Source organism: Dipodomys merriami, unplaced genomic scaffold (assembly GCF_024711535.1).
Source record: "Dipodomys merriami isolate MVZ:Mamm:240054 unplaced genomic scaffold, mDipMer1.0.p SCAF_28, whole genome shotgun sequence".
Taxonomy (NCBI): Eukaryota; Metazoa; Chordata; class Mammalia; order Rodentia; family Heteromyidae; genus Dipodomys; species Dipodomys merriami.
In genome coordinates, this window is record NW_027204270.1 from 19,156,870 (window position 1) to 19,223,229 (window position 66,360).

General features: G+C 55.8%; 4 protein-coding genes across 7 annotated transcripts; 2 read left to right on the plus strand and 2 right to left on the minus strand.

Annotated features, from left to right (window-relative positions):
* The first annotated feature begins 2,744 nt into the window (after positions 1 to 2,744).
* On the plus strand, positions 2,745 to 19,671 carry Fam131c (family with sequence similarity 131 member C). 2 transcript variants are annotated; one of them, XM_070037858.1, is made up of 7 exons: positions 2,745 to 2,954; positions 13,562 to 13,677; positions 14,793 to 14,828; positions 15,076 to 15,169; positions 17,196 to 17,378; positions 17,687 to 17,797; positions 18,505 to 19,669. In XM_070037858.1, exons 1-7 carry the CDS (start codon positions 2,933 to 2,935, stop codon positions 18,780 to 18,782), a joined length of 840 nt encoding a protein of 279 aa, XP_069893959.1. In that variant the 5' UTR covers positions 2,745 to 2,932; the 3' UTR covers positions 18,783 to 19,669. The 2 variants fall into 2 exon arrangements, with proteins under 2 accessions (XP_069893959.1, XP_069893960.1); XM_070037859.1 differs by lacking the exon at positions 14,793 to 14,828 and having other exon boundaries at positions 18,505 to 19,671.
* A 45-nt stretch (positions 19,672 to 19,716) lies between these two features.
* On the minus strand, positions 19,717 to 29,800 carry LOC138838399 (chloride channel protein ClC-Ka-like). 2 transcript variants are annotated; one of them, XM_070037857.1, is made up of 21 exons: positions 29,703 to 29,800; positions 29,060 to 29,240; positions 28,188 to 28,316; positions 27,580 to 27,708; positions 26,647 to 26,786; positions 26,212 to 26,289; positions 26,051 to 26,129; positions 25,652 to 25,777; positions 25,265 to 25,349; positions 25,058 to 25,159; positions 24,497 to 24,581; positions 24,230 to 24,403; positions 23,437 to 23,506; positions 23,156 to 23,266; positions 22,597 to 22,810; positions 21,946 to 22,079; positions 21,533 to 21,621; positions 21,324 to 21,407; positions 20,380 to 20,466; positions 20,041 to 20,111; positions 19,717 to 19,900 (listed from the first exon to the last, which is right to left on the minus strand). In XM_070037857.1, the coding sequence occupies exons 2-20, from the start codon at positions 29,157 to 29,159 to the stop codon at positions 20,064 to 20,066; spliced, it is 2,064 nt and encodes a 687-aa protein (XP_069893958.1). In that variant the 5' UTR covers positions 29,160 to 29,240; positions 29,703 to 29,800; the 3' UTR covers positions 19,717 to 19,900; positions 20,041 to 20,063. The 2 variants fall into 2 exon arrangements, with proteins under 2 accessions (XP_069893958.1, XP_069893957.1); XM_070037856.1 differs by having other exon boundaries at positions 19,717 to 20,111.
* A 6,163-nt stretch (positions 29,801 to 35,963) lies between these two features.
* On the minus strand, positions 35,964 to 48,416 carry LOC138838402 (chloride channel protein ClC-Ka-like). Of its 2 annotated transcripts, XM_070037860.1 has the most exons (20): positions 48,342 to 48,416; positions 47,656 to 47,836; positions 46,967 to 47,095; positions 46,103 to 46,231; positions 44,789 to 44,928; positions 44,374 to 44,451; positions 44,213 to 44,291; positions 43,823 to 43,948; positions 43,373 to 43,457; positions 43,166 to 43,267; positions 42,129 to 42,213; positions 41,713 to 41,886; positions 41,436 to 41,505; positions 41,145 to 41,255; positions 40,588 to 40,801; positions 39,941 to 40,074; positions 37,827 to 37,915; positions 37,614 to 37,697; positions 36,725 to 36,811; positions 35,964 to 36,455 (listed from the first exon to the last, which is right to left on the minus strand). In XM_070037860.1, the coding sequence occupies exons 2-20, from the start codon at positions 47,753 to 47,755 to the stop codon at positions 36,408 to 36,410; spliced, it is 2,064 nt and encodes a 687-aa protein (XP_069893961.1). In that variant the 5' UTR covers positions 47,756 to 47,836; positions 48,342 to 48,416; the 3' UTR covers positions 35,964 to 36,407. The 2 variants fall into 2 exon arrangements, with proteins under 2 accessions (XP_069893961.1, XP_069893962.1); XM_070037861.1 differs by lacking the exon at positions 41,713 to 41,886.
* Positions 48,417 to 53,528: 5,112 nt separating this feature from the next.
* Hspb7 (heat shock protein family B (small) member 7) lies at positions 53,529 to 56,988 on the plus strand. The gene is made up of 3 exons (XM_070037863.1): positions 53,529 to 53,809; positions 54,191 to 54,324; positions 55,389 to 56,988. The coding sequence occupies exons 1-3, from the start codon at positions 53,614 to 53,616 to the stop codon at positions 55,566 to 55,568; spliced, it is 510 nt and encodes a 169-aa protein (XP_069893964.1). The 5' UTR covers positions 53,529 to 53,613; the 3' UTR covers positions 55,569 to 56,988.
* The last annotated feature ends 9,372 nt before the right edge of the window (positions 56,989 to 66,360 follow it).

Sequence of the window (66,360 nt, forward strand, 5' to 3'; positions counted from 1 at the left end):
AGGGGCAGCTCTTTCTCTGTAGCCCCAGGCCGCCACCCAGGACAGAGCTAGAGCCTGGTCACAGGCTGACCGCATTTTCCTTCTCCAGACAAGGCCACAGTGCAGCATCCTTGGAATAAAAGGATGGTCCTCAGCAAGGCCAGATTGGAGGGCAGAGCATGGGGGGGGGGTACGGCAGCACTCCAAGCAGCTGTGAACAGTACTCACTTGGGGGCGGGAACTCTTGTTCATACTGTCATGCCATAGGTGGTTTATACCTGTCCATCACTTCAAAGTCTTCAGGCTGGGTGTGGGGCAGGTGAGGTGATAGTGTACCCAACTTGTATTGTCCCCAGTCCTGCTGTCATTCATCAGGATTGGGGGGGGGGGAAATAATGCCAAGACCTCCACCACTGAAGGGTACATTGCAGCCTCTTGGATAAAATAGCAGCCTATTTGACCCCACATCCTCCTCCCAGATAACTCAATCAAATCATCTCTATCTAATCCAATGCAGATGCTGTATAAAGAGTTGTTCTGATTTATGTCGGAAGTAACAAAGATAAAAGCCTGTACATGATCAAAATACAGACACTGTTTTTTGGTTTTGGATACTTTGAATTTACAATTGGTTGAATCCACAGAGGCAAAAATCTATGACCCGTATGACCCATGGTCTGGAAGACCATCTGTATCTATTTTTAGCCTTAAGTACTCTGTGTGTGTGTGTGTGTACTGGGGCTTGAACTCAGGGCCTGGACACCATCCTTGAGCTTTGTTGCTCAAGGCTAGTACGCTAGCACTTTAGCCACAGCTCCAGTTCTGGATTTTTGTTGGTTGATTAAAGATAAATGTCTCTGATTTGTCTGCCTAGGAGCTGGTGTGTAACTGTGTACAAACACAAGAATGTGGACTGGGCAGTGTGCCTGTGGGAGAAGCCATCAGGGTAGACACAAAGACTTGTGCCTCAGTTTATACTCTGCCCTAGAGAAGCCCTGGAAAGCAGCCTGCTTCTTCAGTCATCGCCAGAGTTCCTCAGCCTGAGAGACTGCTGGCGCCTTATTCCAGACCTCTGCTCACTGGCCTGAGCTAAGTATCCCCCAGGTGAGGAGATTGTAGTCAATGGTACTAACCCTCAGAGCTGAGGGTATGTGTTGACCCTCAGCTCTGTGTGTGTGTGTGTGTGTGTGTGTGTGTGCACGCGTGCATGCGCAAGTGTGCACTCCTACTCAGCTTGAGCTTTTTTGTTGTTGTTGTTGGTTGTGGTTCTTGAACTTGGGGTCTGGGCATTGTCCCTCAGCTCTTCAGCTCAAGGCGAGCACTTTACCACTTGAGCACAGCACCACTTCTGGCTTTTTCTGTTTATGTGGTGCTGAGGAATTGAACCCAGGGCCTCAGGCATGCGAGGCAAACACTCTACCACTGACCCACCTTCCCAGCCCCTGTTGGACTTTCCTGCCTGGGATGGCTTTGAACTGTGATCCTAAGTTCACACTGGTGCGTGGCAAACTCTGAGCTTTTTTTGCTCAAGGCTAGCGCTCTACCATTTGAACCACAGCTCCACTTCTGAGTTTTTGGTGGTTAACTGGAGATAAGAATCTCACAGGGAAAAAAAAAATCTCACAGAAAAGCTAGGCACAGGCTCCTGCCTATAGTCCTAGTTACTCAGGAAGCTGAGATCTGACGATTGAGGGTTGAAGCCAGCTGGAGCAGGAAAGCTCATGAGACTCTTACCTCTAATTAATCACAGAAAAAGCTGGAAGTGGCGCTGTGGCTCAAGTGGTAGAGGGCTAGCCTTGAGCAAAAGGAGCTGAGGGACAGCACCCAGGCTGAGTTTAAGCTCCACGACCAGCAAAACAACAATGCCGGGCGCCGTTAGCTCATGCTTGTAATCCTAGCTACTTAGGAGGCTGAGATCTGAGGATCACAGTTTAAAGCCAGCTGAGGCAGAAAAGTCCGTGAGACTCACCTCCAATTAACCACCAGAAAACTGGAAGTGGTGCTGTGGCTCAAGTGGTAGAGAGCTCACCTTGAGCTGAAGAGCTGAGGGATGGTGCTCAGGCCCCAAGTTCAAGCCCCAGGACTGAAAAACAAAAACAACCCCAAACCCCAAACCCCACCACCTCAGTTTCCTGTCAGGGCTGGCTTGGAGCTGTGATCCTCAGATCTCTGCCTCTCTGCCTCCTCAGCAGCTGGTATTACAGGTGTGAGCCACCCAGGCTTCACCCAGCCAAGCTGACTTTTTGCCACCAGACATCTATCTATCTCAGCAATGGAGGGGAAGGGAGGCTGGTTCTCTGCATAGTTCCCCCCCCCCCCCCCCCCGGTCACCAAATTAGTTTGCTTTAAGCCCCAAATGCCAAAGTTGCCCTACCCTCCTGACCTTCGGGTGCTGGGGAGCCTGAGGCCAGAGTTCCACCCTCCTCCTCTCCCCAGACCCCTGCAGTGGCAACAGGTGCACCGGATGGGGATCATGGGGGCGGGACCTACCTGGGACACGCCTCTGGATGCCTAGGGCCATGGGCATGGGCCCCGCCCCCGCGGTCCTGACCCCCATCCCCTGGCCCCGCCCCCAGGTCATGAGACCTACCCCCCACAGCCCAGACCCCGCCCCCACGATCCCGGGCCTGCCCCCACGATCCCGGGCCTGCCCCCACGATCTTGGGCTCCTCCCCCAGGCCCAGGGCTCCGCCCCCGAGACCCAGAGCCCCGCCCCCGCGGCCCAGGGCTCCGCCCCCGCGGTGTCACCGCCCCTCGGCGGCCTGGAGCTGGGAGACCTGGACGCAGCAGTGGAAGCGGCGGAAACGAGGACGACCCGGGGAGGAGCCGAGGCCGAGCAGCGCGGACCTGAAGCGCCCCCGGCTCCCGCCCCGCGCCCCTCGGCCCGCGTAGACATGAGCGCCCGGCGGCCCGACGCACCCGAGGCGCAGCGGCCCGGCCCCGTGGCCCCGTGATGGGCTCCTGCGTGTCCCGAGGTGAGGGGCGGCGGGGGCCCGGTGGGGGTCCCCGGCCGGCGGGAGGGAGCTGGGGGGGCGGCCGGCCGCCCGGGCCGGGGCGCGGGGGGCGGCGGGGGCCCGGTGGGGGTCCCCGGCCGGCGGGAGGGAGCTGGCGCGGCGGCCGGCCGCCCGGGGCGCGGGGGGCGGCGGGGGCCCGGTGGGGGTCCCCGGCCGGCGGGAGGGAGCTGGCGCGGCGGCCGGCCGCCCGGGGCGCGGGGGGCGGCGGGGGCCCGGTGGGGGTCCCCGGCCGGTGGGAGGGAGCTGGCGCGGCGGCCGGCCGCCCGGGCCGGGGCGCGGGGCGCGGGGGGCGGCGCGGGAGCGTGCGGTGCCTCCGCACCGGCCTCGCCTCCACGCCCCCGGCAGGCGGCGGCGGGACGCCGGCCGGTGCCCGGCTTCCTGGCCGGCCGCCACACACCCCCTGCAGAGGGGCCCCGCCGCCCTTCCTGGTTCCCCGCGGGCCCCTTCCCGGCCCCCTCCCTCCCCCTCCACGCCCCGCCACGGCAAGCAGGGGTCCCGAAGAAGGCGCCCCTCGGCGCCCTCGCACCCCCAGCTCCTCATTCCAACCCTGTCCTTAGGGGACAGCGAGGGGCAGAAACGTTGTCCCCCCATCCCAGGGCCTTTCTCTTTGTCTCTGACCCGGTACCCTTGGCTGTCACCAAGGCGGTACCAAGGAGCCGCAGCGACTGGGGGGGGGGCGGGGGTCAGGTCGTCCAGGAGGCCGGACCTGACAGGGGGGACCTTGATTTCCCTCCTGAGCTGCCTCCTGGCAGCCCTTCCACCTTGGGCTCTTCACCCACTGTGAGGCGGGGGCTGGGGCTGGGAGTGTGGGCTCAGGCTCAAGCTCTGAAGGCTTGGCATCAACCACAAGGTCTTGTGGGGGTGGGGGGGGGCAATCTGCCACCTGCCTATCACTCCCAATAGCTTAACTCAGGTGTGGACAGATGAACCCACCTGGGCAGGGATGCTGAGCATTGTAAGGGTGCTGAGGGAGGAGCACCCCTTCCCTGTCCTCTAGAGACTGGGGGGGGGCTCTGCTCTCTAAGAAAGGGCATTTTGGGAAATGTCTTTCTGGGAGGTGCCAGAAGTGGGGTCCTGGGTGGAGGGCAAGGAGCAGGGGGTCAGGCTGTGTGGGGTTGGATGCCTCCTTCACTAAGCTGATCTTAACCACGATGCAGACCATGTGTCCAGAGCATCAAGAGGCCATGTCCACTAGGAGCAATCCAGCACAGCACCCTGTCTGAGTGGACTGCGGCTGTGCAGGAGGGCAGGGCAGTGTCTAGAGTGGCTGAGGGTCTGTGGAAGGCCCCAGTGCTCAGCATCTGTGGTGTCAGAAACACCCAAAGGCTTTGGGCAGCCTCTGGTGGGCTCAGCTCAGGTTGTGGGGACTTGATGCTTCCTTAGGGACCATTCCCCTTCCCTCTCACCTGGCCATCCCATGCCATGGGACCCACTCCCAAGTGCGCTGACCTGTAATCTACCAAGCATAAGACAGGCCAAAGAGGAAGGGCTGACTGCCAGGTCCCACTGCAAGGCTGGGACCCAAGTCCTCTGTCTCCTACCTAGTGCTCCCTCCATGTCTGGTGCTCTACTACTTGAGCCACTTCTGGATTTTTTATTTTTAATTGTGAGAGTAGGAGTGTCATGGACTTTTCTGCCCAGACTAGCCTTTGAACTGCGATCCTCACCTCTCAGCTTCCTGAGTAACTTGGATTACCCGTGTGAGCCACCAGTGTCCAGCTTGTCAGGGCTGTTTGAGGTCATATTGCCTCTCTACTCTTCCTTCTGCAGTTTGGGCTTCTTAGTGTCACCCCAGATCTAGCTGGGTCTGTTTCTCTCCTAAGAGGATGGGGCCCCTGAAGTCCCAGCATTCCCCCAGGCAAGCTGGATGGAGGGGAAAGCTAATATGTAGAAAGAGAAGAATGTTCCAGAAGCTGGGGAGGGGACTGACCCACCTACCAGAGGCCATCCACTCCTCTAATTATGTCTAATGCTATTTGAGTGCTTACAATTTACCAGGTGTTAGTCTGAGAAATTTAGGTATAGAAAACTAAAGGTTATATACTATCATAGTCTTCATTTCAAAAATGAGGAAACAGAGGCAGAATGCAGTTCAGTGACTTTTCCCCAGGCCACATAGGTAGGTAACAGCAAAGCCAGGACTTCAACCCTGGCATGCTGACTCCATAACCTAGGTCCCCTAGTTTCAACACCACAAAGGGAGCCCTCAGCTCCACTGCCTGATTCCCACTTGCTCTCTACATCTGCACCAGGTGTTAATAACAGTCCCTGCGAGGCAAGGACCATAGTCATAGTCTGAAGAGAAGGCCGGGGACTGTGAGTCTTGACCTGGTAGTAATGTGACATGGAACTTGGAGCCTGTACCCACCTAGGGCTGCCCAGCACAACTTCCTTGACCCTCAACTTCAGGCCATACGGGGTGTTGTGGGGGGAGACCCCATCTAGCAGTTAGCTTCTGCTTCTGCCTAGTAGGCTGAGAGACCATGAGGGCTAGGCCTGCCTGGAGCTGGCCACCAGGGGTTCAAATCTCTGCTCTACCATTCCCCCAGCTGCATGACCTCTACCAGCTACTTAACCTTGTATATGAGCCTCAGTTCTCTCCTCTAAGATGCCAATAGGGTTGCACTGGTGGCTCATGCCTGTAATCCCAGCTACTCGGGAGGCTGAGATCTGATGATTGGGGTTTGAAGCCAGTCCATGAGATGCTTATCTCCAATCAACTGCCAGAAAGTAGGTAGTGGATCTGTGGATCAAGTGGCAGAGTGTCGCCTTGAGCAAAAAAGCCAAGTGAGAGGACAAGGCCCTGAGTTCAAGCCTTGTATTAGGACACACACACACACACACACACACACACACACACACACACACACACACACACACACACACACACACACACACACACACACACACACACACACACACACACACACACACACACACACACACCATAGGATGGTGTGTGTGGAGGGGGAGCAGGTAGGGAATTCAGTGGCTGATTCATGTAACGCATCCAGTATCTGCTATACCACCAGCATCCATTAGCTATTCATTAGCTATTCTCATTTGTAATTCGTATTATTAGTTTCCATGTAGACACGGACACAGGTCCAGACCTTCTTGGCTGGAAAGGGAGCTTGGAGCCCCTCCTGCCCGCCTGCGGAAGGGGTAGGCAGCAGGCACTTGTACCAAGGCCAGCGGAAATGTGATTGGGACCAGATTAAGGCACCAAACGCTGTTATAGCCAGGAGCTATTTTGCGTTCATTATCTATTTTTAAGCTGTCATTTGTTGGGAGCTTACCCCGAGCCAGGCTGGGCTGAGCCTTTGCTCTCCTGACCTAGTTAGTTCTGCTTCAACTCTAGGATGGAAGTGGGCTCAGAGAGGGGCAGAGCCTCATCTCAGGTCACCAGCCAGAGAATGCAGAGGCAGACTGGAATCCAGGCCTTTGGGATTTAGGGCTGATGGGAAACCTGTGCCCTTTGCTTTCTTGTGTCCCCCCCCACACAGAGAGGTACTCTCAGTCTCTGTGCATGGCCAGAGCTCCAGGACAACTTTCTGGAATAGTTCAAGGGGCTTTTTTTTTTTTTTTTTTTGCAGGGGGCAGGGGCTGGTCCTGGAACTTGAACTCAGGTCCTACATCCTGTCCCTGAGTTTTTGTGTTCAAAAGATAGCACTCTACCAATTGAGCTACAGCTCCACTTCTGGATTTTTGGTGGTTAATTGGAGATAAGAGTATCACAGACTTTTTTTTACTGAGGCAGGCTTTGAACTGCAGTCCTCAGATCTCAGCCTCCTGAGTAGCTGGGATTACAGGCGTGAGCCACTAGTACCTGGCTTTCAATGGGCTTTTGTTTGGCCTGGGGACCACAGATGGTGGCAATGGATGTGGAAGGGAGAGGAACTGAATGTCCTCCCCTTATCTAGCTCCAAGTCTTGCTGCTCAGCCTCTGCCCTTGGTACCGTGGCCTCTGCCTGTCACCTCCTGCCCCAGTTTTATCCTCCAGACCAGGCCGGCCCTGGGAATCTCTAATGCTCTAAGCACTGAGGATTATGAGAACAGAAACTGTAGGCTAAGATTTCCTTCTGGAAGCTCAGATACTTTCAGGGCCTCGGTTTCCCCATCTGCAAAGTGGGTGTCATAATGCTTACTGTGTAGGGTGAGAGACAAGAGAGCGTAAGCAGTCCTAGGACAGACAGCAGACTTCTGTAGGCCACCTTTGGTCCATTAGGGCCACAGTTGAGGGTAACCTGGGAAGGCTGCCTGGAGGCAGTAAGGTTAGAGAAGTATGTTCAAAGAGATTGGGACCTAGAATGGCAGAGGGAGTCTGAAGGAGCTGGGTGTGGAAGGGACATCCCACCCAGCGATGGCTCAGGTGACGTGAATGCCTAGGGTGGGGGACACTGGGTCCACTGGAGACGAGGCCTCTGCCAAGTTCTGTGGGCTGCTTCTGGGGCAGTGAGTCACCAGGCAGAGACCAAACCTCCCCTTAGGCCATGGCCTCCCTCTTTAGGGCTCCCAGGGCAAGCTTCAGTCTGGGGAAGGACAGAGCAATGGCTGATGGGTCTGTTCCATCCTCCAGGAAGAGACACAGAGGGAGGGGAAGGCGGGGCCCTGCCTGGGGAGTGAGGCTCAGCCAGGGACCAACAGTGATGTGTGCGGACCAAGCCCCGTGCAGGCCTGGCACGCAGCTGCTCGGTGGCCCAGGCCTGGGCAGCGGTGGCAGTGACCCCGTGCCCCAGGGCCCGTGCCGTGGCCCCAGGGCTTGGGGAGTGTGGGGGAGACTGGACTGCCAGTGAGGATGTACAAGCAGCCATGGACCCAGCGTGCTGTGTGGTTCCAAGACCTTTGCCCTCTCTGGGCTACTGGGGAAGAGTGGGAAGACCTGGTCCTCCTTGCCCTCCCTCTGCCTGGAACTCTGCTCCCAAATGGCCGCAGGTGTGCTCCCTTGCTCTTGGGGAGACACACTGGGGATAGATAACCATGGTGACTAGGGCTGGGACCCAGAGCCCTATGGACCAGCTCAGGGCTCTGGATGGCCCTGCGGTGGGTGAGAGCAGCATGAGGCACCTTGGGGACAAGCAGAGACCAAGATGGAAACTTTTTGCAGCAAGACAGGATTAGGTTAGACATCAGAAGGAACCGACAGGGAGTTTCGGCTATAAATCGGATTGAGAAGCTTGCACAGGAAGACAAAAGGCACCCTTGACACACAGAGGGGATGCCCTGATTGAACACAGGGGACCTCTGATTGGTACCTTTCTCCTTGAAGGGTCAAGATGCCCTCTTCTTGTTGTCATAACAACCAGGAGCCCCCTCACTGCTATGGTCAGGGGAGGAGGGAGTAGGATCAGGCCCAGAAAGGGGCTCAGCCCTTGAGAAAGAAAAGAGTGTCCCCACAGCTCTCTTGGGTGGGGGATCTGCCACTAAGGCACGAGCTAGCTCTCCCCCCTCACCCCTAGCCTCCACCCTCCATGAGACTGTGTTTTTCCAGTTGCCAGTGGCGGTGACGTGGCTTGGTCCCAGCTGGGCTGAGCGCAGCCTGTGATTTCACCCTGGCTGGTTCATTACCTGACGTCTCCATGGCAACCTGTCTGTGACATCAAGGGGCTGAAGTCCTCTGAGGGAGACAGGCAACTTTGGCCGAGGCACCTAGTAACCCCAGACGGGGTGATGCCCAGAGCCAGGGGGCCGGGGTCCGCCCCGTCTCAGGGGACAGCCCGCCCAAGCCGGGTCCCTGGGGGCCTTGGTATCACCTGCCACCTCAGTGCCAGCTTTGCTCCCTTCCCAGTCCACCTCCTCTGTGCTTGGCAGCTTCCTGGGTGGCCAGGAGCACTAGTTAGCCCTTCTCAGAGTTCCCAGCCCCAGCCTGAAGCCAACCTTGGGTTTGCACAACATACAGAATTCCTGGAAGCTTTAAAAGTGAAGTACATGGGGCTGCCTGTGGCTCACACCTGTAATCCTAGCTACTCGGGAGGCTGAGATCTGAGGATGAAAGCTCAAAGCCAGCCCAGGCAGGAAAGTCTGTGATACATTTATCTCCAGTTAATCACCAAAAAGCTAGAAGTAGAGCTGTGGCTCAACTGGTAAAGTACTAGCCTTGAACAACAACAGCAACAAAACCCAACACCCAGAACTCAGTGATAGTGTCCAGGCCCAGAGTTCAAGTCCCAGGTCTGACACACACACACACATACACACACACACACACACACACACACACACACACACACACACACACACACACACACACACACACACACACACACCAACAACACCCAAAACTCAGTGATAGTGTCCAGGCCCAGAGTTCAAGTCCCAGGTCTGACACACACACACACACACACACACACAACTCAGCCCAGAATTCAAGTCCCAGGTCTGACACACACACACACACACACACCCAAAACTCAGTGATAGTGTCCAGGCCCAGAGTTCAAGTCCCAGGTCTGACTCACACACACACACACACACACACACACACACACACACACACACACACACACACACACACACACACACACACACACACACAAACTCAGCCCAGAATTCAAGTCCCAGGTCTGACACACACACACACACACCCAAAACTCAGTGATAGTGTCCAGGCCCAGAGTTCAAGTCCCAGGTCTGACTGACACACACACACACACACACACACACACACACACACACACACCAACAACACCCAAAACTCAGTGATAGTGTCCAGGCCCAGAGTTCAAGTCCCAGGTCTGACTCACACACACACACACACACACACACACACACACACACACACACACACACACGCCTCTTTTTTCTTTGGAATAGGGTCTCACCATGTAGCCTGAAACTCTCATTCCTCCTGCCTCAGCCTCCATAAGGCTGGGATTATAGACATACACTACTGCACTCAAACACACCTTTCAAACTGTTTTGGCTGGGTCTATAGGAATAAATACATTGTGCAGTGTAAGGGCTGCATAAGTGACGGAGGATCCACTTAGCAAGTGCAAAACCCTGTGTTCAAATCCCAGTACTGCCAAAACTAGAGAAAAATCTTGACCCAGAAACATTATGACCCAGAAAAATCTTCTCTGGGGCTTGAACCCAGGGTCAGCTTTTTGTTCAAGGTGGGCATTCTCCCACTTGAGCCACAGCTCCACTTCTGGCTTTTTGATGGTTTATTGTAGATAAGAGTCTCATGGACTTTTCTGCCTGGGCTGGCTCCAAACCATGATCCTCCGATGTCAGCCTCCTGCATAGCGAGGCTGACGAATGTGAGTCACTGGTGTCTAGTGTAGAAAAATCTTACCATTCATGTGCGCACACATTCATGTGATACGCATGTAGCTTAACAGAAGCTCTGCAAAGCACTGGGTAACCCCACCTGCCATGCTCTCCCGTGGGCTCCAGTTCTTCTTCAAACCCCTTTGGAGGTGCTGAGGTTTCAGCTCAGGGCTTTACACTTTCAAAGCAGGTGCTCTATCCCTTGGGTCACACTTTCATCTGTTCATTTCAGAGTAAATGAGATCAATGGCCTGCGTCACTGAAGCCCAGACTAGCGCAGGCCACACAAGGCTCAGGTCTCAGGGTCCACAGGGTCCTCTCTGTTCTGACATCTGCTGGTGTTCCTGGTAGGGAGGGGAGGCTAACCTTGACCCTGCCTTCCTCATCTCCAGGTCTCTCTCATACAGCCCTGCCTCACCCACCATAGCTCAGGCTGGTCTGTCCCTCCTTCCCTCCTTCCCTCCCTTCCTTCCTTCTCTCCCCTCTCTCTTTCCTTCTTTCTCTCTCCCTCCCTCCCTCCCCCACCCTGGTCCCGGGGCTTGAACTCAGAGCCTAGGCACTGTCCCTGAGCTTCTTTTACTCAAAGCTAACACTCTATTACTTGAGCCACAGTGCCACTTCCAGTTTTTTTCTGTGTATGTGGTACTGGGGAATCAAGCCCAGGGCTTCATGCATGCTAGGCAAACACTCTATCACTAAGCCACATCCCCAGCCCGCCTACCTGCCTTTCTTTTCTTCCTTTTTCTTTTCTTTTCTTTCCTTTCCCCATCACGGGGCCTGAATTCAGGGCCTGGGTGCTGTCCCTTTTGCGCAAGGCTAGCACCCTACCACTTTGAGCTACAGCTCCACCTCTTGTTTTCTGGTGATAAGAGTCTCATGGACTTTCCTGCTCCAGCTGGCTTTGAACCATGATCCTCAGATCTCAGCATCCTGAGTAGCCAGGATAACAGGCGTGAGCCACTGGCACCTGGCTCAGAACCTTTTTTTTTTTTTTTAATTTTTAAATTTTGTTTTGTTTTGTTTTTATTGTTTTGGTGTTTCTGGGTTTGAACTCAGGGCCTTACACTTGCTCAGCTGGTGCTCTACTGGTTAAGTCATACCTCTACCAATCCTTTTGCTCTGGTTGATTTTGAGATAAGATCTTGCTTTTTGCCCAGACCTTATTTCTACTGTGGTGGGATTACAGGCGTTTGCTATGGTGCCCCAGCATGTTCTGTTGAGATTGAGGTACTGAGAACTTTCTGTCCTCAAACCACAATCCTCCTGGTTTCAGCCTCCAAAGTCCACTAAGGTTATGGGTATGAGCTACTGCACTTATATGCACTTAGCTCCTTCTGATCGCTTCTGTGTACTAAACCCAGTGCAGTTTGGCTGAAACTTTTACCTGGCATCCAGATCAGTGCTTGCCTTGGCCCCCCAGGCAAGAGTGGCTGCATTGAGGGTCACATTCTGGGTGGTTCTGCTGACTCACGGCCCTGTAGACACCCCCTCTCCTCCACAGAGAGGAAGAGCCAAGACAGTTCTATTTCTCTGGAGCTCTAACTGTGCCTGGCTGGCAGGAAGGTTCCCTGTATGGCAGACGTCCAAATATTCTCACCTTCCTCCTTAAAGGGTACCTAGTACATTCTGGGCCTACGACTAGTGAGCGGCAGACACCATATGCAGTGTGCTAGGTGTTGTGCAGAGCAATGCAGCTGAGGGTCAGGGCATGTTAAACAAGAGGGTTGTTGGGGAGATCATGGAGATGATAGCACTTGAACAGACCTGAATGGAGCAAGAGGGGGACCTGCAGCCATCTGGGAGGAGAGAATCCTAGAAGATGGGAGAGGACAAGTGCAAAGGCCCTGAGACAGAGGGGTGCAGGGCATTTGTCAGAAGTGTGATCAGTGTGGCCAGAGAGTGGGAGATGTGCTGGGAAGAGCTGGCCCTCTGGGCTAGCAGGGGTGAGTTCTGCCCATCCATGAACATGGGATGTCTTTGCACTTTCTGTGATTTCTTCAAGGCCTTTCTTCATCATTTTGTATTTTTTAATTGCAGCAGTTACTTTCTTGGTTACAATTACTACTAGTACTATGACTATCATTATGTTTTGTAGCCATTTTGAATAGGTTTGCTTTCTTGGTTTCTTAGCAAGAGTTTTTGCTTTCTTCTCCTCCCTCCCTTCTCTCCTTCCTTCCTTTCTTCTTTTCTTTTTTTTTTCCCTAGTCATTCTGGGAACTGGACCCAAGACTTCCTTATAACTAGACATACACCAGATCACTCAACTAGGGTTTGCCACTTCCCAAATCCTTCTTCCTCCTATTTAAATCTCTCTCTCTCTCTCTCTCTCTCTCTCTCTCTCTCTCTCTCTCTCTCTCTCTCTCTCTCTCAGGCTGGTGATCCCCAACTCCTAGGCTCAGATGATCTTCCTGCTTACCTTCCTGAGTAGCTGGGATTATAGGCATGTACTACTTGCCTTATTGAGCAAATAATTTTTTTTTTTTTGTCCGTTTGTGGGGCCTGAACTCTGGGCCTGGGCTCTGTCCCTCAGCTCTTCAGCTCAAGGCTAGCGCTCTACCACTTGAGCCACAGCGCCACTTCCGGCTTTTTTCTTTTTGCTTATGTGGTGCTGAGGAATCGAACCCAGGGCCTCTGGCATGCAAGGCAAGCGCTCTACCACTGAGCCACCTTCCCAGCCCCAACAAATAATTTTTGTATGTTGATTTTTATTTTTATTTTTTGTTGGTCGTGGGGCCTGAGCTCTGGGCCTGAGCGCTGTCCCTCAGCTCTTCAGCTCAAGGCTAGCACTCTACCACTTGAGTTACAGCAACACTTCCAGCTTTTTCTGCTTATGTGGTGCTGAGGAATCAAACCCAGGCCTTATGCATGCAAGGCAAGCACTCTACCACTGAGCCACCTTCCCAGCCCCAAATGTTTTGGGTTTTTTTTATTGTTCTCATAAGGATAATGTACAGAGAGGTTACAGTTATATAAGTCAGGTCATAAGTACATTTCATTCTGGATAGTGTCACCCCCTTCTCTGTATGTTGATCTTATATCCTGCAATCTTACCAGCTTTATCAGTTCAATAGATCTTCTGATTTATATATAGATTTTATATATATACACACACACACACACACACACACACACACACACACACACACACACACACACACACACACAATCAAACATATCTATAATAGGGATAAGTGGATTTTTGCCTTTCCATATTGAACACTTTGCTTTTTTTCTTACCTTGTAGCTCCAATTAGGTCTGAGCTTTTCTAACCGTCTCCCATCATTCTTGTTTCCAGATCTGTTCACAAGTGCCCACAAGGACTGCCCTGTGCCCCAGGGCTCGGAGCTCCTGAGCCCCCACCTGCCCTCCAGCTGCCCACCAGCCTTCCCGCCAGACCATGTCGCTGGCAAGGTGACTGCTCACTTATCACCCCTCCTCCTGCCTGTCCCCTGGGTCCTGACTTGTCCCCAGCTTTTCCCCGTAAGAAACAGGAGCTATTCCAACCTCCTCTCATTCCTGCTACACTCAGGATGTATCAGGGAGATAGAGGAGGTGGAGTGGGGTAGTGCTGGATTTAGTGTTCAGCAGGTGAGAGTCTGCATTAGATTGGGCATCTAGGAGCAGGCTGGGCTTGGTTAAAAAACACAATCTCTCCCTGAAGGGCTTCCCAGACACTCTGACTGGGTTCCTCCAGTGGCCCCTGGCCCTGAGCAGGAGGCACCTCCCTCCCCAGGGGGAGCGATAGGACTGAGTATGCCGTTCAGTTCCCGGAGATGCGGAAGGCTTTTCCAGGGCCCCCCATCTCGATGGACAGTTCCTACCGTTGACAGTTCCTACGGGTGCTGGCCTGAACCACCACCAGTTGATACATTGCTTTTTTATTTTTATTTTTTTTGTGTGTATGTGCTGGGCCTAGAGTTTGAACTCAGGGCCTGGGCACCATCCCTAGGTTTCTTTTTGCTCAAAGCTAGTGCTCTACCAGTGAGCCACAGCTCACTCCTAGCCTTGTGCTCATTAATTGGAGATAAGATTCTCATAGACTTTCCTGCCTCGGCTAGCTTTGAACCACAATCTCAGGTCTCAGCTTCCTGAGTAGCTAGGATGCTAGGCATGAGCCACTGGCACCCAGCTTGATACAGTACCTTGTAAAGCAATATACCCCACGATCACTCTGCTGGGCATTCTGCCTGCACCATATAGTTTATAGTTTATGTGTCACCCTCCTGTGAGGCTGATGTCACTGTCACCTCCCTCAGAGGGTGAAGCTGACACCCTGAGACAACCGAGTAGGAGATGAAGTCAGCACTCAATTGGTGGGGTCTGATTTAGCCCTGTTCCCGGTGTTGCTGTTTGCCTCCTGGCTTCCCCACATGCCAGGGGCGGCAGGACATGACCCATGAGTGGGAGACCCTGTCCTCTCAGGGCGCCCGAGGCCTGACCCACACCACCCCTAGGGCCGCCAGGACTCCGCCATTGCTGGCACAGTGAGCCGGCCCTGCCTGACCCCCTTTCTCCTCTTGCTTTAGGACAAACAGATGGAGTTCTGTTGGGACCCCTGGCAGGTCAGTGCACTTACTGTCCCTGTTTTGGCCAGTCCAGATGGCACCACTGCTTCTCCCTCTACTGTGCCCAGGCCCACAGTCCTGCCAGCCCTGGGGGAAGGGTCTGGGGAGAGAGTAGGCTCTCTTGGCTTTCCCTGCCCTGTTCCTGCCCACCACTCAAGGGCTCCGGGTGCTGGCAATGGCCATGCATGGGGGGTATGGGCGGCTGGCTGGGCCTCCTGCTTACCCTGCCCCCCCTTTCCTACAGAGGTGCTTCCAGACCACCAACGGCTACCTGTCCAGCTCCAGAGCCTGCTCCAGCAACTACAGCGTGGCAGCCCTGGCCACCTCGTCCCTTGTGGGTAGGTGCTAACTTGTCCTTCTCTCACTCCTGGATTTTCCCGACTCTATCTCTGACCCTTAATTAGGAGAATGGTCAGCCTGATTTCTTTTCTTTTTTCTTTTCTTTGAGATGGTTCTGGGACTTGAACTCAGGGCCTGGGTGCTGTTCCTGAGCTTTTGTAGGCTAGTGCTCTACCACCTGAGTCACAGCTCCACTTATGATTTTTTTTTTTTTTGCCTGTCATGAGGCTTGAACTCAGGGCCTGTGCACTGTCCCTGAGCTCTTTTCTGATCAAGGCTAGTGCTCTACCACAGCCCCACTTCTGATTTTCTGGTAGTTTGTTGGAGATAAGAATCTCATGGACTTTCCTGCCCAGGCTGGCTTTGAACCTCGATCCTCAGATCTCAGCCTCCTGAGTAGCTAGGATTATAGGTATGAGCCACCAGTGCACAGCTTGGCTTTTTGGTGGTCAGTTGGCAATAAGAGTCTCATGTACTTTCCTGCCCTGGCTGGCTCCAAACCGAGATTCTCAGATTTCAGCCTCTGGAATGGCCAAGATTACAGGTGTGAGCTTGACTCTAGACTGGGTCTGGTATTACTGATGTCTGGGTTCCTGCTCCTGGGGATTATGTTTCTGGATTCTCAAGAACCTCTGAGGATCTGGAGTGTTCAGATGGTCTGGGGTGTCTGTCTGTTTGTGTGGTCTCCCTACCTCTCTGCCCCCTGTGTCACCCCGCTCCCCCCCCCCAATTATCCCTAGAAGCTGAGGAGGGAATTGTGCATTGAGGGACTGCTTTGCAGGCCCCATAAGGACTGTGGGGCAGGGGTGAGGGACGCAGGGACACGGCTCAGCCACGATGAGGAATACGTCCCTGACCCAACCCACCCAGGCACTGCAGCAGGACTTACACACAGAACTAATGGTTGGACTTGACCTCGCCCTGTTGTTCATCCTTGGCTGCCCCTAAGGGGCCTGCCACCCTGAGAGCATTTCTGGTGTGGCAGTGCCCAAAGCTGGGGCATTTCTCCAGAGAAGGGTGCAGGTGGGAGCTGAGAATAGCACAACTGAGACAGCTGTGGGGTGGGTCCCCAGGCAGGGAAAGAGGGTTGGGCCTGTGCTCCCCATTGTCCCATCCAAGCACCCAGCCCACCAGCCATTAACCAGAGCTTTGCCCCACCCATCTCAGACTTCCAAGTTCCCAGAGGCCTCCCTGCCTCCCTGAGACACACACCTGCCTGCCACCTTGAAGGGTCCCTTTACAATCCGAAAAATCTGATGCCTACCCCCCAGCTTGAAGATGAAGATTCCCCTTTGCCCTCCCCTGCCCCACCATGCTCCCTGCCTCTTCCCTGTCTCTGTCTTCCGTGTTCCAGTGTTGTCACCAAACCCCCACTCCTCCACGCCTCATGCCCACATGGCTCAGGGACCCCAGGCTGCCTGATCTGAATTCTCAGCCTTAGTGGATAAAGATGCTAGACTTTCCCTGCAACCCCATTGGCACTTTGCACATCCAGAGACCCCGCCCCTTCCTTCCCTCTGTCCAGCCCTTCCTTATCTCTTGCTGGGGGTCATTGGCATTCCCTTCTTTCTCTCTCTCTTGATCCGTTATCCTCCAATTGGGACACTCTTCCTAAGTGGCAGGGTTACCCTGCCTCTCCCTGTACCTTGTCCTGCTGTGGCTCTCCGTGACTTCCAGGACATCTGACAGGAAGGGAGGGAGGGGTGTGGCTGATTGAGGAAGACGCCCCCGTGGGCACGAATGTCCCTGGCAGGACTTTGGCAGAGACTGGGCGTGTGGGTGGGCAGGGCTTCTGAATAGGAACATAAACTTGGGAGGGCACAGGGCCGGACATGGGCATGGACAGTGCAGGCTGCTGGGTCGTGTGTGGCATAGCGGTGCAGGGCATTCACTGGGGTGCATGTGTGAATGTGGGTGCAGACCACGGGGTGGGGCTGAGCTCTGGGAGTGAGAGGCGGTGGGGGTGGGGGGCCCTGCACTGGGCTCTCTGCTGGGATGGCCAACCCAGGCCCTCTGTGCCACCAGGGGTGGTGCAGAGCATCAAGGACCACATCACGAAGCCCACGGCCATGGCCCGGGGCCGCGTGGCCCATCTCATCGAGTGGAAGGGCTGGAGCGCCCAGCGGTCAGACTGGGCGCTGTCCCCCGCTGAGGACGAGCGCTATTGCTGCCTCCCGGACGAGCTGCGTGAGGCCCGCTTTGCCGCAGGTCAGTGGGGGCAGGCGGGCACAGGCCGGGCTCCGCAGGGGTGAAGCTGGGGGCAGGCGGGCACAGGCCGGGCTCCGCGGGGGTGAAGCTGGGGGCAGGCGGGCACAGGCCGGGCTCCGCAGGGGTGAAGCTGGGGGCAGGCGGGCACAGGCCGGGCTCCGCAGGGGTGAAGCTGGGGCTTCAGGGGCCCCACATCGTGCTGTCTGATGCCGTGGGTTGGATGGAGCATGCAGTAGGCTCTTTGACCGCTGAGGAAGGACGGCCTCTCTGCCTCTGTCCCTACTGAGCCAAGTGTCCATGTCCCCTAGGGGTCGCTGAACAGTTTGCCATCACAGAGGCCACTCTGAGCGCCTGGTCCTCACTGGACGACGAGGAACTGCACCCTGAAAACAGCCCCCCGGATGCCCTCCAGCTCCAGGGTATAGCTCGGAACACCAGCGTGGGGTGGGCAAAGCAAAGGGGCTGAGTCTCTGCCCCAGCCTCAGTTTCTTCTTCTGTGAGATGGGTCCTGCGGATCATTGCCCTGTCTGGTGCCCCGAGCAGTGGCCCTGGAGGATTTGTCCTGGGGCCCTGAAGATGCCAGAGCAGCCCTTGGCTTCCTTCAATCTCTGAACACTCCATCCTTCACCCTCTAACCCATGACCCTTGCTCCCCACTCCACGGCCTGCCCCCTCCTCCCATCCCCTCCTTGCCTTCAAAGCTGATCTATATGACACCCCCAGGAAGCAGTCCTGTTGTCTCTACTAGGGAAGAAGAGGCATTATGGGGTTCAGAAACTCAACCCAGCCTGGCTTGGGGCTCATCACCAGGTGCAGCAGCCACCTGTCTAGAGCCCAGCGGTTCTGGGGGTGACCCTAGGGTCTTGAGGACTTTACCTCACTTGATTGTGCCTCTGACCGGAGGGGAGCAGTGACTGGGGGTCACATGTCCCTTGTCCCAATTCTCAGAGTACAGCCTGCTCTTCACTCCCCCACCCCCCTGCCATCGGGAGAAAATGTCTCAGAGAGGTTCAGTGACTTGCCAGGGGGTGGCACAGCTCAGCAGTGGTATAACAGGACTCGGACCCCAGGCCCCCCATTTGGTTTTCCACTTCTCTGCCCCCTCCCCCCTTTATTTGGTTTTCCAGACCTGGAGAGCATCTACCTTCAAGACAGCCTGCTGAGTGGCCCCTCGCAGGACGACAGCCTCCCGGCCTTCTCCCCCGGCCTCTCCCCTCACAGCTGGCCCTCCCCTGAGGAGCCTCCCATGGCAGCTGCCGGCGCCCAGCCCCCCAGCCCGGCCCCACATCGACGGCGGCTGCCAGGGGGCCCAGCGCCCGAAGGGGGGGTGCACCTGCAGGGCTCCCTGCCCTCCATGGACAGCGGCTCCCTCTCAGAGGAGGAGGACGACGTGTTTTACAACTGAAGCCGGGCCCGGCCGGTTCCCCTGCTCCTGGCAGAAGTCCAGCTGGACGGGGACCACCTTGGCTCTAGCAACCAGCATCACTAGACCCCTCAGAGACGGCATGGATTGGGTCATTACAGGGCTGAGGCTGGCAGAGCTTGTGGGTCTCTCTGGGCCTCTGTGGCGCTTCGCCCCTGTGGGGGGAACCATAATTGCCCTTCTCCCCCTGGGGTTTCTGCCCTCCGGCAGCTCAAGGACTCTCAGCCAACACCATAGCTGGCCCCAGGTGGGGCAGGGAACTGACAGCCAGGCCCCCAGGCAGACAACCAAGCAAGATGGGGAGATCTATTTGGAGTGGCGCCCAGAGACCTGACCTTCCCCAATCATACTCGTCCCGCTGGTGTTGTGGCTACTTCTGGTCGCTGAGTGCAGTTCTCTGGCCCTTTTCACTCTCTGGAGGGACCATCTGTCCCCCACTTCCCATGTGACCCCCTGCTCCTCACACCGGGGAGCCAGCCCCTCAACCCTCACCCCACTATTCCCTTCAAGGTTCTCTGGTGACATTAAAGTGGAGGATCTACCCTGAGTGAACTCAGCCTGGACTCTGGGGAGGGTGTGGACTGGGCAGGGAGGGAGGATTCCACCCCTAACCCACAAAGCCAAGAGAGACCCCATGAAGGACGCTCAGGGTCTGTGGAACCCCAAAGCCGCCAGCCATGGAACCCCATTCTATCAACCTTGTCACAACCAAGGAGACTGGTGCCGGGGGCAGGAACTGTGCCGCAGAGTCATGTGAGACAAGGTCAGACATCAGAAGGCCCACCTGTAGAACGTTTTCTCCCCCACAGCTCCCTGCCAGGGAGTGAGGACTGAGCTGCGGATGAAGGACCAGGTCTGCCTGCCCTTGTGAGCACCAGGCGCAGCCTGCAGGCAGGCTAGGGATGAACAGCAGCTCTGGGCATCAGCTTTATTTTTCTCAGGAGCGTCTGCCTGGGAACATGGGTGCTGGCACTTGGCGCTGACACATACCAGTCACTTCATTCACGAATGGGGCCAGGCACTGGGTATCCTCCATTTCTTCTCCAACTCCCACTCTGTGCTGTATCCAGGGTGGGGTTTGGCTTTCTAGGCAACAGCCACTGGCCCCAGAATGGGACAGAAGGGTTAGAGAAGAGCTGCCAAATCCCCTGTACAGTGGGGAGGGGCTGGGGCAGGTAACGATGGGTGGTGGCATCTAGGGAGAGGCAGGGGCCCTGTCCAGCCCCGGGCAGCTGCGCACCTGCTCTCACTGACCAGGCAGGCTCACTTGGGGGCTGGTGGGTTGATCAGGGTGGAAATCGCTTTCTTTAACTGCAACAGAGAATAAAAGGGTTGGGAGGAAGGATTCTGACTTTGGAGGCCCCCCTAGGGTGGATGTTGGGGTGGATGATAAGCCAGTGCCTCCCCATTGCATCATGGGGTCACTGAGCCCGGAGAGCAGAGGCTCCTAGGGGTCCCCAGACCCAGTGGTCACTCGGGTCCCAGCTGTGAGGTTCATCAGAGTCCTCAGAGGCTCTCACGCTTAGGTTGGGAGAAGTCCCCCCACCTCCTCTCCTCACCCTCCCCGAGAATCCCATACCTCCACCCAGGTCACGGCGCCCACAGCTCTGCCCCGCGATGTCACATAGAGCAACTGCAGGTTCAACAGCTCAAACAGGTGGTGCGTCTGGAGGGTTCAGAGAACATTCTGGGCTCAGGGTCCCCCTGAGGCCCACTAACCCACCTCTCAGCCTGGACTCCCCCAATTCTAGGGAACTGGCCTGCAATGTGCAGAGTGACCACTAGGGGTGGCCAGAGTCCATGCAACAGCTGGGTGAGGCCCAGGGGCAGAAGATGCCATTATCCACCATTACCCACCACCATCATGGTGCCATCCCCTGGCAGTGAGGAGATAGGCCCAGGCCCAAGACCCCAGGCTGCTTGTGTCCCTGGCCCACATCGAGTGCCAGCTCTGCCCTAGGTGGTTGAGTCATTTGTTCAAGATCACACAGGGAGAATGTGGCAAACTTAAAATTGACCTCTGCCTACATCTTTATGGGAAGCTTGGGTTTTTTGGTTTGTTTGTTAATGTTTCCCGCCTCCCCCCCCCCCCAGCACTGTCCCTGAGCTATTTTTCTAAAGGCTAGTGCTCTACCACTTTGAACCACAGTTCTACTTCCAGTTTTGAGGTGGTGAATTGGAGATAGGAGTCTCATAGACTTTCCTGCCCAGGCTGGCTTCAAACCTCAATCCTCAGAGCTTCCTGAGTAGCTAGGATTACAGGCATGAGTTACCAGCTTTTAACCAGTGTCTGCACCTGAGTGCTATCTCCCATACTCGCCCACTTCCCTCATCTTTCCACCATCCTAATGGGTGAGGGGTGCCCAGGCAGGAGCTGCCAGGCCCATGCCCATGCAGATGAGGAAACCCTAGGGGGGAGCAGAGATCACTTGGCACAGGGGAGAAGCTGGAGCCTGACCCACCTACCGGCTTCCTCCCCCTCCTCTGGGGCCTTCTGCCTGCCTTCTCCCATCCTCCCCTTACCTGGTGCAGGGAGGTCTCTGGGGACAGCTGTAGGGTCACTGGCTCCATGGGACAGCCCCCAGCCAAGAGGTCCTGGAGACAGCACTGGGGATGGGGGAGGGACAGTGGGATTCCAGACCCTGTTCCCAGAATGTCATCTTATCTTCCCCTCCCAGCCCTGCCCACCACCCTACCCTGGCCCAGCCCCTCCCGGGCACTCACTCACTCACCTGTTGGCCTGCCACCCAGCAAGCTGGCTCAGCATGGAGGGCCTGCACCAGCTGGGCCCTTCTCACGGTGCCCACCAGGATCTGAGACTCTAGGATGGAGGGAGAATTCACATTAACTGAGCCCTTACTATGTGCCAAGCATGATGCTAGGGGTGTTCTTGTGCCTCATAGGAAACTTAAGGAACCAGTAATGTGGAGATCATCCAACTTAGACTAGCAACGGAGGCTCAGTGGCACTGGGCGAGGCTAACTGCCAATCTCTGATGTGGAGGTTTGACAGCTAGTGATGGTTTAGTTCTTAGAATTTAGACCCACAGGGGATCTTAGATGTACCTCTGCCCAGACACTCAGGCTCAGAGCAAGGCCAAGGGCATCCCGCCCCTCCCAGGCAGCCACCCCTTCCTGCCAGGCACCTGTGCTCTCCACCAAGGGATACTGGGCCTCATCTGTGGAGGTCACCACCTTGACCACCTGCTCCAGCGGGGTGTCCTTGGCCAGGGTGGTGATGGCACAGTTCATGAAGTGTCCCACCGTCGTGGGGTACGAGCTGGGGCAGACGGAGGCTCCATCAGGTCCTGGCTAGGGGTGTCAGCCCCCAGGTGAGGCAGGGCACATGGGGAGCCCTGCTGGCCCAGGACCTGAGGATCTCTCAAGCCAGGGTGGAGGCTGGGAGACTCCAGAGTGAGTGCCCACCTCATCCCACCCCCAAGGGAGGAATCTGGAGACCAGGTCTGATTCCTGGGCCCTAGACTGCAGTGGGCCCAGACCATCTCTGCTTGTAAGGATGGCAGAGCAGGAGCAGAGGGGGAGGGGAGCCCTGGCTGTGGTGTTCCATGTGACCTTGATCTATGAGACCTTGGGCAAGACCCAGGCCTGCCGCAATCCCAGCATCCTCACACAGCCATCAGGCCACTGGGAAGACTAGAGACCAGAGGGCAGCCATGACTCATCCCTCCCATGCCCAGGTTCAAGGTCAGCCTCAGTGGTGATTCTTGAGGCTCCACTACCGCCCCCCCCCCAGGAAACCCTCTCCCTTGTCAGCGAGCCTCAGGCAGCCTGCTCACCCGATCTTGCGCCCCCGAATCCGTGGCAGGTAAGGCAGTTTCTTCATCATGATGGTGCCATTATAGAAAGAGGGCTGGCAGTTCTGGGAGATGGCATTAGCCATCAGCACCGCCATCAGCACAGGCAGGGCGTGCAAGATCTGGCCGGTCAGCTCAAAGGCCAGCAGCGCCGTGGAGATGGTGTGAGTCACCGCTCCAGAGAAGGCCGCAGCTCCTGGGGGGTGGGGGGGGGCAGAGCCAGGGCAAAGTCGTTCAATCCAGGGGTCAGACTCTCCCAGGGACAGGGTGGGCATGGCTTTTCCCAAGGCAGAGGACCCATGTTGGCCACTGCAGGACCTGCCTTGTACCTGGACTTGGGGAGAGGAGAGGGATAAAGGAGAGCATGTGGGATGGAGAAGACAAGGGACTAGAGAAGTGCGGAGGCTGGAGTCAGGGAGGCCGCATGAAGGGAGGGGATCTGGACACTCAGTGACACCCCCTGTGCCCTCGCTAGCACCCTCTCTCCACTACAGCCCATCCCCAGGAGGTCTGCCCACCCGACCTAGCCCAGGGCACTTACCTGCCAGAGCATAGCCCCCAGGCATGATGGGATTGATGACACCTCCAGCCACGATGCCCTCAGGGAAGGCGAGAGACAGAGCCTCCCCCAAGAGGCGCCCAATAGCAGCTCCTGCCGCAGATGAATGACTGCCATCAGGGGCAGCCATGGTGACTGACCTGGCCCTCAGCCCTCTGTCCCTGGGGCCATGCTCAGCACCACCCTGGGAGGGCCGAGAAGGGCTGAGTGCCACTGCTCTCCTGCAATGCCCCGACCCTCAGCTACCCCCAACCCCAGCTCACCCATGATGAACACAGGCATGAAGAATCCGGCAGGCATGGGGATCGTGCTGACCAGAATGAGCATCCAGAACTGTGGAGGGAGAGGGTGGACAAGAGCAGGAAGTGAGGAAAAAACCTGAGCAAAGGAGGGACAGGACAGAGGTCCCAGGCTGAGGTCCCAGGCCTGTACCCCAGGCAGTGTCTGGCTTAAAGGACATGACTCTCACAGTGTCCAATGCCTGCGGGCAGCATGTCAGGTTCGTTCCTTCCTTCCTTCTTTTCTTTTCTTTCTTTTTTTTATTTTTTGGTCAGTCGTGGGGCCTGAACTCTGGGTCCGGGTGCTGTCCCTCAGCTCCTCAGATCAACTCTAGTGCTCTGCCACTTGAGCCAAGTGCCATTGCTGGTTTTTCTGCTTATGTGGTACTGAGGAATCAAACCCAAGGCCTCATGCATGCAAGGCAAGCGCTCTACCACTGAGCCACCTTCCCAGCCCCCCTTCTTCTTTCTTTACCTGCTCTTTAGGTACAAAGAATACCACCCCATCTTAAAGAAGTAAGCAAGGCTGAGGATAAACAGCACACCCAAGACCGCAGCAGGTGGAGCCCAGATATGGCATCTGGTGGGCTGGGAGGAGAGCCCACAGTGTGATCAAGCAGTAGAGTGCCAGCTGAGTAAGCACTCGTCCTTGAGTTCCAACCCCACTGTGGAACTCTGTCTTCCTGGTGGAAGGGGAGGCTGCATGCCCCAGTTCTGAAGATCAGCCACTTGCCACCCAGAGCTGGCCTCGCTCTGCCCTCTCCCGGGGAGGACCCACCTTCATAACCAGGAAGAAAGCCAGCGTCCCAAAGATGGTGAACCGAGGGTGGTACCACTCAAACCACAGGTTCTGAGGATCAGGCTCAGCAGGCCAGGGCGGAGACGAGTTCCGGGTCATCAGTGCCCAGGAGTTGTTGTCAAACAGTGTGTCCAAGTGCTGCCTCATGGAGAGCTGGGCAGGGGCGTGAGGGGCTTCCTCTTGAAGTTACCCGACCCAGTGAGACAACACCCTAAAGGGGGAACCCTCCCATTCCCCAGCCCTTACCCGGGAGGCCATGAAGCGGCCCACGCCAGGTGGGTAGGTGATGGAGGCCAGAATCAGGGCGCCCAGGGCAGCGTACAGAGGCTTGCTGTGGACAAAGGGGGTCCAGTGCCAGCCCCTCTCCTTCCCCCCACAAAGTGGGTTACCCAGGAAGGGCCAGGCCGCCGTGCAAGGATTGAGGATGGGGGAGGAAGGACGGAGGAACCAGGGCAGACCCTCCAGGGATAAGAGCAGCGAGCTGGCCCCAGGAGCTCAGAGGTGATCAGGGGCTGGGCTCATTGAGACTGGGTCAGGAGAGGGACTCTGCCTGGGACCTAGGCAGGAGAAAGCTGTGGGGAGCCAGGGCAGGGGGCAGGGGAGGAGACGATAGGAGGGGTGTGAATCTCAAGAATAGAGGAGGTGCTGGCTTTGCCCTGAAGGGACAGTGGCTAGTGAGGATGTACAGCAGGAATGGAGGTTCTGTGGGAGGGGGTGGGGCTGGGGCTCCTGGCTGGAGCCTGTTGAGAAGTTAGTAAGGTTGGGACTCAGGGGCTTCCTGCGGGGCCACGCTGGCCCCTGACCCACCTGGTGGCCAGCAGCTTGGAGGTGAAGCGGTTGGTCTTGATGAAGCCTAGGAAGGTTCGCTGGCAGAAGAGGTAAACACAGCTCAGGACACCGCAGATGGCCCTGGGGACATGGACAGCTGAGTCCCTAGCCCCCCACCCCACCCCCAGCCCAGTCAGGCTGGGAAGAGACCACAGGCAGGCTCTCAGGGCCTGAGACCCTGCTCACCCCAGCGCCACAAAGAAGAAAATCTCAGGCAGGTCAAAGGGCACATCCACAGGGAAGCTGGTCTTGTAGATGGAGGTGATGGTCTCTGGGGGAGGAGGGCAGTGGGGTCAGAGGTCAAGCCCTTCTCAACCACACTGTGTCCCAAAGGAAGAGGCAGGGCTGGAGGTGCAGTGTCGACCCCAAACCCCACAACCCAGCCTGCCATCATGCCATCCTGCCTTCCTGCCAGCTTTGCCCTCTACCCTCTTCCTCCCTCTCACTGCCTGGCACAGCTCAGCCCCTTCTGTCCTCTGGGAGATGCAGGGGGGAGGGGAACGCGAAAGGGGACATAGCCCAGACAGGGGGAGGGGGAAGGGGGAGCAGAAGACAGGGGAGAGGAGCTCTCACCCTGCTCGCTGTTGAAGACTGCCAGGAGGCGGAAGGTGAAGGCCCCGCAGGTGGCAGCGAAGAAGCCCCTCCAATAATTCCAGACGGTAAAGTGAGAGGACATGACCTCGATGCTGAACAGGACGCCTGGGGGGACACGCAGCTCGGGAGGTGAACTGGCCGCCCAGGGCCGCACCAACAGCTGGTTTCCAAACCCATGTATGGGGTGGGGGGCGGGGATGAGCAACTGGACATCAGCCCACCCTGCAGAACAGCAGTGGGAACTGGAAGACACCCCCTCCCCCCACACCTTTACAGGTGTGTCAGGAGTCACCTGATTGGTTTGGACAGCACCGTGGGAAGAGGCAGGGGAGGGACATAGGCAGTACTAAGGCTCAGGGCCTGGAGGAAGGGTCTCACCGCTGAAGGGGGCTGCAAAGACCGTGGCCACGCCCACTGCTGCTGCTGCCACCAGCATTTCATGTTGCTTGCTCTTGTTCTGGGGAATCAGGACCTGGGCTCAGGGCCACTCTCCCCACCCCCCACCATCCCTCCATGGAGGCCCTCCCTGAGCCCCTCACCTCAGACTCCCCGATGGTCCTGGTGCGCACCCGGCCCAGGTAGGCTGCAATCATCACACTCAGGTGCACGAAGGGTCCCTGCAGGGGTGAGGTAGTGGCAGGGCAGGTGGCCTGTGGCCTGGGAAGGCTGGGTTCTTGCTCTTCTTTCTCCTTTCCCTCTTCCCCCTCCCCTCCTCCTCCTACCACCCCATAACATTTCTCTCCTCATCCTTAGCACCCAGGGTAGGAAAACCAAGAACAGCACGGCTTCCCCACCCATACCCTCCTACCCTGCTGTGCACCAACCCCCCAGGCCATCTTGAACTGGCTTTGTTCACACCTGGAGACCTGGCTGCTCTGTAAGACTCAGCTCCCCAGCAGTGCTGGCTGTGGTGGGGACAGGGAAGGCTGAGGAGGAGGATGGGGTGGGGTGAGGAGGTTCTCTCTGACCCTTACCACTTTGCCTAAGAAGACAGTGCTGCCTGTGGCCAGTGTGCAGGAGAGTCCAGCCACCTTGGCCCCAAAGTTCTTGATATCCAGGTAATTTTCCAAGATCACACCTGACAAGATGGTCTTCAACTCCGGGAGTCCAGATCCTTGGTGGTATGGACAGGGCAAGAGGGTCAAGGCCTAGATTAGATCTCCTAACACTGAACACTGAACAATGGACCAGTCAATCAATAGCTCTGTCTCTGTGTGTGTGTGTGTGTATGTGTGTGGGCGTACGCATGCACACACGTGTGCACTCATGCAAGCACATGCACACATACCCACTGGTACTAGGGCTTGAACTCAGGTTGAGGTCTTGCTCAGCTTCTTTTATTCAAAGTGACACTGTAGCACTTGAGCCATGTATCCAATTGGATGACTTACTAATGAATTGGAGTCTCACAGACTTTCCTGCCCTCTCTGGCTTTGAACCAGACTCAGTCTCCTGGATAGCTAGAATTCTAGATCTGAGCCACGGGACCTGAACCTCAGACACCTCATGAGGGGAGGATTGCTGACCTCAGTTGGCAGGAGAGGAAGCTGAGGCACAGGGTGGGCATGTGAACTATCTGTGCCCTTCTCCCCCTCCTGGCCTGTGCTGGTGGCTAGCTGATCTAGCCAGTGCGCAACACCAGGCCACCACAACCCCCTTCCTGGAACAAGTCACTGACTCTGGCTCTGCAGGGGACCGTACCCAGGAGAGCAGACAGAGCCCATGGGAACCCAGAAGTCCACATCTGCCCTTCTCCCTTTGTGACCTGGGGGACGGACACCGCTCTCCAAGCAGGCATCCCTGGCTGGGAAACGGGGCTGGTGATTCCTGTGTCCCCCAGAAGCCCCACAGGCCCAGAGGACACTGCAGTGAAGACCTGCTGGCCAGAGACAAGATGGCAGACTCACCTCCAGAGAAGGGCGTGATGCTTTGGGAGAAGCCAGAGGAGAAGGACAGGAGGGCCACTGGGTACACAGTCCAGGAGAGATACCGCAGCAGGTGGCTGTCCCCGATCTCTCCATATAGCCACATGTGAGCTGGGGAAGGCCGGGCATCAGGAGCCACCACAGCCTCTGCAGCTCCCCCTCCCCCATGTACACCAGGACACAGGGGCCCCACGCCACCCAGTGTGTGTCAGACCCTCAGAATGAAGCGAGGGTCCCAGGACCATGTCCCAACTTGACTACTTCTGGCCTGAGTGACTATGGGCAAGTGACTCAACCTCTCTGAGCCTGTTTCCTCACCTGCCCAGTGGGCTATCATGGAACCTTTTCACAGGTCCCAAAATCTAAGTCACATCCTGGTCTCACCCCTCATTGTACAGATGTGGCTGTGTCCCAGAGAGGGACAAGTTCCTAGCCAGGGTCACAGAGCAAGGCAGGAGAGAGGCCAGCCCCAGGTGTGGTCAAGCAGAGTCGTCTCCCCCTCCTGACCTGGCGACCATCGGGTGACCTGGTGACCATCCCAGAGAGCAGGAATCCCTGGTCCAGGGTGGGTGTGTGCCAGGCCGGCTTACCTCGCACCACGCGGCCGATGGCGAAGTTCATGGCATAGCTGATGAGGGCCATGAGCACCCCGAGGATGGCCAGGAAGTACCAGTCCTCATCCACGCGGAAGAGCTTCTCCTTCAGCCACTCCAGGCCGCCTGCCAGGGCATTGGGGGCACAGCCCAGGTGGAGGGATGCCACGACAGCCCCTTCCCTGGAGGCCTGCTCAGACTCTGGGCCGGGACAGCTGGGCAGGGGCTTGAGTCTGACATCACCCCCACACCCTCTCTTGTCACTGTTGAAGGATGGTTGGTGGCACCCAGGGGCTGGGTGGGGTCAGCACCACAGCCCTGCTCAGCATCTCTGCAAAAGCTGTGGCTTCCCAGGGCCTGCAGGGCCATCTGTCCCCTGGGCCCCAGCAAGCCCTGGCCACTGTTTGTCAGCCCAGCCTGGAAGCTGGGGTCGGGGAGCCTCAGTACCTGGCAGCAGGCGGGGGGAGCTGGGGGGAGGCCTATACATTGGCTCTCTCTGGGGTCCCTGCCTGCTCTACCCCCAGGGAAAGGGACAGTCTGGTGTCAAGGTGAACAATGAGCTTCAAGTTTCAAAGAAGGAGCCAGGGGCACGGCTCCCCGGCCATTTGCGGTGGCTCCTGCTGACCACAGCCCCCCGTGGAACAGGTGGGGGCCAGTGGACATGGGGAGCAGGCTTTGGGCTGTGTCTCCCAAAAGGGAGAGGCCGACCTCTAGCCAGGCAGAAGGGAGGCAGATGCCCCTCCTTGCTGCACCCAGGAGCCTGGGGCAGAAGGGGCAGGTGGGGTGGGGTGGGGTGGGGTGGGGTGGTGAGCCTGCCAGGCGCAGTGTCCCCAGGGTCTTCCATGGGGGGGGAGGGCCCCAGCTCTCACGTTGGATGTGTCCCCGGATGCGGGGACATGGGCCCCACAGCTCCTGCAGAGTCACGGGCTTCCCCGAGGAGCCCTCACGCAGCCCCACCAGCTCCTCCATGGGCTCTGTGAGGACGGGCAGCCGGACTGTGGGCGGGCCGCTCCAGTGCCAGCACCGCGTCCAGGCTCTGGAGCAGTCCACCTTGGGAAGAGAAGGAATGGCCCCGGCCATGAGTGCGTGTGTACGTGTATGCATGTATGTGTGTGTGCATGTGTGTGTGTGTGTGTGATGTTAAAGAAGGGGACAGAGCCTCTGTCACTAGGAGGGTGGCTGTGTCCTCCAAGTGGGCTGGAAGCTTCTAGGTGTCCCCTAGGGACCTCCGTGGAGGCCCTGGGCCCTCACCAAGCCCTCCCTTGCTGTGGCCCCTGCTGCCACCCTCTGGGACACTGAGCTGCTTCTCCTGAGAGCCTTCGCTGTGTCCCTGTGGCACACTCTCTGTGGATCCCCGGAGATGGCTCTGCTGTTCCCATGCCCATCCTTCAGCATTCTGTGCCCTCAGGCCAGGTAGAGGAGGAGGAACTTGAGGATGGACGTGGGGTGCCAGCTCCAGCCCTCCCCCCTGCTCTGCAGATCTCACCCCGGTCAAGCAGCCAGTGTCCTTACCTGTCAGCTCGCCTGCTGAGGCCGCGACTGTCCCTTCAACAGAGCCTCTTTGTTCGCTGCTCCTGAGCACCTGGACAGGTGCACACTGCACCCGCCAGCACCTCGCCCTCCACAGGGTGACCGTGACCAGTAGGAAGGTCCGTGACAAACCAACCAGAACTCCCTGTGCCCTGAGCATGCAGGGCACTGCTGCTAAGGGGTGCGGAGACCCTCCCCCCAGAACCCAATAAAGCATGGCATCTGACATAGCCTTAAGTTCCTGGCTGCTCTGGGACCAGGTCTGGGAGAGGGGGGTGGCGGGCACCCACAGCCCGGGGCTGAGCCACCTCCGCCCAGGCTGAGGCCGAGGCTCAGGGCTCTGTGTTCTCAGCTGGCCACAGAAGGGGTTGACAGAGAGGAGAAAGCGCAGGGGCACAAGGGAGTGAAGGCAGCTGTGGCTGCACCCTGCGAGGCAGGAACTCTGCTCTGCCTTTCACAGAGTTACTCTCAGTGCTCCTGGAGACCCAGCTACGTTGTCCTGTTTGAAAGAAATTGCATCATAGTGTAATGAGGCCGTTAAAAAAAAAATTGTCCAAGATCCATGGGGTTGATCGGCACGGTGGCACACACCTAGATTCCCAGCTACTCTGCAGGCTGGGACAGAAGGACTCTTGGAGCCAGGCACCAGTGGCTCATGCCTATAATCCTAGCTACTCAGGAGCCTGAGATCTGAGGATTGAGGTTCAAAGCTAACCCAGGCAGGAAAGTCCCCATGAGACTCTTAGCTCTAATTAATCACTCAAAAACCAGAAGTGGCACTGTGGCTCAAATGGTAGTGTGCTAGTCTTGAGTACATAGAGGCTCAGGGACAGCGCCCAAACACTGAGTTCAAGCTGCACAATAGACAAAAAAGAAAGAAAAAGTTATGGCAAACTAAATTTTAATTCATTATTGTAGAAGTAAGCATTTATGGTTTGCAGCGTTGGGGATCAAACCCAGTGTTTCATACCTGCTAGGCAAGAGCTTCACCATCGAGATTCATACAAGCCTTGGTTTCTGAAACAAGATCTCACTCTTCACTTTTCTACGTGATGGTATTGCAGGTCTGTGCCTCTTCGCCTAGCTGAAGAAAGACCTTTAAAATAAATCCAGCCTTGCCTGCAGGCACAGTGCATATTAAATCTCCAGCACGGTATTGCAGCATGCCAGGTTTTTACATCCGTGCATGGGGATGTTGGGGTCAGGGCATCCACCTGGGAGAACCCCAAGGACAGGCCTGCGCTGTTTTGCTGGGCAGGAGGGAAGAGAGGCTGCGAGGAGCTGCGGGAAAGTATTGTGTGAGCTGATTTGCTAGACCCCAATCCTGGTAGTGATTTCTACCCCTGTTCACGGACCCTTGCTTGAATCTACCAGTTGATATATTGCTTTTTTTTTCTTAAAGTATATCAAACACTGATCACTGTACTGGACACTCTGCTTGGGTCACCTCCTGTAAGGTAAATGGCACTGCCATGGCCTTCAGAGTAAGAAGCTGACATCCTGAGAGGTTAACCTTCTCATCTCCCAACATCCAGCTAGTCAATAAAGTCAACACTGCATCAGTGGGGTCTGTTCTAGCACTCAGGTCTCAGGTCTCTGCATGCCAAGGACAGCAGGGCACAACCCACGCATGGACAGACCCTGACCTCATATGGAACCAGGGCACTCCCTCGTCTCTTGTCTGATCTCTACTTGTTCAATCCAACCCACCTTCAACCTTCCTCCTCCAGGTTACCACCTCCAAGAAGCCAGCACAGCTAGAAAACACATTGATGTTTTTGGCCATAGGTCTGGCCCTCTGGGGTTGGTTCTGTTTTTTGGAGGTTCCAGAAACTTCAGGAGGTAGAGCCTAGGTGGAGGCAGGAAATCACTGGGGATGAGACTGTGAAAGTTATTCCTAAACAGGGCGCTGGTGGTTCACACCTGTAATCCTAGCTATTCAGTAGGCTGAGATCTGAGGATCGAGGTTCAAAGACAGCCTAGGCAGCGAAGTCCATGAGACTCCTCTCTTCAATAAACTACTCAGAAAAAGCTGGAAGTGATGCTGTGGCTCAGTGGTAGAGCACTAGCCTTGAGCACAAAGAGGCTCAGGGATCACACCCAGGCCTTGAGTTCAAGCCCCAGGACTGGCAAAAAAGAAAAAAAAAAGTTTTTCCTAGACCAGGCCCCCTTCCTCACTGTCTGCTTCCTGCCCTCCATTGGGCAGAGACCTTCCTCTGACACACGTTCTTGTGTCTGCACTGTTCTACTTCACCATAGCCATAGAAACACAAGGCCAAGCCACCGTGGACTGAATCCACTGAATCTGTGAACCAGAACAAATCCTTCTTCCCCTCCATTGTTTTTCTCAGGTATCAGTGACCTGGTACCAGGAGTGGAGTCATTACCACTCAGAAGTTCTTCAGCCTTTGGAACTGGTTTGTGGGAGGACTTTGGACAAACTTGGCAATGCAAGCTTGAGAAAGCCTATGGTGCTGTAGGCAGGGCTTCCTGAGTGACAGAATCCTGCTCGAAACAGGAACAATGAAGGCTTCTGAGATTTCAGATGGGAGCCAGGATGCTCCTTGGCATTGGCTTAGGCTATTCATTTAGGCTATGATGTGACAAAGAACTTGACACAAGTCCTGAGACTTTGAAGGAGGTTGAGTTGGAAGATGGGGGACTGAAGGAAGTTTCAAGGAGCTACCATCGGACTGTGGCATGGATATTGATGGCTGCTTTTACCTTGGTTTAAAGTAAGCCCTGGAAACATAAAGCCAGAGTATTGGGATTTGAAAAATGGTAACTGGGTCTGGGAAGGTGGCTCAGTGGTAGAGCACTTGCCTTGCATGCCTGAAGCCCCGGGTTTGATTCTTCAGTACCACATAAGCAAAAAGAAAAAAGCCGGAAGTGGCACTGTGGCCCAAGTGGTAGAGCGCTAGCCTTGAGCTGAAGAGCTGAGGGACAGCACCCAGGCCCAGAGTTCAGGCCTCATTTCCGGACAAAAAAAAAAAGAAAAGAAAAATGGTGCAATTTGTCAGAAAAGTCAGGGTAAAGGTGGGAGTTACAGAAGTCTTCAAGAAATGTGCATGATTATGAGGAAGACAAAGCCAAGTGTTGGTGGCGCATACCTATAAGTGGCTCGGGGCTGAGATCTGAGGACGGGAGTTCAAAATCACCTGGGGCAGCTGTTAGAGTATTGTCTCCAATTAAGCAGAAGAAATCCAAAAGTGGAGCTGTGACTCAAGTGGGAGAGTGCTATCTTTGTATAAAAAAAAAAAGCTATGGGATGCTGCTCAGGCCCTGAGTTCAAGCCCCAGTGCTATTGTGCATGTGTGTGTTCATGTACACACATACCCATGCACAGAGTGAGTTTATGATCAGCCTGAACATATAAAGAGACACTAGTTCAATGAGCAGCAACAAGTCAAGCACTTGGCTTCAAGACTATAGGAAATAATACATCCAAATCTTGATAACTAGCCCCTCCTTTCCTATCCATCACAGGCTCAAAGGCCTGAAGGAGGCAATTCATTTGAAAGGCTTCCTCATGAGAAGAAAGCTAATCTAGGGTCCTCTGGTCACACAAGGACACCCCAGGATTCTTCCAGCAAGTCACTTAGAGCCCAAGGACATTGGAGATGTGAGAAAGCCACAGACAGGAGTATGGGCAGCCCAGGTGAGAGACCACGTGGGCTGTGAGTGGAAAAGTGTGTAAGGGTGGAGCGCCAGGCCCTGAGAGCTGACATCACACTCCACACCTGTGCCAGGTGCTGGAAATGGAGAGACAGTATACAATGCCGAACAGCAGCAGCAGCAGCAGCAGCAGGTGTGTGTGTGTGTGTGTGTGTGTGTGTGTGTGTGCGTGCATGCGTGCGTGTGTGTGTGTGTGAGTGTGCGTGCATGCGCACACACATAGGGCTTGAACTCAGGGGCTGGGCCCTGCCCCAGAGTTTCTGAGTTTCTTTCTTTTCTTTTTTTTTTAATCAGTTGTGGGGCTTGAACTCTGGGTCTGGGTGCTGTTCCTGCGCTTTTCAGCTCAAGGCGAGCACTCTACCTCTTGAGCCACAGCGCCACTTCAGGTTTTCTAGTGTTTTATTGTAGGTAAGAGTCTCACAGACTTTCCTGCCCAGGCTGGCTTTTAACCGTGTTCCTCAGATCTCAGCCTCCTGTGTAGCTAGGATTACAGGCGTGAGCCACCTGCACCCTGCATGAGTTTCTGAGTTCCTTTTGCTCAAGGCTAGCACTCTACCGGTGGAGCCACAGCTCCGCTTCTGCTTTTTTTTTTTTTTTTGTATATTGGAGATAAGAGTCTCAGGGACTCTCCTGGGTGAGCTGGCTTCAAACTGTTATCCTCTGTTCTCAGCCTCCTGAGTAGCTAGGATTACAGGCATGAGCCAGTGGTGCTCAACCTTCCTTGCTGTGTTCCAGTCATTGCTCCCTTTGGAACAGATGCATGGACTCTGGCTACCATTCTCCAGAAATAAGCAACTGAGTTCTGGCTTCACAGGGAGGTTGACAGGTAAGGGTTTGCTTTGACTCTCAGAAGACTGAATTTAGATTTGTAAAAAAAGAAAACATTGGCGTGGTTAAGACCTCAGGAACTCTTTAAATTGAACAATTTGGGCTGAGAAATTGGCTTAGTGGTAGAGGGCTTGCCTAGCAGGCATGAAGCCCTGGGTTTGATTCCTCAGTACCACATAAACAGAAAAAGCTGAAAGTGACACTGTGGCTGAGTGGTAGAGCTAACCTTGAGCGAAAGAAGCCCAGGGACAGTGTCCAGGCTCTGTGCTCAAGCCCCAAGACTGGAAAAAAAAAAAAAAAAGAAACAGCAGAAGCAGAGGAGGAGGAGAAGGAGGAGGAGGAGGAGGAGGAGGAGGAGGAGGAGGAGGAGGAGGAGGAGGAGGAGGAGGAGGAGGAGGAGGAGGGAGGGGAAGGAAGAAGGAAGAATATGAACTTTAGTCTTTTTTCCTTTTTTACTGTGAGATGCCAGGGGTCTGTTGAGACAGAGGAACATTGGGGTGTGAGTAGAAATGTCTTCCCCAAGCTCGTGTGTTCAATGCATGGTCCCAGCTGGTGGTGTTATTTTGGGACGCTCTAGAAACTGGGGAGGTGAGGCCCGGGTGGAGGTTTGAAGGTTAACGAGGTGCCCAGTCTGCTCAGCTTACTGTGTTGCCCTATCTGCCACCTTTCTCTCTGCCATGATGTTCAGCCCCACCACAGCCCTGAAATGCTGGGCATCGTGACCATGAACTGAGCCTCTGAACCCAGGAGCTAAACAAAGAATTCCTCCCGGAAGTTGCTCGGTCACGTATTATTTTGCTCCCAGCGATGCAAAACCAACACAACCTCACGGACACCACTTCACGGCCTGCTCTAAGCTCTCGCCCCAACGGAGCAGAGAGAGCACACCTGGGGCCCCTTCAGAGCTCTTACTTTGTGAGTGGGGTGCGGAGTTATTAAGGAAGGGGGTACAGCTGGTCTGAGGAAGAAGGCCCCATGGACACAAGGACATTGGCAGAGACTGGGCGTGTGGGTGGGCGGGGCTTCTGAATAGGAACATAAACTTGGGAGGGCACAGGGCCGGACGTGGGCATGGACAGTGCAGGCTGCTGGGTCGTGTGTGGCATAGCGGTGCAGGGCATTCACTGGGGTGCATGTGTGAATGTGGGTGCAGACCACAAGGTGGGGCTGAGCTCTGGGAGTGAGAGGCGGTGGGGGTGGGGGGCCCTGCACTGGGCTCTCTGCTGGGATGGCCAACCTAGGCCCTCTGTGCCACCAGGGGTGGTGCAGAGCATCAAGAACCACATCACGAAGCCCACGGCCATAGCCCGGGGCCGCGTGGCCCATCTCATCGAGTGGAAGGGCTGGAGCGCCCAGTGGTCAGACTGGGAGCTGTCCCCCGCTGAGGACGAGCGCTATTGCTGCCTCCCGGACGAGCTGCGTGAGGCCCGCTTTGCCGCAGGTCAGTGGGGGCAGGCGGGCACAGGCCGGGCTTCGCAGGGGTGAAGCTGGGGGCAGGCGGGCACAGGCCGGGCTCCGCAGGGGTGAAGCTGGGGGCAGGCGGGCACAGGCCGGGCTCCGCAGGGGTGAAGCTGGGGGCAGGCGGGCACAGGCCGGGCTCCGCAGGGGTGAAGCTGGGGGCAGGCGGGCACAGGCCGGGCTCTGCAGGGGTGAAGCTGGGGCCTCGGGCCCCACATCATGCTGTCTGATGCCATGGGATGGATGGATCACCTGGGTAAGCACGGGCAGCTCACAAAATCCTGCTGAGGCGCAGAGGCCCCTGCTGCGCCCTGAACAGCCTGCAGAGAGGCTAGGGACCAGCAGCAGCTCTGGGCATCAGCTTTATTTTTCTCAGGAACGTCTGCCTGGGAACATGGATGTTCACATTTGGTAATGACATGTACCAATCTCTTCATTCACGAATGAGAGACCAGGCACTGGGTGTCAAAGGTCCTCCATTTCGTCTCCATTTCCTACTCCTTGCTGCATCCGGGGTGGGGTTTGTCCTTCCAGCCAATGGCTGCTGTCCCCAAGCTGGGACACAGGGGTGTGGGTCCTTCTTTGGGGCTAGAGAAGAGCTGCCAGCTCCCCTGTACAGTGGGGAGGGGCTGGGGCAGGTAACGGTGGGTGGTGGCATCTAGGGAGAGGCAGGGGCCCTGTCCAGCCCCGGGCAGCTGCGCACCTGCTCTCACTGACCAGGCAGGCTCACTTGGGGGCTGGTGGGTTGGTCAGGGTGGAAATCGCTTTCTTTAACTGCAACAGAGAATAAAAGGGTTGGGAGGAAGGATTCTGACTTTGGAGGCCCCCCTAGGGTGGATGTTGGGGTGGATGATAAGCCAGTGCCTCCCCATTGCATCATGGGGTCACTGAGCCCGGAGAGCAGAGGCTCCTAGGGGTCCCCAGACCCAGTGGTCACTCGGGTCCCAGCTGTGAGGTTCATCAGAGTCCTCAGAGGCTCTCACGCTTAGGTTGGGAGAAGTCCCCCCACCTCCTCTGCCTCACCCTCCCCGAGAATCCCATACCTCCACCCAGGTCACGGCGCCCACAGCTCTGCCCCGCGATGTCACATAGAGCAACTGCAGGTTCAACAGCTCAAACAGGTGGTGCGTCTGGAGGGTTCAGAGAACATTCTGGGCTCAGGGTCCCCCTGAGGCCCACTAACCCACCTCTCAGCCTGGACTCCCCCAATTCTAGGGAACTGGCCTGCAATGTGCAGAGTGACCACTAGGGGTGGCCAGAGTCCATGCAACAGCTGGGTGAGGCCCAGGGGCAGAAGATGCCATTATCCACCATTACCCACCACCATCATGGTGCCATCCCCTGGCAGTGAGGAGATAGGCCCAGGCCCAAGACCCCAGGCTGCTTGTGTCCCTGGCCCACATCGAGTGCCAGCTCTGCCCTGGGTGGTTGAGTCATTTGTTCAAGATCACACAGGGAGAATGTGGCAAACTTAAAATTGACCTCTGCCTACGTCTTCATGGGATGCTTGATTTTTATTTATTTATTATTATTATTTCTTGGTCTGTAGTGGGGCTTGAACCACGGTTCCATCTCAGTTTTTAGGTAGCTAATTGGAGATAAGAGTCTTACAGACTATGCTGCCTGGGCTGGCTTTAAACCATGATCCTCAGATCTCAGCCTCCTGAGCAGCTAGGATTACAGGCATGAGTCACCAGTGCCCAACTTCAGGAGATGATTTTAACCAGTGTCTCTGCACCTGAGTGCTGGTTCCTATTCAGGGAAGGAGTGCCCAGGGAAGGAGCTGCCAGGCCCATGCCCATGTAGATGAGGAAAACCAAGGGGGGAGCAGAGATCACTTGGCACAGGGGAGAAGCTGGAGCCTGACCCACCTACCGGCTTCCTCCCCCTCCTCTGGGGCCTTCTGCCTGCCTTCTCCCATCCTCCCCTTACCTGGTGCAGGGAGGTCTCTGGGGACAGCTGTAGGGTCACTGGCTCCATGGGACAGCCCCCAGCCAAGAGGTCCTGGAGACAGCACTGGGGATGGGGGAGGGACAGTGGGATTCCAGACCCTGTTCCCAGAATGTCATCTTATCTTCCCCTCCCAGCCCTGCCCACCACCCTACCCTGGCCCAGCCCCTCCCGGGCACTCACCCACTCACTTACCTGTTGGCCTGCCACCCAGCAAGCTGGCTCAGCATGGAGGGCCTGCACCAGCTGGGCCCTTCTCACGGTGCCCACCAGGATCTGAGACTCTAATATGGAGGGAGAATTCACATTAACTGAGCCCTTACTGTGTGCCAAGCATGATGCTAGGGGTGTTCTTGTGCCTCAGAGGAACCTTAAGCAGCCAGTGGTGTGGAGATCATCCAATCTATTGACTAGGCAACTGAGGCTCAGTGGGAGTGGGCGGGGCTAATTGTCATGGCCACACCCACTAAGCTGCCCAAGTGAATGTGTAGCCATTCAGAATGGCTGGTTATGGCTGACAGCAGGCCAAGAAGAAGCCCCATTTGCTAGGTCTTCAGGCAGGAAGAAGCTGGGACATTTGTATGATGCAGGCTGGTGTCAAGACTTGGCTTTCTCTATTTTCCCACAGAACATTTAACATCCAGTGAAGGAGCACACCCAGGAGGGCACCATATTCTAAGGTCCTCCTATGTGCCCAGTGCTTAGTAACCCTCACTCTAATGATGGTGGATCACAAGAGTTTGAGTAGCAAGTTTGATACTGATCCTTATGTGCAGTAACAAGAAAAAGCTTGGGAGCTGGGCTGGAGTGTGGCTCGAGGAAGAGTACTTGCCGAGCAAGCCCTTGGCTCTAGGTTCCATCCTCAGCACCACAAAGAAACCAATCAACTTGACAACCGGGCATTGAAATGCTTCCACCCTTACTGATAAACCAAGTTATTACTTGGATGAATAGTGAGAGCCTGTCCCCTGGCCAGTCTGATTGGGAATGCTTTGCTTACCGTGGCCCTTTGTTGGTAAAGCCAGTTCTGTTCTAGAATGAAGCCTTTTGGCAGGACTGGACATGTGCAATCCGTAGACAGGAACCTGGGGCTCATGGAGCCTGAGTGAAGATTCCACCACTTGTAAACTCATGTGACAGGTTCTATATGGTCACTAGGCTACGTGTAGGCCATGGAGAGTGGCCTCATATTTGTCTTGTAGGTTTCTCACTGCCAAAGGTGCCTGCCCAAGGCCTGGGGACCCAAATCCAGTCATGCTGTACCTTTCCAGAGTTCCCTTTGCCTCCAGTACCCAGAGAACTGTGGGCTGTGGGCTGTGGGCTGTGGGCTGCCAATAGCCCATGTCTCCCTGGCTCATGTTCTCTACTCTGATACTGTGCATGCAAAGCACGACAGGATGCCTGGTTAGACCTTTCCCCAAGATGTAACTGATGTGACCTGTGCGTGCGTGCGTGCGTGCGTGAGTGTGTGTGTGTCTGTGTGTGTGTGTGTGCGCACACACATGTTTGTGTGTGTCCACCACTTGAGCCAAAGCTTTACTTCACCTTTTTGGTGGATAATAAGAGAAGAGTCTCAAGGATTTTCCTGCCTGAGCTGGCTTCAGTGATCCTCAGATCTCAGCCTACTGAGTAGCTAGGATTGTAGGCATGAGCTACTGACGCCCTGCTTGACATGACTTTTTTAAAAAAAGTTTTAATTCTTGCTAGCCCTTGGGCTTGAACTCAGGGCCTGGGCACTGTCCCTGATCTTCTTTTGCACAGAGCTAACACTTTACCACTGGAGCCACTTCTGGCCTTTTCTGTTTTTGTGGTACTGAGGAAAGAAACCCAGGGCTTCACGCATGCTAGGCAAGCACTCTACCACTAAGCCACCTTCCCAGCCCCTGGATACGACTTTTAACAAGAGCCACAACCCATTGGTGGGGAGGGCACTCAGCTAGGGGATGCTCCAGGGACACTGAGGAAAGTGACCACTGAAAGGCCTAAGGAGGCTGACCACCCTTTCCTCACTCGCAGGAATGCCAGCCTCCTTTCCTAGAGCTCCAAGTGCCATTCACAGGGGGTCGTACAAGCCCCCTCTCCTCTCTCACTTGCACGCATCAGCCAATCTCCAGGGCATGGTTAATCTGTCCTTTCATGCATAAAGAACACAAAGCTCAGAGAGGAGAAGGGATTCAGGGCCACACAGCTGTTAAGCTGCACAGCCCAGATCCAGGTATAGAAACAACACTCTGCCCTGACACTCAGGCTCAGAGCAAGGCCAAGGGCATCCCGCCCCTCCCAGGCAGCCACCCCTTCCTGCCAGGCACCTGTGCTCTCCACCAAGGGATACTGGGCCTCATCTGTGGAGGTCACCACCTTGACCACCTGCTCCAGCGGGGTGTCCTTGGCCAGGGTGGTGATGGCACAGTTCATGAAGTGTCCCACCGTCGTGGGGTACGAGCTGGGGCAGACGGAGGCTCCATCAGGTCCTGGCTAGGGGTGTCAGCCCCCAGGTGAGGCAGGGCACATGGGGAGCCCTGCTGGCCCAGGACCTGAGGATCTCTCAAGCCAGGGTGGAGGCTGGGAGACTCCAGAGTGAGTGCCCACCTCATCCCACCCCCAAGGGAGGAATCTGGAGACCAGGTCTGATTCCTGGGCCCTAGACTGCAGTGGGCCCAGACCATCTCTGCTTGTAAGGATGGCAGAGCAGGAGCAGAGGGGGAGGGGAGCCCTGGCTGTGGTGTTCCATGTGACCTTGATCTATGAGACCTTGGGCAAGACCCAGGCCTGCCGCAATCCCAGCATCCTCACACAGCCATCAGGCCACTGGGAAGACTAGAGACCAGAGGGCAGCCATGATTCATCACTCCCATGCCCAGGTTCAAGGTCAGCCTCAGTGGTGATTTTGCCCCTCCCCACTCAGCCCACCCAGAGCACCCTCTCCCTTGTCAGCGAGCCTCAGCAGCCTGCGCACCCGATCTTGCGCCCCCGAATCCATGGCAGGTAAGGCAGTTTCTTGACAATGATGGTACCATCATAAAAGGAGGGCTGGCAGCTCTGAGCAATGGCATTGGCCACCAGCACGGCCATCAGCACAGGCAGGGCGTGCAAGATCTGGCCGGTCAGCTCAAAGGCCAGCAGCGCCGTGGAGATGGAGTGGGTCACCGCTCCAGAGAAGGCCGCAGCTCCTGGGGGGTGGGGGGGGCAGAGCCAGGGCAAAGTCGTTCAATCCAGGGGTCAGACTCTCCCAGGGGCAAGGTGGGCATGGCTTTTCCCAAGGCAGAGGACCCATGTTGGCCACTGCTGGACCTGCCTTGTACCTGGACTTGGGGAGAGGAGAGGGATAAAGGAGAGCATGTGGGATGGAGAAGACAGAGACTAGAGAAGTGAGGAGGCTGGGGTCAGGGAGGCCGCATGAAGGGAGGGGATCTGGACACTCAGTGACACCCCCTGTGCCCTCGCTAGCACCCTCTCTCCACTACAGCCCATCCCCAGGAGGTCTGCCCACCCAACCTAGCCCAGGGCACTTACCTGCCAGAGCATAGCCCCCAGGCATGATGGGATTGATGACACCTCCAGCCACGATGCCCTCAGGGAAGGCGAGAGACAGAGCCTCCCCCAAGAGGCGCCCAATAGCAGCTCCTGCCGCAGATGAATGACTGCCATCAGGGGCAGCCATGGTGACTGACCTGGCCCTCAGCCCTCTGTCCCTGGGGCCATGCTCAGCACCACCCTGGGAGGGCCGAGAAGGGCTGAGTGCCACTGCTCTCCTGCAATGCCCCCCTACTCCCCGACTCTCAGACTCTCAGTCCTCAGACTCACCATACACAAACAGGGGCAGAAAATACCCAGCAGGCACAGGGATGGTGGTGGCCAGAATGAGCATCCAGAACTGTGGGGAGACAGTGCTCACTGGAGGAAGTTAAAGGCCACAAGGGGGAAGGGTGGGGAGGGAGAGTGAGAAAAGAGTTGGGAGGGCCAAGAGAAAAGGGTGTCCATGCCTTGGTTCATCGCCATCTCTGGCATGGTAACAAGCCAGAAAAGGAACGTCACCCTAAGAAAGAGCTGGCCTTGGCTCTGCCCACACCTGGGGACCCACCTTCATAACCAGGAAGAAAGCTAGCGTCCCAAAGATGGTGAGCCGTGGGTGGTACCATTCCAACCACAGGTTCTGGGGATCAGGCTCGGCAGTCCAAGGTAGGGATGAGTTCTGGGTCATCCATGCCCACGAGTTGTTGTCAAATAGCGAATCCAAGAGCTGCTCCATGGACAGCTGGGCAGGGCCGGTGGGCCTTCAGTATGTCCTCACCATGTCTCCCAACCCAACCTCAGTGCCTACTCTGCCTCTCCCCACCTCCCCACCCCCCGGGGGGGCTGGGCAGGCTCTGGCCTCTCTGAGCTTAGTGCTCTTCTCTAGAAAAGCATGCGTAAGCATCTCTGTTGCATGGTATGGGGGTTAGTGAGGCAGTGCCACAAAGGGGAAAACACGGTGACCTTCTACCCCTCAGCCCTTACCCGGGAAGCCATGAAGTGACCCACGCCAGGTGGGTAGGTGATGGAAGCCAGAATCAGGGCAGCCAGGGCAGCGTACACAGGCTTGCTGTGGACAAAGGAGGTCCAGTGCCAGCCCCTCTCCTTCCCCCAAAACATGGAGAGAAATGGGCTACTCAGGAAGGGGCAGGCAGGGACTGAGGATGGGAGAGGAGGAAGGAGGGACCAGGGAAGACACCCCCTTCCCTCAGGGATAAGGCAGGTGAGGTGGGCCCAGGAGATTGGAGGTGATAGGAAGCTGGACTGATGAAAGTTGGGACAGAGACCAAGGACAGATCCATGCCAGCCCATGGAGGGGCTCTGCCTCTCTGGTCCAGGCAGAAAAGGCTAGAGAAAACCAAGGGCGTAGCTGGTGTTGGTGGCTCACACCTGTAATCCTAGCTGCTCAGGAGGCTGAGATCTGAGGATTGTGGTTCAAAGCCAGCCCCCACAGGAAAGTCCATGAGATTCTATCTCCAGTTAACCACCAGAAAACCAGAAGTGGTGCTGTGAATCAAAGTGCTAGATTATAGTACTAGCCTTAAACAAAAGAGCTCAGGGAGAGCAACCAGGCCTCTGAGTTCAATGCCCATGACAAGAAGGAAGGAAGGAAGGAAGGAAGGAAGGAAGGAAGGAAGGAAGGAAGGAAGGAAGGAAGGAAGGAAGGAAGGAAAGAAGGAAGGAAGGAAGGGGAGAGAAGTAGAGGGGAGAGGGAAGAGAGGAGAGGAAAAGAGAAGGGAGGGAGGGAGGGAGGGAATGAGAGAGAGAGAAAAAACCAAGGGCCTGTGGCATAGGAGTCAGGAGGAGAGGAAGCAGGGCTCAGTGAGGAGAGGGAACCCCAAGAAGAGAGGTTAAGAAGTTGGTGCACAATTGAAAGGCAAGGGCTTAGGGACTTGCAGGGGTCTTGGAGAGGGAATGGGGACTGTATAAGTGGGGAGGGGTTGGGGACCCATGGGAGGACAGGAGTTCAGTGGACTAGGGGTAATGGGCTTCCTGAGGGGCCCACCATGGCCCTGACCCACCTGGTGGCCAGCAGCTTGGAGGTGAAGCGGTTGGTAGTGACAAAGCCCAGGAAGGTTCGCTGGCAGAAGAGGTAAGCACAGCTCAGGACACCGCAAATGGCCCTGGGGACATGGACAGCTGAGTCCCTAGCCCCCTACCCCACCCCCAGCCCAGTCAGACTGGGAAGAGACCACAGGCAGGCTCTCAGGGCCTGAGACCCTGCTCACCCCAGTGCCACAAAGAAGAAAATCTCAGGCAGGTCAAAGGGCACATCCACAGGGAAGCTGGTCTTGTAGATGGAGGTGATGGTCTCTGGGGGAGGAGGGCAGTGGGGTCAGAGGTCAAGCCCTTCTCAACCACACTGTGTCCCAAAGGAAGAGGCAGGGCTGGAGGTGCAGTGTCGACCCCAAACCCCACAACCCAGCCTGCCATCATGCCATCCTGCCTTCCTGCCAGCTTTGCCCTCTACCCTCTTCCTCCCTCTCACTGCCTGGCACAGCTCAGCCCCTTCTGTCCTCTGGGAGATGCAGGGGGGAAGGGGTGAAAGAGAGAGGGGACAGGGGGAGGAGGAAGAGGAAGAAGGGGAATAGGGAGAGAAGGAGGAGGAGGAGGAAGAAGAGGAGAAGGAGGAGACGGGGAGAGGGAGGAGTGGGCAGGCCCAGGCAGCTGAGTCTCACCCTGCTCGCTGTTGAAGACTGCCAGGAGGCGGAAGGTGAAGGCCCCGCAGGTGGCAGCGAAGAAGCCCCTCCAATAATTCCAGACGGTAAAGTGAGAGGACATGACCTCGATGCTGAACAAGATGCCTGGGGGGACACGCAGCTCAGGCGGTGAACTGGCCGCCCAGGGCCGCACCAACAGCTGGTTTCCAAACCCATGTATGGGGTGGGGGGCGGGGATGAGCAACTGGACATCAGCCCACCCTGCAGAACAGCAGTGGGAACTGGAAGACACCCCCTCCCCCCACACCTATAAAGGAGTCACCTGATTGGTTCTGACAGCCCCATGGGAAGAAGCAGGGGAGGGATATAGGCAGTACTAAGGCTCAGGGCCTGGAGGAAGGGTCTCACCACTGAAGGGGGCTGCAAAGACCGTGGCAAAGCCCACTGCCGCTCCTGCCACCAGCATTTCATGTTGCTTGTTCTTGTTCTGGGGAATCAGGACCTGGGTTCAGAGCCACTCTCCCCACCCCCCACCATCCCTCCATGGAGGCCCTCCCTGAGCCCCTCACCTCAGACTCCCCGATGGTCCTGGTGCGCACCCGGCCCAGGTAGGCCGCAATCATCACACCCAGGTGCACGAAGGAGCCCTGTAGGGGTGAGGTGGGTGCAGGGCAGGTGACCTGTGCCCTGGAGAGGGGGGTTCTTGCTCCTTTTCCTCCTACTATTAATCCCTCCTCCTCCCTTCTACCCTCATCATCCTCCCATTCTTCTCTTTGTGCTTCCATGAAGGAAGCTGAAGGCCTAATGCATAGCAAGTATGCCTTTTCCACCCACGCTCCCTTCCCAGCCATCTCCAGGGGCACGTGACTGCTCACACTGGGGACCTGGCTGCACTAGCTCCCCAGGTGGGCCTGGCTGTGGTGGGGACAGGGAAGGCTGAGGAGGAGGTGGGGATGGGGTGAGGGGCCTCTCTCCTGCTCTTACCATTTTGCCTAGGAAGATGGTGCTGCCTGTGGCCAGTGTGCAGGAGAGCCCAGCCACCTTGGCTCCAAAGTTCTTGATATCCAGGTGGTTCTCCAAGATCACACCTGACAAGATGGCCTTCAGCTCCGGGATTCCAGATCCTTGGTGGCATGGGGAGGACAAGAGGGTCAAAGTCTAGATTAAATCTCCTCGCTCTCCGTCTCCCCACATCCACACTCTCAATGGAACTATCCTATCTTCTCTGAGTCTCATACCCTACAAGGAGGGGATTCTCGCTCCCTCTCTCTCCTTCATGTTCATTTTCTTTTCCATGTGTGTGTGTGTGTGTGTGTGTGTGTGTGTGCCAGTACTCACGTTTAAACTTTAGATTTTTATTTTTTGCCAGTCCTGGGACTTGAACTCGGCCTAAACACTGTCCCTGAGCTTCTTTTGCTCAAGGCTAGCACTCTACCACTTGAAACACAGAGCCACTTCTAGCTTTTTCTGCTTATGTACTACTGAGGAATTGAACCCAGAGCTTCATGTGTGCTAGGCAAAGACCCAGCCTGCCTTCCTGCCTTCCTGCCTGCCTGCCTTCCTGCTTTCCTGCCTTCCTTCCTGCCTGCCTGCCTGGCAGCTTCTGCCCTCTACCCTCCTCCTCCCTCTCCCTTCACCACTGATAGGTTTTTTGTTTGTTTATTTTTTGTCTTTTGTTTTTGTCTTTAGAGGTGAGGATCGAACTCAAGGTCTTATACTTGTAGGCAAATGCTCTTCCACTGAGCTAACTCTCCAGCACCAACATTTCATGTTTTTGCTGGCTAATAGGAGATAAGAGTCTCTCAGACTTTGCTGCCCAAGCTGGTTTTGAACTGGGATCCTCAGATCACAGTCTCCTGGGTAGCTAAGATTACAGGCATGAGCCATTGGCACCCGACAAAGGGAAGACTGCTGACCTCAGTTGGCAGGAGAGGAAGCTGAGGCGCAGGGTGGGCATGTGAACTGTCTGTGCCCTTCTCCCCCTCCTGGCCTGTGCTGGTGGCTAGCTGATCTAGCCAGTGCGCAACGCCAGGCCACCACAAGCCCCCTTCCTGGCACAAGTCACTGACTCTGGCTCTGCAGGGGACCGTGCCCAGGAGAGCAGACAGAGCCCATGAGAACCCAGGAGTCCACATCTGCCCTTCTCCCTTTGTGACCTGGGGGACGGACACCGCTCTCCAAGCAGGCATCCCTGGCTGGGAAACGGGGCTGGTGATTCCTGTGTCCCCCAGAAGCCCCACAGGCCCAGAGGACACTGCAGTGAAGACCTGCTGGCCAGAGAAAAGATGGCAGACTCACCTCCAGAGAAGGGCGTGATGCTTTGGGAGAAGCCAGAGGAGAAGGACAGGAGGGCCACTGGGTACACAGTCCAGGAGAGATACCGCAGCAGATGGCTGTCCCCGATCTCTCCATATAGCCACTTGTGAGCTGGGGAAGGCCGGGCATCAGGAGCCACCACAGGCTCTGCAGCTCCCCCCTCCCCCATGTACACCAGGACACAGGGGCCCCACGCCACCCAGTGTGTGTCAGACCCTCAGAATGAAGCGAGGGTCCCAGGACCATGTCCCAACTTGACTACTTCTGGCCTGAGTGACTATGGGCAAGTGACTCAACCTCTCTGAGCCTCAGTTTCCTCACTTGCCCAGTAGGCTGTGATGGGGACTCCTCACAGGTCCTAAAATCTACAGGAAGTTCTGTCCCTCAGTAGAGAACTGAATGTGACTGGGTGAGGAAAACCGCATAGGACAGTAGGTCCTCAGGATAGCAGCTGAGGGCACAGAGAAAGGGTCTCCAGCCCTTCCTGCCCATGCCTACTCTTCCAGGAAGGCCTCAGGGTGGAGCCCTCTGAAGGATGGGGGAAGCTTTGTGCCTGGGTTTTGGGAACCAGGAGGGAGAGAGAAGCGGCAGGGTGGGGTGAAGAGGGGCACAGAGCTCACACGGGGAAGGGCTCCTGGGACACCAGGCTCACCCCTCATTGTGCAGATGTGGCTGTGTCCCAGAGAGGGACACAATGCAAGGCAGGAGAGAAGCCAGCCCCAGCCCCAGGTGTGGTCAAGCAGAGTCGTCCCCCTCTCCTGCCCTGGCGACCATCGGGTGACCTGGTGACCATCCCAGAGAGCAGGAATCCCTGGTCCAGGGCGGGTGTGTGCCAGGCCGGCTTACCTCGCACCACGCGGCCGATGGCGAAGTTCATGGCATAGCTGATGAGGGCCATGAGCACCCCGAGGATGGCCAGGAAGTACCAGTCCTCATCCACGCGGAAGAGCTTCTCCTTCAGCCACTCCAGGCCGCCTGCCAGGGCATTGGGGGCACAGCCCAGGTGGAGGGATGCCGCGACAGCCCCTTCCCTGGAGGCCTGCTCAGACTCTGGGCCGGGACAGCTGGGCAGGGGCTTGAGTCTGACATCACCCCCACACCCTCTCTTGTCACTGTTGAAGGATGGTTGGTGGCACCCAGGGGCTGGGTGGGGTCAGCACCACAGCCCTGCTCAGCATCTCTGCAGAAGCTGTGGCTTCCCAGGGCCTGCAGGGCCATCTGTCCCCTGGGCCCCAGCAAGCCCTGGCCACTGTTTGTCAGCCCAGCCTGGAAGCTGGGGTCGGGGAGCCTCAGTACCTGGCAGCAGGCGGGGGGAGCTGGGGGGAGGCCTATACATTGGCTCTCTCTGGGGTCCCTGCCTGCTCTACCCCCAGGGAAAGGGACAGTCTGGTGTCAAGGTGAACAATGAGCTTCAAGTTTCAAAGAAGGAGCCAGGGGCAGAAGGGGCAGGTGGGGTGTGGTGGGGTGGGGTGGTGAGCCTGCCAGGCGCGGTGTCCCCAGAGTCTTCCATGGGGGGGGAGGGCCCCAGCTCTCACGTTGGATGCGTCCCCGGATGCGGGGACATGGGCCCCACAGCTCCTGCAGAGTCATGGGCTTCCCCGAGGAGCCCTCACGCAGCCCCACCAGCTCCTCCATGGGCTCTGTGAGGACGGGCAGCCGGACCGTGGGCGGGCTGCTCCAGTGCCAGCACTGCGTCCAGGCTCTGGAGCAGTCCACCTTGGGAAGAGAAGGAATGGCCCTGGCCATGAGTGCATGTGCACGTGTATGCATGTATGTGTGTATGCATGTATGTGTGCATGCATGTGTGTGTGTGTGTATGTATGTGATGTTAAAGGAGGGGACAGAGCCTCTGTCACTAGGAGGGTGGCTGTGTCCTCCAAGTGGGCTGGAAGCTTCTAGGTGTCCCTAGGGACCTCAGTGGAGGCCCTGGGCCCTCACCAAGCCCTCCCTTGCTGTGGCCCCTGCTGCCACCCTCTGGGACACTGAGCTGCTTCTCCTCAGAGCCTTTGCTGTGCCTCAGTGGCACATTCTCTGTGGACCCCTGGAGATGGCTCTGGTGTCCCCATGCCTATCCCTCAGGTCCAGAGGAGCGGAAATCCCCAGGCTCAGAAAGAGACCATCAAGGTGAAAATGGGGTGCCAGCTCCTGTCCCCTCCCTCCTCATGCCCTGTCTGCCCAGGCCCTGGCTTGTCCTGTCCGAGTCCGTGCTCCTACCCCTCACCTGTTGATCCGTTCCGCTGCAGCCCCAGCAGAGCCTGTGTTTGCAGTTCCTGAGCACCTGGACAGGTGTGCACACCACCCTCCAGCGCCTCCCCCTCCTCCAGTAGGGTTAAGGAAACCATTAAGAATGCCCTTGACAAACCAGCCAGAACTCCCCTGTACCGCTGAGCAGGCAGGCTGACACACACACACACACACACACACACACACACACACACACACACACACACACACACACACACACACAACACACACACACACACAACACACACACACACACACACACACACACCAGAGCTGCCCAGAAGGCAGCACCAACCACACTGCAGGTTCCTGGGGGCTCCTGGGAATCAGGCCTGGGAGGGAGAGGCGGGCACCCACAGACCAAGGCTGAGGCTCAGGGCTCTGAGTTCTCAGCTGGCCAGCGAAGGAGTTGAGAAACCACAGAAGTGGGGAGCAGGTGGACAGAGAGGAGAAAGCTCAGGGGCACAAGGGAGTGAGGCTGTAGCTGCACCCTGAGAGGCAGGAACTCTACTCTGACTTGCCCAGAGTTACTCTGAGTGCTCCTGGAGATCCACTTTGTCCTGTTCAAAAGAAATTGCAACATGGTGTGGTGAGGAGTTTTTGTTTTTTTGGCCCAAGATCTGTTTGGCTAGCTGGCATGGGAGGCACATGCCTGGAGGCCCAGCTACTCTGCAGGTGGGGGCAGAAGGACCACTTGAGCCCAGGAGTTCCAGGTCAGCCTCAGAAATGTATCAAGTCTTAGTCTCAACGACAAAAACCATGTCTCAGAGGCAAAGGGGTTGAGGCAGGATTCCACCCATGGTTTGCCTGACTCAAAGCGCCACGGTCCTGCTTTGAAAGTTGCATCTTGTTCCAGGCTGGGGAGGGAGAAAGGGGTGGTGGAGGCCTCCAGGGCCTGCTGAGGAACTTGGATTGAACTTGGTGTCTGTCCCCTTCAGTCCCAGCCAACTGCTTCTCAAACCACAGCTTCCCAGGGGCTGCTGCTCAGACTGGGGGCTTCTGGGTAAATGTCACAGATCTTCTCTCCCCCAGATCTGAGGATAGAAACACAGGCCTCCAGAGAGTTGGTGACATGTGTGTGTGCCAGCCAATCCCTGGAGCCCCCACAGCTGCCACTTAGTTTGTCTCCTCTGCCAGCTGCATTGGGGTAGCATCCTCATTTTGCAGATGATGAATGGAAAAGTTAGAGAGGTGCAGTCTCTCAGCCCAGGTCACACAGCAGAAACTGACCTCTCTGTCTTACACAGTGTAACTTCCCTCCACGGAAATCCTCCTGCTCCTGAGGCTTTAGCAAGGGGGACGGTTTGGGTAGGAAATGGAGAGTGTTAGTTTGATTCGACTTTCAGAAGGCTTGGGCAAGATATTTGGGACAGATCTCTTTTTTTCTTCCTGAAAGCCGCTTATGTTCAAACCTGGGGCCTTGTGCAGTCTCTGTTCAGAACCAAATCAGGTGTATAGTTCTGGAAGGGCGGGGCTGAGGCTTGCTTCTCTGACCGCAAGACCCTGACTCCCCCCCCCCCCCTTACTTTTGACCACAGGGATCTGTTGACTATGCAGTCACAGGTAATGGCTGCTTTGTTGATATCCCAAACTTGTCTCAGGTTTAGGCAACTGCCACCCGGGGCCACAGCTGTCCCTGAATGCCTGCACAACTCCCAGGTCCCATGACCACCAGGAAGCTCGAGGGGAGACAGACAGCAAGCCAGCCAGCCAGTGCCCAGGGCAAATTCCTCCCAAAGCCACAGTGCACCACCCCAGCCCTGAGTTCCCCCTCTTCCGCATCAAGCACCTGGCAGCCGGAGGAGGGCAGGGGAGGGCTGGGGAGGCAGGAACTGGTTTAAAAGCAGAGAAGCTCTGCCCACTCCTTCCCCACTCCGGATTGCAGTTTCCTCCTCCTTAGGAGAGCCTGAGGACAGGGCCCTGCCTCTGCCTCATTCATCCAAGGCTCCAGAAAAAGCTCTGACGTGGGTTTCTGGTCTGGTGAAGGGCTGGTTGAGGGGAACTGGATCCCAATTCTTCCCAAGACCCTGATCTGGATCCCAGGTTCCTGTAGCTCACACCTGTAATCCTAGCTACTGGGGAGTCTGAGATCTGAAGGATCAAAGTTCAAAGCCAGTCCGGGAAGGGAAAGTCCATGAGACATTTATTTCCAATTAACCACCAAAAAAAACCAGAAGTAGAGCTGTGACTCAAGTGGTAGAGTGCCTAGCAGCCTTGATTTTTAAAAAAAAGCGACCGAAGGGTGGCCAGGTCCAGTACTGGCACAAAAATAAATAAATAACTAAAATTTAAAAACCCTCAATCGAGGTCTTGGGGAGCTGTGTTTGTGGAGAGCCTCCCTATGTGTGATGCCTTCCTGGACTGAAATCCTTGTGACTCTTCTGGCATGCTGCACTCAGGGGAATGACCTCAATGATCTTTTGGGGTTCTATTGGTCTCCAAGCCAGAGGACTCAGTATTTGTGTGGATGACGCCTCGGGGATGGGGGGGGAGGCAGCGGGGGTGGGTAAGGGACTGTCATCCAGGAGCAGTGACTCAGGCCCTCAGCACCATGACAGCGTGTCTGCATTTAGCCACTGGCTCCCGGTTCCCTTGTGGGCAGATGGCTCCAGATGCCCCCCACGCCTGGCCCCACCACTTTCCATCTTACCTCTGTGCTGATGACTCCCCCCAGCCCTGCCAGCACACCCCTGGGGCATGGCAGATGACACAGACCTAGGCTCAAGCAAGTACTCCACTCTCCAGCCACCACCCTAGCCCTCAGCCACCCTATGGCTTGTCCTGCCCCCCACTACACCGTATGGGGAGCCCTCTGCCCAGAGATGCAGCTCCAGGCTGGCCTCCGCAAAAGCAAGAAGGAAGACACAGGCCCCATCTTTAGGAGCCCCAGTCTAATGGGGAGAAAGGTGACTCCATGTTCTAGGGAACTCCCAGTTGGATAGGGAAAGGAGACACCACAGAGAAATCTCAGAACACAGGAAGCACTGTCAGCCAGAGCTTCCGGTTCTCCACAGGCCCTGAGTGGACAGGAGTAACCAGAGGCCTCCGTGTAGTAATGGGAGCTTGCTGTTCTGAGGGCAGGAAGAGAGAGGCATCGCCCCACATTGCCACCAGCACAGACCAATAGCCAGCCTACCTCCCCAAAGGGCCTTCCCCCATCTTCTGACCCGCCCTGATGAAGTGTGACATCCAACATGGCTCTCATGAGTAGAGGAGTGGGTAGAGAGGGACTTCTTAGGGTCAACTTGGCTAAGCTGTCTCTACATGTAGGAAAAAAAATAAAAGTAAGGCTGGGTGCCCATAGCTTATGCCTGTAATCCTAGCTACTCAGGAGGCTGAGATCTGAGGATCTCGGTTCAAAGCCAGCCCGGCAGGAATGTCTGTGAGACTCATCTTCAATTAACCACCAGAAAACCAGAAGTGGCACTGTGGCTCCAGTGGCAGAGTGCTCGCCTTGAGCTGAAGAGCTGAGAAACAGCGCCCAGGCCCAGAGTTCAAGGCCCACAACTGACAAAAAGAAAAAAAAAAAGATAAGAAAAAGAAAAGTAAAAAAGGAGCTGTGTGATAGTGGCTCACACCTGTAATCCTAGTTACTCAGGAAGCTGAGATCTGAGGATTGTGGTTTAAAGTCATCTTGGGCAGGAAAGTCTGTGAGACTCATCTCCAATTACCCAGCAAAAAGCTGGAAGTGAAGTTGTAACCTAAGTGGTAAGGTGCTAGTCCTGAGCTACAAAGCTCAGGGACAGCACTCAGGCCCTGAGTGCAAGCCCCAGAACCAGCACACACCCCCAAAATAAATAAATTAAAAAGGGGTATTGGACTATGGTAGTACATGATTATAATCCCAGCTGCATGGAGATAGAGCAGGTGGATCATAAGTTCTAGGCCAGCCTGGGGAAAATTTGGCTAGTGAGACCAACTCACACCATCTTCCCCATCCCATCCCTACCCACAAGTTACGTTGTTAATTTTTTATATAATGTACATTAAATATAATAACTATTTGCTCACCCTTCCTCCTCCTTTCATGTGTCCCTCCTCTCTTTGTCCAATTCCCCCAGGTACATCTTTTTAAAATAAAAATATTAAATATACTCAGGCAAAAGAAAATACAGACAAAAAAAAGCTAAGGACATGGTTCAGGCAGTAAAGTACTTGTTTAGAATGATCAAGGTTCTGAGTTCAACTCCAATACTGTTAAGTTAAAAAAAAAAAAAAAAAAAACTAGGGGGCTGGGAAGGTGGCTTAGTGGTAGAGTGCTTGCCTAGCATGCATGAAGCCCTGGGCTCGATTCCTCAGGACCACAGAAAAAGCTGGAAGTGGCGCTGTGGCTCAAGTGGTAGAGTGCTAGCCTTGAGCAAAAAATGCAGCTCAAGGGTAGTGCCCAGTCCTGAGTTCAAGCCCCAGGACTAGCAAAAAAAAAAAAAAAGGCTTTGGGTCGGACATCTGGGTTCAAACCCCAGCTCTGACTCTTGCACAGGTCCTACCCCTCCCTTCCTGTGAGGTTAGCTTTTTCCAGTCTATAAAATGGGCTTCATACCTCCTTCCTGTGAACTGTATGGGAATCAGAAGGTGGGGTGCTGGAAAGCTTCATATAGGGAGCCAGTGCCCAGAGGTACCCCAGAAATCAGAGCTTGTACAATGCCTGTCTCTTTATAATTCCCCAACCAAAGTCCAGGGCCGGCTGGCAGCTCCTGGGAGCTTAAAGTCAAGCATACTGTGACTGGGAACAACCCCCCCCTAAATCTTTAAAGACAATCTCCAAATTATCTGCCCCCTCTTCTGAGTCTGGGCCTAGCCCCCACCCCCACCCCACCAGCAAGGAGGGGGCACAGATCCTGGAGACCCAGAATCCCTAGAGAGCCCCCAGGCTGGTGGGTGAAACATGGAGACATCAAAGTCCTCACAGAGGACCCTGAGTGGCCAGGCGACAGATTCACCCCCGACCCTGTGGTGTGCGGAGGTCCTTGGGGCTGGAATGCCAGGAGTGAGCTCAGCCCTCCGGCTCGGCCTGCCTTGTGTCTGACTATCAGCAACGCCACTTCTCCGGAGAAGATTTCCAGCCCCCTCTGGGCCATGAAGAGGCCTAAATTTAGCTAGGAGACAAGAGGCTGGCCCCAAGCCCAACGCCCGGCGGGCCTTATAAAGCGCTGGCAGCTAGGGCCCGGCACGCTACCCTGCGGGCTGTACCTACACATTTCTTCTCTCCAGTCCCTGCCCGCCTAGCCAGGGCCCCACACTGCCTGTGAATGAGCCACCGGACCTCCTCCTCCTTCCGAGCGGAGCGAAGCTTCCATTCCTCCTCCTCTTCCTCCTCTTCCTCGTCCTCTTCAGCCTCCAGAGCCCTCCCAGCCCAGGACCCACCCATGGAGAAGGCTTTAAGCTTGTTCTCTGAGGACTTCGGCAGTTTCATAAGGCCCCACTCGGAACCTCTGGCCTTCCCAGGCAAGTGCTGGGGCTCTGGGGGGAGGGGAGAGGCACAGGTGGGGATCTCTATTCCAGGGCACTCCTCTGCCGCCCCCCTCCCCCCTGCAAAGGCTGCAACTGTCCACTTGCCAGCAAGAGGTGTTGCATAGCCTGCCACGGGGCCGCCCAGAGGTAGTCGAGAAACAGCCCAGAGAGCCGGCAAGGACTGAGGGGTAGAGGCGCCCCCCAGCCTGCAGGCCCTGGTGGGGTTGCTGCAGAGTGAGCATATCCCTAGCAGGCTCCGGAGGGCAGCTGAGGGCAGGTGACCTGGGGGCCAGACCCATTTCCAGCACGGGTCAGACAGCTGGGTTCTGGCTGCATTCCCTGCCTGGTGCCTGGCTCACAGTGCCCTCTCTGCAGCCCGTCCTGGGGGGCCGGGCAACATCAAGACCCTGGGAGACGCCTATGAATTTGCAGTGGACGTGAGAGACTTCTCTCCCGAGGACATCATCGTCACCACCTCCAATAACCACATTGAGGTGCGGGCCGAGAAGGTGAGCGTGGTGCCACCCACCCCTGGGACCTGACTCCCAGCCTGGACACCTGCCTAAGCCAGCCCCTTGCCCTGGGCCTCCTGTCTTCCCTGGGTCCCTTCTCTATTCGAGGTCCCCCAGGTCAAACTGAAGGCCTTGGCCCCTGGATAATCAGGGGCTCCCCCATAGGCCCCTCTCTACCCACCAAGTTTCCAGATTTCATCTACTGAGGGGACCTTAGGTAGCTGAGGGTGGAGGGGCTGGAGGGAACACGTGAAGAGGGGACTGAACCATGAGAGTGGAAGATGAGGGATGTGGCCATGTTGGACTGAGGAGTAGGGGAGGGAGGAAAGGGGGTGCTCACCTGGGGGGACACTCCCTCATGCCGCACCTCCAGTCCTCTTCATCCCAAAGCCAAAGGCCCAGACCCTGTAGAGCCCCTTTCCCCACACTCCCATTGGACCCCTTACCTAGGCCTAAGCTCTAAGTCTGAGTCCCATCCTCCCACCCCCTCCACCGAGACCCCGAGGCCTCTGTCCTGGAGGAAGGCGTGGCTGTGTGACAGAGAAGCCACCTGTGTCTTAGGGGAGATCTGCCAAAGCCTCTTGGGTCCCCAGGGCCCAGCTTCCTGCCCTGCACTCCCTAAAAACCCTGCCGGGGCGCCAGGACCAGGGACTGGTGGTGGCACGTGCCAGCCTCGCCACCCTAGAGTGACTCAGCCAGCCAGACTGCAGCTGGACGCTATGTGCTGGCTGAGCTGTGGGGAGGGAGGAGGCCCTGGTGGCGGCAGAGTCTGGGAATCCAGGCAGGCAAACTGGCGTCACCCCCCCACCCCCCCCCCACCCCCCCACCCCTGCCTTCCACTGCTCAAGCAACCCCAGCTTCCTGGCCTCTGCTTCACAGCACAGAGTCCCCTGACCCCGAGACCCCGGGAGGTCCTCCCAGCGCCTCCGCAGCTCCCACATAGGCCTTGGCCCCTGGCTACCCCTAGCCCCTCTGCAGGGCCATGGACCCCTCTCTGGAATCAGGATGGGGGCTGTGGGTTTCCCAGGCAGCCTGCCCTGACCCCGCACCCCTTCCCCCAGCTGGCGGCTGATGGCACAGTCATGAACACCTTCGCTCACAAGTGCCAGTTGCCGGAGGACGTGGACCCCACCTCGGTGACCTCAGCCCTGCGGGAGGACGGGAGCCTCACCATCCGGGCCCGGCGGCACCCCCACACAGAGCACGTCCAGCAGGTCTTCCGGACAGAGATCAAAATCTGAGGGCCTCCCCTGCCCTGCCCTCCCTCCACCCCACCTCCTCCACAACTGGACTGCCAGCCACGGCTCCTGAACCCCTACATGACGGTCCCCCAGGACATCTCAGCTCAGGCTCCAGCCCCTTACACCCCCAGGCCCCAGGTGGGCCTGACCCCCCCCCACCAACTAGCACAGCCTATGGATCCCCTTGGCTCCCTCACGACCCCCAGGTTCCAGATATGGTCTCTGACAATTCAGATCCGAGGGGTTGGGGTGGAGACAGAGAGGTTCCCAAAGAAGGGTGGGGAAGGATGGTGGGGAGGGGGTGTGGCTGGGCAGAGGATCTGCAGGACAGACAGACAAATCCTATCTGTGGAGTCTCTGCAGGCCAGGGGCAAGGGGCACCGAGAACCAGGGACCCTAGGCTCAGTGGAGTGGGAGAGGTCAAAAGGGGAGGTGGCCTCACCAGAGGGCCCAGGAAGGCAGGAAGGAGGCAGACATCACAGCACTCTCCCTCTGCCACTCTCTAAGCCCCAAACCAGCTGGCAGGCTGCCCACCACTCCATGCCCGGGCCAGCCAGCTGTGCTGGGGCAGGGCTCCTGGTACCTGTACCCTAGATGGGGCTTTATGGTGTGAAACTGCTGCCTTCCTCTTCCTCTACCTGCCAGTGCCTGCGAGTGAGGCCAGGCGAAAGGCTGCCCCTGCTCTACCAGCACAGCCTGTACCCCTGGGGCTGCTCCCTCTGCAGACAGGATCCCCGCCACCCCCCCCAAATGGAACCAAGATATGCACAGCCCTTTGGGGAACTCCAGGTTGGAGCCCAGCTTCTTGCAACATTCTCTGGACACACACACACACACACACACACACACACACATACATACACACACACACCCCTCAAATACTCAACATTACCATTGGATGAAACCAAATTCAGAACATTCTAGAATCAGATTTAATGTCTCCCTTCTCCTCACTAGAACACCGAGTTTCTGAGCCACCCCACGCCCGGCTTTGCCCTGAGGGTCGGTTCTGAACCCCACCTGTCTTAGCTGGTCACAGTGCCCCCCTCCACCCTGGGTGCTCCCCTCCTTCTTCCCTCCTGGGGCCATGCACCTGCCCATGTCACCCACCCCTGCTGGGGAGGAGAGCTCAACCCCAGCCTCCTTCTGGCCCATCAGCCTTAAATCTGGGGGGCGCCAGCGGCCCCCCAATGACTCTGGCTTGTTCTCCATAGGGAGGAAGCAGGGCAGGGAAGGGGTGGCTCACAGTCCAGGGTCCTCAGGATAAATAGCTGAGCCGGCATCTGTGCCCTGGGGGCTGGTTGCTGTAGGGTGGCCCGACTCCTGAGCCTGGGAGCTGGGGGTGGGGGCAGGTGGGTGCCATGGGAGGTCGGGGCTCTATAATTGTACCCCCAATAAAGGACTGTATTGCAGACCTGAAGCGCACGCCAGCCTGCCGTTCTCGTGCCTGGGGTAGAGCTGGGGAACAAGGTAGACTGGCGTGAAAACTGAGGCCTAGTAATATGGGCGTCCTTTGGCCTCCAATGGCTCTGGGAACCCACCTGCTGCTGCAAGTGCTCCAGCACCTTCCAGAGAACCCTGCCCGCTTTGGTCCTTTCCTCTGTGTGTGTGTGTGGGGGGGTGAAGGTGCATATGCCTCTGTGTGTGTGTATGCACACGCGTGTGTGCACGTGTGCATATGCCACCACTGGGGCTTGAACTCAGGGCCAGAGTGCTGGCCCTTAGCTTTTTCACTCAAGGCTAGTGTTCTACCACTTGAGCCACTGCTCCACTTCTAGCTTTTTGGTGTTTAATTGGAGCTGTGTCTCAGGACTTTCGTGCCCTGGCTGGCTTCACAATGTGATCCTCAGATCTCAGCCTCCTGAGTAGTCAGGCGTGGTGTCTACTGTGCTTTTTTGTTTTGCTTTGTTTTTGTTCTGCAGTACAGGGTGTGGAACCCAGAGCCTTGCTAGGCAAGTGCTCCACCACTGAGCTTCATCCCAGCTCCTCAAATCCCTTCTTGAAGCCTTTCTGCTAGCATGGGGGCTCTAAGGTCCAGAGAGGCCCAGTAATTGGCTCAAAATCACACAGCTCCAGGCTCAGCCAGCTGGATCCAGGGTGAAGGAGCAGGGGCAAGGTGGAGTGCTGGCTGACTCAGGAAAGTTGGAGGGCTTTCCAACTGACCCCCACGGCCTCAGGCACTTGAAATCAGAGTGCCAGGCATTTCCCCCAGTGAAGCACGGCGCAGAGGGGTGCGGCCAGAGAGGTGGAGGGGAGGGCAGGGGTGCAGTATTTCCAGCCTGGGTGACTCACTCATTCCACTGGGCTATTTGCAGCCCCAACACTCATTCTGCGTGCTGAGCTTGGGAGGAGGAGTCGGAGTAGCCCCCCCCCCCGCCTTACCCCTCACCCAAGGTCAGGTTCACCTTGGCAGCCAGACCCCAGCAAAACCATTCCCAGGATGGGGGGGCAGTGGGAGGGGCTCAGCCCAGCAGCCTCCCCTAGGTAGAGGTGGGACAAGCTAGCAGCCCGGGGACTGAGGTTTGTCCCGTGTAATGGAGTCTCTAGCTACCTCTCCACCAAGGTGACCTGGTGCACCGGGCGGGGGGGGGGGGAGGGGGGAATGGGGTGTGTCTGTGGGGGGGAGCCACTGGGGTTTCATTGGCTTCGCCACCCTCCCCCCTGCTTTGTCTCAGGGTGCCCCGCCCCTTTCCAGACTAAATATAAGCCCGACTCCAGGCCTTGTGCCCACCCCCACTCGTGAGAAGTAATTATAGCAACCCCATTCATTGAACTTCTAGTAGGAGCCAGGCACATGGCTCTCTCCCACCATCCTGCCAGGTCAACATGTGCTGTGGTTTTCAAAGATGATAAAGGGGTTCAGAGAGGTCAAGCAATTGGCCCAAGGTCACCCAGCTTGGGATCTGAGTCCTGGTCGGTGGCTTCATAAAGCCCTCTGCTGGGTCAGCCCAGACCAAACCACCTTCCCCAGGGTGCCATGGGACCCCCCCCAACTCTCCTCTCCCTCTTGCACCAGTCCCTGCCCCTGCCCCAGCTCCCTCAAAGTCATGTTGAGTGGGGAGGGATCCTAGGCCAGCCCTGAATGTGGAAAAGGTCAGGGTATGTGGTACCTGACACCCAGGAGGGGAGAGAGAACCCTGGAGGTTCTAGGCTCAGGTTCTAGGTTCTAGGTTCAGGTTTTAGGTTCTAGGTTCAGCCTAGTGGAATATATGGTAGTGCATGTCTGTAATTCCAGCACTGGGGAGGCCCAAGCAAGTGAATGTTTGAGGCTGGGAAGGTGGCTCAGTGGTAGAGTGCTTGCCTAGCATGCATGAAGCCCTGGGTTCCATTCCTCAGTACCACATACACAGAAAAAAAAACGGAAGTGGTGCTGCAGCTTAAGTGGTAGAGCTCTAGCCTTGAGCAAAAGAAGCCTAAGGACAGTGCCCAGGCACGGACTGGCAGAGAGAGAGAGAGAGAGAGAGAGAGAGAGAGAGAGAGAGAGAGAGAGAGAGAGAGAGAGAGAGAGAGAGAGAGAGAGAGAGAGAATGTTGTCCCATAAAACAAAAACAAAGAAAAGCACCGAGTCTGAGTCTTCTCCAGCAAACCCTCCCAAGCAGCCAGCCATGTGGGAGCACAAAGCCCCCTGCCTGAGGTGTGCAGCCTCCCTTCCCACACCTTGCTAGTCCCCAGTCTTCAAAAAGAAGTTGAGGCAGCAGCACACAGCACACGGGCCAGCAGCATCAAGGCCTGTCCACTTCTTCAGCCAGCCCCACCTCTCAGGGAGTGAGTCCACACTGCTGCTATGATGGAAAGCCTCAGGCCCAAGGAGTGGTAGGACATGGCTCAGGGACACACAGCAAGTGAGTGGCAGGGCTTAAATGAAGGTATGACCTCCCTCGCTTAGTCCAACCCTCCCCATCCGCCTTGGTCCCCCATACCCCTCCCGCCTGTTCCCCAGGCTGACAGAAATACTAGTTCTGCATTCTGCCCCGTGTCTTTCTTATTCCCTTCTTGCTTGAAAGTCTTGGCATGCAAACAGAGGAGGGTCAGTCACAGAATGGAACCAGACCTCCTGGGCATCAGATCTTGACTGCTGTGAAAGTAACTCAACCTCTCTGTGTCTCAGGAAGGATCTGTAATAGGGTGTACCTGCTAGAGCTGCTTTGTCTGCTGGGGGAGCTGAGGCATACGCAGTACCTGGCACACAACAACCGACAGTGGCTCCCATGTGTCCTGTACTGGCAATGCGCAGGAGGCTTGACTGCTGGGAGGTTGCATTAAGATCTGGACTGGAGGATGCTGGTCCCTCCAAGGATAGATGGCTGGGGTGGGGCTTAAATGTGGCCCCACCCCCTCTCAGAAGATGCACACTGAGTCCTGGGGAAAGGCTAGATGTCCAGAGAGGCCATGATTTAGGCTGTGTGTGTGTGTGTGTGTGTGTGTGTGTGTGTGTGTGCGCGCATGCATGCATGCACTAGCCCTGGGGCTTGAATTTAGGTCTTGGGTACGGGTCCCTGAGCTTTTTGACTCCAGGCTCACACTCTACCACTTGAGTCACACCTCCACTTTTGGCTTTTTGATGGTTCTTTGGAGATACTTTTCTGTCTGGGCTGGCTTTGAACCATGATCCTCAGATCTCAGCCTCCTGAGTAACTAGGATTACAGGCGTGAGCCACCAGTGCCTGGCTCCATCTTACTGTTCCTTCCTGCACAATTCTTTCCTTTCTTTCTCCCTCTCTCTTTCTTTTCTTTTTTTTTTTTTGGGGGGGGGGAGGTCCAGTCGTGGGCCCTGAACTCTGGGCCTGGGCGCTGTCCCTCAGCTCTTCAGCTCAAGGCTAGCGCTCTACCACTTGAGCCACAGCACCACTTCCGGCTTTTTTCTTTTTGCTTATGTGGTGCTGAGGAATTGAACCCCGGGCCTCGAGCATGCAAGGCAAGTGCTCTACCACTGAGCCACCTTCCCAGCCCTCTATCTTTTTTTTTCTCTCTCTCTCTTTACCTTGCTGTGTCAGACGTCGAGCCCAGGGCCTGCTAAGCGCACTGTCCCTTGGAACTCTAGCCCCAGCCTCCCACAAAAAACCTAGCCATGCACGGGGTTCCAGGAGCTATGGCACAGGGGCAGAGTTGAGTGAGCCCAACTGCCAGTGTATTTACACTTCCTCTTGTAGGTTCAATTGAGTCTATATAGGTGGGGTCACTTCCTTGGTGTGATTGGTTGTGGGGGTCAGAATGATCCAGTCCTGGGGTCCAGAGAGTCACAAAGTACGAGTCTGTCAGAGAAGGAAGACTCACAGGGGATGCGAGCAGGAGCGGGTGTGTGGATGCAAAGCGGAAGCAAAGCAGAAGTGCCTCCTCCAGGGGGAGGGTGGGCAGACGCCAGAGGCCAGAGAGCTGAGGGGTCCCAGCACCCCAGCCTCTGTGGGGTCTGCAAAGATGGGGTGGCCACGTGGGAAACAGCTGTGCCATTGATTTCTGGAGATGGGGCTGTGCTTATCAAAACCTTCCATGGATGGGGAGAGTGCCTGACCTTGGAGGTCATTTCTCCAGGCTGGCCAGGTCAGCAAGACACTGCTCTGAGTCACAGCTGCTCTGTTCTCATCAGCAGCCCGGGACAGGCTTCTGAATCAATGTTGACACCATCATTTCATTCCTGGCATCATGCTGTCATCCTCCCAGGTCAGGTTTCCTGCCTCCCTGCCTGATCTGATACCAAAACTGCCTGCTTCCTTCAGCACCAACAGCCCACGCCTGTCATCCTAGCTAGTCTGGAAGCTGAGATCTGAGGATCATGATTTGAAGCCAGCCTGGGCACGAAAGTCCATGAGACTCTTAATCTCCAACTAACCACCAAAAAGCCAGAAGTGGCACTGTGGCACAAATGGTCGAGAGCTAACCTTGAGCAAGAGTTCAGGGACAGCGCCCAGGCCCTGAGTTCAAGCTTCACAACCAACAACAACAACAACAAAAACCTCACAGACTTTTCTGTCCAGGCTGGTTTCAAACCTCGGTCATCAGATCTCAGCCTGAGTAGCTGGAATTACAGACTGAGGTAAGCCACCAGTGCCCGGCCCTTCCTTTATTTTTTAAATTTATTTTCAACTGTGGTGTTGGGGATCTGACCTAAGACCTAGCACGTTCTACACAGGTGGTCTGCCTCTTGAGCTTTGCCTCTGCTCTCCCCTCCCTCACCTTTTTGAGACAGAATTGTGCTGCTGCCTTTGCTAGCTAGCCTCAAATTCATGATCCTCCTATCTCGACCTCCTGAGCAGCTGAGATTACAGGCATGCACCACCCTGCTCGGCATTTCACTGTTGTTGTTGTTGTTTTGGGGGGGGTGGTAACTGGAATTTGAACTTGGGCTCTCACATTCACTAGGCAGGCACTCTATCACCAGAGTCAGACCTCTAGTCCTTTTTGTTTTATTTTCCCAATTGGGTTTGGGTATTCTCCCTGGACCATCCTGGCTCACTATTCTTATTCAACCTACGGAACTGGCATGACAGACATGTTATATATCACTGCACCCACTTTTAAAATTGGTTTAGGTGGGGTCTTTAAAACTTTTTCCTAAGCTGCTCTTGAACCTTGATTCTCTGGATCTCAGCTTTCCAAGTAGCTAGGATTATAGGCATGAGCTGTTCATTCCTTTTTAAAGCAGTTGTCTCCCACTGCGTGCATATACTATGTGGGATGAATGTTGGCCCATTCACCAGCTGATCGTGTTTGGACTATTTTTTTGGCTAGATTTTTGTATAAGCATGTTTTTTCTGCTAGTGGCTGTATGTCACAGAGTAGATTGCTGGGTTATATGGTAAGCCTGTTTTGTTTTGTTTTGTTATATCCTTTTCCCTATGGTGGCACTGAGTTTGAACTCAGAGCCTTGTGCTTACTATGCCGATACTCTACCACCTGAGCCATGCCTTTTTGTCAGTCATGGGGCTTGAACTCTGGACCTGAGCGCTGTCTCTAAGCTCTTCAGCTCAAGGTGAGGACTCTACCACTTGAACCACAGCGCCACTTACGGTTTTCTGGTGGTTAGTTGGAAATAAGAGTCACAGACAGCCGGGCACTGGTGGCTCACACCTGTAATCCTAGCTACTCAGGAGGCTGAGATCTGAGGATCGCGGTTCAAAGCCAGCCCGGGCAGGAGAGACTGTGAGACTCCTATCTCCAATAAACCACCAGAAAACCGGAAGTGGCGCTGTAGCTCAAGTGGTAGAGCGCTCGATTTGAGCTGAAGAGCTGAGGGACAGCACCCAGGCCCAGAGTTCAAGCCCCACGGCCGACAAAAAAAAAAAAAAAGTCACAGACATTCCTGCCCAGGTTGCTTTGAACCAAGATCCTTAGATCTCAACCTCCTGAGTAGTTACAGGTGTGAGCCCCTGGTGCCCAGCCCAGTCTGGCTTTTTGCTGATTATTTTTAAATAGAGTATTGTGAACTCTTCTGCTTTGGGCTAGCTTCAAACCATGAACCTCCAGATCTCAGCCTCCTGCATAGCTAGGATTACAGGTGTGAGGTACCAGCTCCAGTCTGGTAACTGAGCAAATGCCTGGCTGTTTTACAGAGAGACTGTATTATTTTACATTCCTACTAAAGATTTTACTTGGGGCTGGGACTGTGGCTCAGTATTAGAGTGCTTGCCTAGCATGCATGAAGCCCTAGGTTTAATTCCTCAGTACCACATAAACAAAAAAAAGCTAGAAGTGGTACTGTGGCTCAAGTAGTAGAGAACAAAACTTCAGCAAAAGAAGCTCAGGGACAGTGCCCAGTCCCTGAGTTCAAGCCCCAGGACTGGCAAAAAAAAAAAAAAGAGTTTACTTTACTTGTCCTGGGCTGAAGGTACAGCATGGTATTCGAGTGTTTTCCCAGCATGCACAGGGCCCTGGGGTCCATCCTCAGCCCAGAAGGATGGAGGCAAAACCAGCTTCTCTCACAGTGGCTGGGAAGCCCACAGAGCACACTTGTCTGTACATTGCAATCCTCTCAGCAGTTTACAATACCCAGACCTGTAAGACACCAAGCAGCAGTACCAGGCAAGGAACAGGCTACAAGGAGACAACCTGTGGAAGTTTGTCTTATTCAGTTCCTTAATGTTGGGCCTCCAGCCCCAGCCTTCCTCTGTGCCTTCTGCAAGTGGCTGCGATCACCGCCTCTGGGCCAATGGCTCTCTTGTCACAAACCTCAGCTCCTGACCAGAGCTGCAGAGGGAGAGGCCACCACCTGTGCTGCCACATCTCCCCAACATGTCCCGCCGGCCCTTACACGCACAGCGCGGCCCCACGCGAACCTGTCACATCCTCGTGTCCCTGCTTCCTCTCCCACCTACACATTCCCACAGCGTGAACCCCTGGCACCCATTCGGGGGGGGGGCACTCCCCTCACCTGTGGCTCGGGGCTGGTCCTCAGGAATAGTCTCCTGAATGCATTCATTCAACAAATGGGCACAGAGGCCTACTGCAGCCGCAGTACCAGGGTCTGGACTTGTCTGAGTCTTTCTCCACTCCCTCACACGCTCTGGCCCTCCCTCCCTTCCTCCCTCCCTCCCCCGCCTCTCCATTAAGATGAGTGCCCCCCTCCTCCCAAAAAAGATGAGTACCAATGGCACCTGCAATCCTAACTACCCAGGAGGCTGAGATCTGAGAATTGCGGATCAAAGCCAACCTGGGCAGATGCATCTGAGAGACTTTGATCTCCAATCAACCAGCAAAAAGCCAGACGCAGAGGTATGGCTCAAGTGGTAGACTACCAGCCCTGGGTAAAAAAACTAAGTGATAGTATACGGCTCTTGAGTTCAAACCCCAGTGCCAGACAAAAGAGAGAACAGAAATGGATCATCTTTTTAATTGGTTTATATTAGTTATATAGGAGAGGATTTCACTGTTAACATCTCCACACATTTTATTCTGTACTCCAATCAATCTCATCCCCTCTATCACACTCCCTGCACCCTTTCCTTCATTACAAAGCATCATGCACTTTGAGCCACAGTTCCACTTCGGGTTTTCTGGTGTGTTGGGTCTTCGTCCGTCCCACAAAAGACAGAAGGGTCTGAGAAAAGGTAAGTGTGGCACTTGTCCGTTCCCCAGCCTCCCTCAGCCTGGGAGACAATCAGACACAGCGGGGAGCCAAATCCAGCAGGTAGAAAACTCGTTTATTAACACAGAGCAGCCCTTTTTAAAGCCAAAAAGGGCGGGTGGCATGGCAGGGGAGGAAGAGGAACCAATCACTGTCAAGGTCACACCCTAACATGCACCTAAGCTTTCACGGTTACGCACTGAACGTAAGGCAAATCGGGCTCTGCCCACTCTACTCCCTCTCAGCGCCATCTTTGCTGCCCATGTGCTCTACAGTAAATTGGGCTCTGCCCACTCAACTCCCTCTCAGCGCCATCTTTGCTGCCTGTGTTCCCCACACTGGTGGTTGGAGATTAGAGTCTCATGGACTTTTCTGCCCAGGCTGGCTTTGAACCTCAATCCTCAGATCTCAGCCTCCTGAGTAGATAGAATTATAGGCATGAGCCAGGCACCCAGTTAAAGTAGATTGTTTCTAACTATGAAAATGAAACAAGCTGAGCACCAGTGGCTCACACCTGTAATCCTAGGTACTCAGGAGGCTGAGATCTGGGGATTAAAGTTCAAAGCCAGCACGGGCAGGAAAGTCTGTAAGACAGTTATCTTCAATCAATTAATCACAGAAATGGTGCTGTGGTTCAAGTGGTAGAGCACTAGCCTTGAGCAAAAAAAGTTCAGGGACAGCATCCAGGCCCAGAGTTCAAGCCCTAGGACTGGCAAACAAAAGGAAGGAATGAAGGAAGGAAGGAAGGAAGGAAGGAAGGAAGGAAGGAAGGAAGGAAGGAAGGAAGGAAGGAAGGAAGGAAGGGAAGGAGAAAGGAAGGAAGGAGGGAGGGAGGGAGAAAAAGAAACAATCTATTTTGTCAGCAATCTTCTTTATCCTTTTGAGAGTATACCTCTTTTCCCCATCTACTCACAGAGTCTGTTTCTTTTCTTCTCATCCTTTACTGAGCATCATCTTTTGCTGAGTTTCTCTGTACTGTTCTCATAAACATCTGCAATGTGTTCCATTATTCACTCTCTTGTTTTTCCATTCTCTCTCCTTCTCCTGAGTAGTCTCCTAGCTTGATTCATGTTCTGTTTCATCATATAAGTAATTGTGTTTATGGATAATTATATTCATGTCTATGTCCATGAATATGTATCTTTTATTGGCCCAGCTTCTACACATGAGTGAAAACATACATGTTTTATTTATGAGCTCAGCTTGGTCTTCCTTAGTCTTGCTCAGGATGTCCTCTAAATTGTGCTCATTTTCCGGATGGCATCATTTTGTTTTTCTTCCTGGCTGTGTAATATTCCAATATAGTCCATCTTTTTTTTTTTGTCAGTCATGGAGCTTGAACTCTGGGCTGGGCGCTGTTCCTCAGCTCTTCAGCTCAAGGCTAGTGCTCTACCACTTGAGCCACAGCACCACTTCCAGTTTTCTGGTAGTTAATTGGAGATAAGAATCTCATAGAAGCCGGGCGCTGGTGGCTCACGCCTGTAATCCTAGCCGCTTAGGAGGCTGAGATCTTAGGATCGAGGTTCAAAGCCAGCCCGGGCAGGAGAGACCGTGAGACTCTTATCTCCAATAAACCACCAGAAAACCGGAAGTGGCATTGTAGCTCAAGTGGTAGAGCACTCACCTTGAGCTGAAGAGCTGAGGGACAGCGCCCAGGCCCAGAGTTCAAGCCCCATGACCGACCAAAAAAAAAAAAAAAAGAATCTCACAGACTTTCCTGCCCCAGGTGGCTTT

What these genes read in the sequence shown, in the direction of transcription:
- Fam131c (XM_070037858.1), top strand. Translation starts at nt 2,933, where the DNA reads ATGGGCTCCTGCGTGTCCCGAG. An exon ending in GGGCTCCTGCGTGTCCCGAG is followed by an intron (nt 2,955 to 13,561) that starts GTGAGGGGCGGC and finishes TCTTGTTTCCAG; the next exon opens with ATCTGTTCACAAGTGCCCAC. An exon ending in GGATGCCCTCCAGCTCCAGG is followed by an intron (nt 17,798 to 18,504) that starts GTATAGCTCGGA and finishes TTGGTTTTCCAG; the next exon opens with ACCTGGAGAGCATCTACCTT.
- LOC138838399 (XM_070037857.1), bottom strand. Translation starts at nt 29,159, where the DNA reads ATGGAGGAGCTGGTGGGGCTGCGTGAGGGCTCCTCGGGGAAGCCCGTG. An exon ending in GCCGCTTCATGGCCTCCCGG is followed by an intron (nt 24,404 to 24,496) that starts GTAAGGGCTGGG and finishes GCCCCTGCCCAG; the next exon opens with CTCTCCATGAGGCAGCACTT. An exon ending in CATGCCTGTGTTCATCATGG is followed by an intron (nt 23,267 to 23,436) that starts GTGAGCTGGGGT and finishes CATCTGCGGCAG; the next exon opens with GAGCTGCTATTGGGCGCCTC.
- LOC138838402 (XM_070037860.1), bottom strand. Translation starts at nt 47,755, where the DNA reads ATGGAGGAGCTGGTGGGGCTGCGTGAGGGCTCCTCGGGGAAGCCCATG. An exon ending in CATCACGCCCTTCTCTGGAG is followed by an intron (nt 44,929 to 46,102) that starts GTGAGTCTGCCA and finishes CATGCCACCAAG; the next exon opens with GATCTGGAATCCCGGAGCTG. An exon ending in CTTTGCAGCCCCCTTCAGTG is followed by an intron (nt 43,949 to 44,212) that starts GTGAGACCCTTC and finishes GTGTCCCCCCAG; the next exon opens with GCATCTTGTTCAGCATCGAG.
- Hspb7 (XM_070037863.1), top strand. Translation starts at nt 53,614, where the DNA reads ATGAGCCACCGGACCTCCTCCTCCTTCCGAGCGGAGCGAAGCTTCCAT. An exon ending in GGAACCTCTGGCCTTCCCAG is followed by an intron (nt 53,810 to 54,190) that starts GCAAGTGCTGGG and finishes CCCTCTCTGCAG; the next exon opens with CCCGTCCTGGGGGGCCGGGC. An exon ending in TTGAGGTGCGGGCCGAGAAG is followed by an intron (nt 54,325 to 55,388) that starts GTGAGCGTGGTG and finishes CCCTTCCCCCAG; the next exon opens with CTGGCGGCTGATGGCACAGT.